Here is a 72,089-nt window from a genome sequence, read left to right on the forward strand (position 1 = left end):
CCCCACGTGGCTTTCTTCCTGTGCTGTTCGTGTTGGCCCGTCATCAATATTAGAAAAGCTCCAGGACACCCGGGAGCAATTCACCTGCCTTGATTGGCACCATTTAGTACCGAATTTTTAATTAAAGAACATTATTAAGTGACTTCTTTTTACATAAAAATATAAATGCAGAGCGCTACGTGAAATTTTTGGTGCCCAGGTAAGCTCCACTCCACTCCAAACATTTTCTACAGACTAGTACCTTCTAGTTCTTTTTATTTTCAGTCAGTTCCCTTCACAACGCTCAGCACACACCACACAGTAAAACCAGCGGCAGGCTCAGGGGGGCGGAGCAAGAAGAACCCTAACACTGATTGGCTGAGAGGCACAGCCAACCAGTATTAGGCTTAATTTCAGCAGCGCCGCTATCCCAATTCATTAACTGATTGCGATTCTGCTTGCTAGGCACGCTCTATCTGGTGGTCTTGGTCACCTAGTGGGCATCACTGTCAGATGTTGCACTGCATCTGACAGGGGGTGGAGCAAGAAGAACCCTAACACTGTTTGGCTGAGAGGCTCAGCCAACCAGTATTAGGCTTATTTTCAGCAGTGCCGCTGTCACGGATCATTAACTGGTCCGAAGATAGCGATGCTGCTTGCTAGGTCGGCGCCCTCTATCTGGTGGTCTTGGTCACCTAGTGAGCGTCAGTGTCAGATGTTGCACTGCATATGACAGTGACGCTGATTACTAGGTAATGAAGACCACCATACAGAGTAAACCTCGCTAGGGCCCTCCCCTCCTAATAAATTTTCTAAGTAATAGATTGGTGCGGGCACGCGGCAGATGGAGGGGCCTCCTACCACTCTGTGCTGTCATTGATAGCATCAATAACATATGTGAAGGAAGGGTGCCCAATCTGTGAGTTGCCGAAAATGCACAAGGAGGGTAGGGGGGCCCCTCCATATGCTACACGTCCATGTCGATCTATGTGCCGACCTGTGCGCACAGCGCTTAGGGCGGCTGAGCTGGCCCACACCCACTCCGGGCCCGTTTGCAGCCGAACCAACTACACCGGCGATATGTCCGCCCCTGATACCTTCCTATAACATCCAATTTCATACAAAGTTTTGTTTCTTCAGGTTTCATGTTGATTCATGTGGAATTTGAGAGAAAAACATTATGCAATGTTACATTGGCTATTGTATTATGGAGTTATTCTTCTCTGGAAACATTGCTCTACTGAGCTCTGAATATCTGAATATATTCAGAAATTGAATGGCTGGAATGCCAAACACCTGCAAAACTGTAATTGTTGCAATTAGACGGTTCTCTGAATAATTTAAAGTATAATGAACAGCTACTGTATATAAAATATTGGATTGTTGAATCTTACAGAACTATTTCTTAGTTAAATGCCGACCGTAAAATTTTTGCCAAAGTTTTAGCTATAAGATTGGGGAGGGTAAATAAGGCAAATTGTGGACGAAGACCAAATGGGATTTATGTCACAAGGTTCGAATATGTTTACTTTGAGAAAACTAGCTACAAGTCACCTGGACCAGTATTGTCTGTATGACTATAACTAGCGCTAAGTGTATTTATATTGTCTTACATTGATTGTGTTTGTGATATTTATTTATACTATATTGGTTAATATATGCAACACAATTTTAGATGTTATTGAATAAATATTCATAATTTCTATTTATCTTTCTTCCATAATCTAAAATGTCTGGAGGGCCGGTAAATTTTAATTTCATCCATGAATTACATAGACAATCATTCATCTGAATGACTTCATACAATTCTTCATTTCCCCTGCTGTGCCACGCCAAGGGAAGTATCTGTCTTGCCACGGTTTGCCCTGGCAAAACCAGCTGTTTGCCGGATGTATCATGAGCCAAAACAGCTGATCGCTGATACGGCTCCTATTAGAAGACAGTTGTCTGTATTGAGAAAACCCTTTAAAGCTATGACAAGTGGGTGGTACGTTTGGAAATTATATAGTTCTTTTAAAAATTAGGATTACCAATAAAATCACTGCTTGTTTATATTATCAGGTACCTTATTCTCAACAAGATAACCCCTTTTTTAAAAAGAAACCACCATTGTGATCTGTATAAGTTGCTGCCGCTTATGTCATACAGAACATCAAGTCCTCTATTTTAGAGTGTTTATATCTGAACGGACTTGAAGATTAACTGTTTTCTTAAGGAAAAGTGCCCATAGCTCAAAGTATCCAATCAGATGAAAAAATTAAAGCATGAATTTTATTGGTTGCTGTGGGCAACACTGACATTTTCTCCTAAAGCACTTTTATGTATAAGTACAGAAAATCAATGAGGGGATGTATAGATAGGACTGTTGGGTGCCAAGATTTTTAGGTTTTTTTTAAATCTTTTTGACAGCACAGAGAACATTGGGATAGATTTATCAATGTATTTTATGCCAGTTTTCTGATACAAGTATGTTGAAAAATATGGCATTCAGATCCTACACCATATTTATGAAGGCCCTGCACCACATTTTTCTAACACATACGAATGTATCAACGCTGGAAGCCGGCACTTAATAGCTCCAATCCTGGTCGTTTAACTCTTTGAGATACTGCAAAAAAAGAGAAAAAATACGTATGTAAAATATAGATCTAACACAAATATTTTGAATAAAAACTGTTTCTTTTTTTAATTAAAAGTCATTAAATATATAAAATACATAAATTATATTTTCCATAATCGTTACAACCCATACAATTTATTTAAAACATAATTTCAGAAGTTCGGAAAGCGACGAGAAAAAAAACCCACAAAAAACGATGGCGGAATTTTTAGCAAGGTCAACTTAAGAAAAAATGTATATAAATGAAAAGTAAATTTTTCTGTAAAAAAAAATATTTTTCAAATAAATACACCCCAGAATGCAAAAAAACAAGACGTCACACAGTAACGTCAGCTTAAAAATTAGGCTTTTCAGAATGCAGTGAGGCAAAAACAGAAAAATTAGCTACGTCCTGCTGGCCAAAATGACTTGCATCGGTAAGAGGTTAACCAATCTTTCCCAGTGTGCTCAGGATCCTCTAAAGAACAAACTGCAGATTTTTCTTTTAGTAATTTTCTTTCTATTATCTATCTTTTTTATCATCTTGATCGTTTATTTTTGCGGCCAGGCATTGATGTATAACCCTTCTGTTCTTATGCATTGGCTTGACTTGTTCCCAAATAATTCGTTTTGACAGCAGTCTACTGTAGTTACTTATGTCCAAAGATATTTAGACTAACATTTATTAAAACTTTGAAACTTGTACCCCTTTCCCTGTAGAGGAGAACCAAGACTTTTACCTGACTGTGCAGGCACTCAGAGCATGGATACAACAAAGCAAGATAGAGTTTCATTCAAGGGTAGGATTTCTGAATCTGAGTCTTGGTGGAGTCAAACACATTTTGTTCTTCAGTCTACTAGTTAACTAGATTCACGTCAGTGCTCTGAAAAGCCTTAATGTAAATATTCTGCAGGTCCAATTTCTAGAGAATACAATATTAGAAACAGGTAAGGTGTAATATTTTTTTGACTGTATATATTATACTATATATTTATATATATATATATATATACTATAATGCAAATAATTTAAGATAAAAATATTGAATTCTGATATTTGTCTTTCCTAGTTTGGATGAGTTTGTTTTATACTGTGCAATATTAATTTTGGGAAGATTTTGTTTGTGGCTTTTTCAATAAAAGATAATTAAAAATGTTTCACAAACATATGAATAACCATAAAAACAACAAATGACAATAGGACCAGGAATAATTTAATTTTAAAAACGACTTGTACTATTAACGCTTATTAATTGGAATAATTATCATTATAGCTATTAATAACATTATTATTATTATTATAACAGTAGCAGTAATGTTTTAAAATATTTATTTAATTACTAATTACGTTTTATTTTGTAGATGAACAATATGTAAATTTGCTAACATTACACTGTACAATCTGGGAATAAATTGAAAGAACAATCATATCCTGGTTACCCGACAAGGTCTGCCGTAAAGATTATTACAGGTAAGGAAAATATAGGAAGCTACATTCATAGAAATGCTAGCTATAAATTTCATAGAACGCCTGCTTAATAAACCCTCCTTAATTGTAATACATTACTGGGGGGCTTTGGACACATCATGATTCTTTGTTATGCAGTGTAATCATTTTTATAAAAACCTTGGAATAGCCATCATTTTTTGGGCTTTACCCAAGTACTTCCATAACATGGAAGCCAGAACAACACTAACGTTTCAAATGCCAGGTTACATTAGTATGCTGTATTAGGCTTTCCTTCATAGAAATTCGGAGACAAATCAAAATATAGAAAAAAATATGTTTTTATACTTTGGAAATTATTAGAACATAGTCTACATTGTGATTTAACTTTTTAAGTATTCGTTTCATGATTTGGAAATATTAATGTTGAGGATATTTTACTGTGGAGCTGATGCTAATAACATACCAGTAAGACACATAATGTTAGGCAGAATATTCATTGGTAATACAACCTGTTTTTATAAATGCCTTAAAAGCAGACATGTGTGTGATCATGTTTAAAGTTCTAATGACCACATCAAATTTACAAGGTCAAAAATTAAGAATGTTCATGTATTACAAGAAAGGCTTTGGGGATAATAAATTGGTAAAATAAGTTTATCTGTTATAGAGCTCCTATTTCTGCATTTATGGAATAATTTATGAATACATTTGTTATTATAATAGTTCTTGCAAGACATGTGCCTAATTAAAATTAAGGGAAAGTATCTATATTATTAAAATATTACTGTAATTTATGTATTTAGTATTACCACCTGTTAAGTACTTTAGAGAGGAAATGATAGATAGATAGATAGATAGATAGATAAATAGATAGATAGATAGATTTAAATATATGCCATAATTAGAATTTTGGACTAAATATATTATACAATATATGCTAAAACAATATTATAAGGGGCCTGAGTAATATTTAGGTTATAATTTTCTACTCATTCTGGGGAATTTATGAACTTTTTTACTGTAGATTTATGGAGTAGAAAAGTCACAAAGGGGTCCAAAAGTTGCAATTTGCCCTTTTATGACCCACCCACGGCACTTTTGTCCCGACAAGTTTATTATGATTTACGCAAAAAAACTGGTGGAAATTATAGTGGAAATCTACGCTAAGCTCCTAACTGGCGTAGATTTCACTCTGTGGGGCATAGCAAGGAATGATTAAATAAATAAAAACTAAAAAATTATACTCACATCTTTTTCCCTCTGGGTCCCCTCAGCATGATGCTGCTCATACAACATACATACGCCGGGTAGCGTCAGGACGTTGTACAGTGAATATAAAAAGTCTACACACCCCTGTTAAAATGCCAGGTTTTTGTGGTGTTACAAAATCAGTACAAGATGAATAATTTCAAAACATTTTCCACCTTTAATGTCACCTATAATTTGTACAATAGTATTGAAAAACAAACTGAAATCTTTTAGAGTGGAAAAATATAAATAAAGAACAAAAATAATGTGGTTGCATAAATATGCACACCCTTAACCTAATACTTTGTGGGATTAGCCTTTGACTTTATGACAGCATTCAGTCTTTTTGGGTAGAAGTCTATCAGCATAGCACATCTTGTTGGCAATTGTTGCCCATTCTTCCTTGCAAAAGCGATCCAAATCTGTCAGATTGTGAGGGCATCTCCTGTGTACATCCCTATTCAGGTCACCCCACAGATTTTCAATGGGATTCAGATCTGGACCATTCCAAAACTTTAATCTTCTTCTGGGGAAGCCGTTCTTCTGTTGATTTGGAGGTATGCTTTGGGTCGTTGTCGTGCTGAAAAGTGAAATGCCTCTTCATCTTCAGCTTTTTAGCAGAGGCCTGCAGGTTTTGTGCCAAAATTTAGTGATTTTATGGAACTCTTCATAATTCCCTCGACCTTGACTAAAGCCCCAGTTCCAGCTTTCTGAAAAACAGCCCCAAAGCATAATGCTGCCTCCTCCATGCTTCACAGTGGGTATGGTGTTCCTTTGGTGATGTGCAGTGTTGGCTTTGCGCCAAACATACCTTTTGGAATTATGGCCAAAAAGTTCAACATTGGTCTAATCAGACCATAACACGTTTTCGCACATGCTTTTGGCAGACTTGATGTAGGTCTTTGCAAAACATAGCCAGCTTGGATGTTTTTCTTTGTTAGAAAAGGCTTTTGTCTTGACACCCTACCCCACAGCCCAGACAGATGAAGAATACGGGAGATTGTTGTCAGATGCACTACACAACCAGTACCTGCTAGAAAGTCCTGCAGCTCCTTTAATGTCACTGTAGGCCTCTTGGTAGCCTCCTGGACCAATTTTTGTCTTGTCTTTTCATCAAGTTTTGAGGGATGTCCAGTTATTGGTAATGTCACTGTTGTGCCAAATGTAATCCACTTCAGGACCGTCTTCACTGTGTTCCATGGTATATCTAATGCCTTGGAAATTCTTTGGTACCTTTCTCCTGACTGATACATTATTGCAGTTTTGTTATTTTTATTTTTATCCTCTAAATGATTTTAGTTTGTTTTTCAGTGGAATTGTACAGATTATGGGTCACATTAAAGGTGGAAAAAGTTCTGAAATGCTTCATCTTGTTGTTAGGGATCTGCCAGGTACTTCATCTAGGTATACTCCTGGGATTAATCAATCCACACCTGAGGCCAGACCTGTTCGACTGACACCATCTCCCACCAACCAGGGTGGCAGGCTCGGGAGTGGGAGAGCCTATCGCGGCCTGGTCTGTCGGAGTTAGCTCCGCCCCCTGTCCTTTATTACCTGCCCTGTTCTCTCCCTCAGTGCTTGTAATTCTTTTGGATTCCTGGCCCCACTGCTGCTTGCTCCAGCCTGCTTCTGCCGTGCTTCTGCCTTGCTGCAGTTCTGCTTGTCCTGCTTTGCTTTGCCCCTGGCTTGCTTCTGTCTCCTTGCCCGCTTGTGTGTACTCACTTCGTCCTGGTCCTGACTGTCCGTTCGCCGCTCCGTTTCCTCGTGGCGTTCCGTGGCTACTGCCCCTTCCCTTGCATGTTCCCTGTTTGTTTCCCTGTGCACTTAGACAGCGTAGGGACCGCCGCCCAGTTGTACCTCGTCGCCTAGGGCGGGTCGTTGCAAGTAGGCAGGGACAGGGCGGTGGGTAGATTAGGGCTCACTTTCCCTTCACCTCCTTCCGGCCATTACATAATTACAAGCCCTTACCTAGTCTACCATTTCTCCTACGCTGACGCTATCATGGACCCCCTTGAGACCCTGGCCCAGCAGATGCAGGGCCTCTCCCTACAGGTCCAGGCCCTGGCCCAAAGGGTCAATCAGGGTGACGCTGCTTTAGTAGTACCCCTCACCTCTAGAACCCGACCTCAAGTTACCTGACCGGTTCTCAGGGGACCGTAAGACGTTTCTCTCCTTCCGGGAGAGTTGCAGACTGTATTTCCGCCTAAAGCCCCACTCCTCAGGTTCCGAGAACCAGCGGGTGGGTATCATCATATCCCGACTCCAGGAAGGGCCCCAAGAGTGGGCCTTCTCCTTGGCTCCTGACGCCCCTGAACTTTCCTCTGTTGATCGTTTTTTCTCTGCCCTCGGCCTCATTTACGACGAGACTGACAGGACTGCCTTAGCCGAGAGTCAGCTGGTGACCTTACGTCAGGGTAGGAGACCGGTTGAGGAATACTGTTCTGATTTTAGGAAGTGGTGCGTAGCTTCTCAGTGGAACGATCCGGCCCTAAGGTGCCAGTTTAGGTTAGGATTATCTGACGCCCTGAAGGATCTGCTGGTTAACTACCCCTCGTCTGACTCCCTTGACCAGGTTATGGCCCTAGCAGTACGACTTGACCGACGTCTCAGGGAACGTCAGCTAGAACGCTTCAGTGTGCTCCCCTCTGACTTTTCTGCGATCCCCCCCGAGGTCCCGTCTCCTCGCCCCTCCACGGAGGACTCGGAGGTACCTATGCAACTCGGGGCCTCCATGTCCCCTCGACAACGTAGGGAGTTTCGCAGAATGAATGGTCTCTGCTTCTACTGTGGGGACGACAAGCATCTACTGAACACCTGTCCCAGGCGCAAGAATAAGAAGCCGGAAAACTTCCGCGCCTAAGTGATCATCGGGGAGGTCACTTGGGCGCACAGGTATTTCCCGTTAATGTGAAACGCAATAAAATTTTGCTTCCCTTTCAGGTCTCGTTTGGTGGTCGGTCTGCCACGGGCAGTGCTTTCGTGGATTCAGGGTCATCTGCTAATATCATGTCTGCGGAATTTGCTATGTCTCTAAAGATGCCTTGTATTGATTTACCTTATCCTATCCCTGTAGTAGGAATCGACTCAACTCCCCTTGCTAATGGTTATTTTACTCAGCATACTCCTGTTTTTGAACTCCTTGTTGGCTCCATGCATTTGGAGCAGTGCTCTGTACTGGTGATGCAGGGATTATCGTCTGATCTGGTTTTAGGCCTTCACTGGTTGCAGTTGCATAATCCCACGTTTGATTGGAATACTGGGGATCTCACCAAATGGGGTAATGAATGTCTTATGTCATGTCTTTCTGTTAACTCTATTTCTCCCCGGGAGGAGGTAAACACGCTTCCTGAGTTTGTTCAGGATTTCGCCGATGTGTTTTCTAAGGAGGCCTCCGAGGTGTTGCCCCCCCATAGAGATTACGATTGCGCTATCGATTTGGTGCCTGGTGCCAAGCTTCCTAAGGGTAGGATATTTAATCTTTCATGTCCTGAACGTGAAGCCATGAGGGTGTATATCCAAGAATGCCTGGCCAAGGGTTTCATTCGCCCCTCGACTTCTCCTGTAGGTGCTGGCTTCTTCTTCGTGGGGAAGAAGGATGGTGGTCTTAGGCCGTGCATTGATTATCGTAACCTGAATAAGGTCACCGTAAGGAACCAGTACCCACTTCCTTTGATTCCGGATCTTTTTAATCAGGTTCAGGGAGCCCAATGGTTTTCTAAGTTCGATCTACGGGGGGCATATAACCTTATCCGCATCAAAGAGGGGGATGAGTGGAAAACTGCGTTCAACACACCCGAGGGTCATTTCGAATACCTGGTCATGCCCTTTGGGTTGTGTAATGCCCCTGCTGTCTTCCAGAATTTTATTAATGAAATCCTGAGAGAGTACCTGGGTAATTTTCTTGTTGTGTACCTTGATGACATACTGGTGTTTTCCAAGGACTGGTCCTCCCACGTGGAGCATGTCAGGAAGGTGCTCCAGGTCCTTCGGGAGAATAATCTGTTTGCTAAGACTGAAAAATGTGTCTTTGGGGTACAGGAGATACCATTTTTAGGGCAAATCCTCACTCCTCATGAATTCCGCATGGACCCTGCCAAGGTTCAGGCTGTGGCGGAATGGGTCCAACCTGCCTCCCTTAAGGCGTTACAGTGTTCTTTAGGGTTCGCCAACTATTACAGGAGATTTATTGCCAACTTCTCGGTCGTCGCTAAGCCTCTTACGGACCTTACCCGCAAGGGTGCTGATGTCCTCCATTGGCCCCCTGAGGCCGTCCTGGCCTTTGAGACCCTCAAGAAGTGCTTTATCTCGGCCCCCGTGCTGATTCAGCCCAACCAAGAGGAGCCATTTATTGTGGAGGTTGACGCATCCGAGGTCGGAGTGGGGGCCGTCTTGTCCCAGGGTACCAGCTCCCTCACCCATCTCCGCCCCTGTGCTTACTTCTCTAGGAAGTTTTCGCCCACGGAGAGTAACTATGATATTGGCAACCGCAAACTTCTAGCCATTAAATGGGCTTTTGAGGAGTGGCGGCACTTCCTGGAGGGGGCCAGACACCAGGTAACGGTCCTTACGGATCACAAGAATCTGGTTTTCCTAGAATCGGCCCGGAGGCTTAATCCTAGACAAGCTCGGTGGGCACTATTCTTTACCAGATTTAATTTCTTGGTTACCTATAGGGCTGGGTCCAAGAATATTAAGGCTGATGCTCTGTCACGTAGTTTCATGGCCAATCCTCCTTCTGAGAAGGATCCTGCTTGTATTTTACCCCCTGGTATAATCGTCTCTGCCACGGATTCTGATTTAGCTTCTGATATCGCGGCTGATCAGGGTGCAGCTCCCGGGAACGTCCCTGGGGACAAACTGTTTGTTCCCCTGCAATACCGGCTGAGGGTACTCAGGGAAAACCATGACTCCGCTCTATCTGGTCATCCTGGCATCTTGGGCACCAAACACCTCATTACCAGAAACTATTGGTGGCCTGGGTTGCCTAAAGACGTTAGGGCTTACGTCGCCGCTTGTGAGGTTTGCGCTAGGTCCAAAACCCCTAGGTCCCGACCTGTGGGTCTACTACGTTCCTTGCCCATTCCCCAGAGACCTTGGACCCATATCTCCATGGATTTTATCACCGATTTGCCTCCATCTCAGGGCAAGTCGGTGGTGTGGGTGGTAGTCGACCACTTCAGCAAGATGTGCCACTTTGTGCCCCTTAAGAAGCTACCTAACGCCAAGACGTTAGCTTCTTTGTTTGTGAAACACATCCTGCGTCTCCATGGGGCCCCAGTCAATATCGTTTCTGACAGAGGGGTACAATTTGTTTCCTTATTTTGGAGAGCTTTTTGTAAAAAGTTGGAGATTGATCTGTCCTTCTCCTCCGCCTTCCATCCCGAAACTAATGGCCAAACGGAAAGGACCAACCAATCCCTGGAACAATATTTAAGATGTTTCATCTCTGACTGTCAATTCGATTGGGTCTCATTCCTTCCCCTTGCTGAATTTTCCTTGAATAACCGGGTCAGTAACTCGTCAGGGGTCTCCCCGTTTTTCTGTAATTTCGGGTTTAACCCAAGATTCTCCTCCGTCTCCCCTGGTTGTTCCAATAATCCTGAGGTAGAGGATGTTCATCGGGAACTGTGCACTGTCTGGGCCCAGGTTCAGAAGAACCTAGAGGCGTCCCAGAGCGCACAAAAGATTCAGGCGGATAGTAGACGTTCTGCTAACCCCCGGTTTGTCGTCGGGGATTTGGTCTGGTTGTCGTCCAGGAACTTGCGCCTTAAGGTCCCGTCCAGGAAGTTTGCTCCCCGATTTATTGGACCTTATAAGATCATTGAAGTCCTCAACCCTGTATCCTTCCGTCTGGAGCTCCCCCCATCATTTCGCATACATGACGTCTTCCATGCCTCCCTCCTTAAACGCTGCTCCCCGTCCTGGTCCCCCTCGAGGATACCTCCTGTTCCCGTTCTCACCCCTGAGGGGGTGGAATTCGAGGTGGCCAAGATTATGGACAGTAGGATGGTCCAGGGCTCCCTCCAGTACCTGGTCCATTGGAGAGGATACGGGCCGGAGGAGAGGACTTGGGTACCTGCCCGTGATGTTCACGCTGGGGTATTGATCAGGAGGTTCCACCTTCTCTTCCCCACTAAACCGGGTCCCCTTAGTAAGGGTCCGGTGGCCCCTCATAAAAGGGGGAGTACTGTTAGGGATCTGCCAGGTACTTCATCTAGGTATACTCCTGGGATTAATCAATCCACACCTGAGGCCAGACCTGTTCGACTGACACCATCTCCCACCAACCAGGGTGGCAGGCTCAGGAGTGGGAGAGCCTATCGCGGCCTGGTCTGTCGGAGTTAGCTCCGCCCCCTGTCCTTTATTACCTGCCCTGTTCTCTCCCTCAGTGCTTGTAATTCTTTTGGATTCCTGGCCCCACTGCTGCTTGCTCCAGCCTGCTTCTGCCGTGCTTCTGCCTTGCTGCAGTTCTGCTTGTCCTGCTTTGCTTTGCCCCTGGCTTGCTTCTGTCTCCTTGCCCGCTTGGGTGTACTCACTTCGTCCTGGTCCTGACTGTCCGTTCGCCGCTCCGTTTCCTCGTGGCATTCCGTGGCTACTGCCCCTTTCCTTGCATGTTCCCTGTTTGTTTCCCTGTGCACTTAGACAGCGTAGGGACCGCCGCCCAGTTGTACCTCGTCGCCTAGGGCGGGTCGTTGCAAGTAGGCAGGGACAGGGCGGTGGGTAGATTAGGGCTCACTTTCCCTTCACCTCCTTCCGGCCATTACACTTGTACTTATTTTTTCACATGGCACAAACCTGGCATTTTAACAGGGGTGTGTAGACTTTTTATATCCACTGTATGTGATGATGTTGAATGCTGTATTGCATATAAGGCCCTGACACTGCTTGAGGTCAGGACCTTGTATGAGCCACGCTGGAATGCTGAGGGGTGGGAAAGGATGGCGAAAGGCTGCGGTTGTTGCGCCTCAATTATGATGCATGGCCGCAGTCATGGCCAGCGGGAAGATGCTACAGATGTATTAAGAGGCGTGTCACTTCTTACTCCAGCAAAGCAGATGGCTAAGACTGGCGTATGAAACGCCAGCCTTAATAAATCTGCTCCTTTGTGTCTTTTCAATAAATTATTTTTGCCTAATTTTAGGAATTCATTATCTCAGTAGGAATTTTTGTCAAGTGCTGTAAACAACATTGTGCCTCTCCCCATCCTCTGGTGTCTTAAATACTGTATGTTCGCCATGCTAGATTGTTGGTTTTGCAGGCTCTCCCCTCCCAGGGGTAGATTCATTCACAATTTTTCTAACAAGGCTGCTATTTACAGTCATGTTGCAGGAAATGTGAAGTGTTGCCTACATTATATTTATGTCCACATGCAAACCTACATAGACAACAGAGCTGTAACTATCTATGTCTTTCACAGACCATTGGGTCAACCTAGTGGTAAATACTGGCATTGATGAACCTTAACGACAAGGACGGGGAATAGAGCTGGTGCGACTGCGACTGCGACTAGAGTGCTCTCTAGTGGTTGGAACATCTTTCTTGCGGGCTAACCTGTTGTGATTATTTGTGTTTTTATTATTATTGTTACAGTAAGTGATACCATCCCGCTTTTTTTTATGAAGTACATATTGGGGAGACTAGAAGATGAAGCTGACCTCAGCTTTTTATTCAGGAGGAGGAATAGTATGGGGTACAGGCCTGTAGTGTAACTTTTATTTTCTGAGTTTTAATACGCTTTTCATGATGTGCTTATTTAACTTGTGGTAACAAGAACAAAAGTCAGGAGCATGCTTCAGAAAGCATAGTACCAGAAAATCTATATTTAATTTAATAGTACTGTTAAGTGGCATCATCGGATTATCCTGTATGGGGTTTGCTAACATGATTTAGGTCTCTGTAAATCAGTCATGGAATGCTGCAGATACCACAGAAAGAATTGACCCAACTTGGAAACAAGGCTACTACCTCATCATGATTTCTAGACAAATGACGTGTTACAGGCTTCTTTATCTAGGTAAGGGCTACAAAAAAGGGCAATAGTTATGTGTCACCAATGAATTGAACAACATTCGACAAAATATTAGTCATTATCCCTATTACACTGGCAAAAATATTGACTTACTTACACAACTAGGCAACAACAAACACATTGAAATGCTTGTAGCCATTGTGAAACCCCAAATGTGCACATTTGGAGAAATTAAATTCAAGCAATATATATAGCTCTCTGCAGGAGACACTTAAATGGTCAGTACATTTTTTAATAAACTTTGCATAAATCAATAGTACAAGTGAATATAGGAACATTTGCAATATATCTTATTAAAGAAAATGCCTTTATTTACTTATCAGACTCCTTTCCACCCCTCCATTCCAACTGTTCACTCTGAATTCACTGATCAGGCTCCAGCTGCCCATAGAAGTCAGTGGGAAGGGGAGGAGGGAGCGCACACACACACACACATGCACGCACACACACACACACACACACACACACACACACACACACACACACACACACACACACACACACACACACACTTATATCTCAGCCCAGTGCTGGATTCACAGCTATGCTTCTCCTTTCTGCTGTATGATGTCATCTGTGTTGCTGCTGCTTTTATACATGTGATAGATAGCGAGCAGGATTCTCCTCTTGTCTGTGTGCAGTGTAGAAAAGACATGATAACAGAGGTTCCACCCATGTTGCTCAGGGAAAACTGGGAATTAGAGGAAGAGCCTGCAGAGGGGAAAACTGCTAAAAAAAAAGTCATATAAACAAGTTATACAAGTCATATAATGGCCAGAGATAGTGTAATTCCTCATGTACACACATATGACAGCTTATTCTGAAAACTACTACGAACTTGCAAAACACTGTAAATCTCAGATAAGATTGTTGCTAAATGTACCCATAAGATTGATTGCCACAGTACTCCCAAGAAGCATTAGCCCTAGTGTTCTCATAACTGTGGCTGTACCAGGGCTCACATAGCACTGCTCTGCCACAGTACCTGCATAAGTGTCATGTCAAAGTGCACCCATATCAATAAGGGCCTGTTCACATCAGCGTTCAAGTTCCATTCATCGGCTCCATTCTAACTTTCCGTCAGAGGAAACGAAGAACGGAAAGCCAAACGGAAACGATCACTTCCGTTTGCATTACCATTGATTTCAATGGTAATGCTTCCGTTTCAGTATGTTTCCGTTTGTTTCTGTTCCGTTAAATTTCCATTTTTTTTCATGGACACTATAGTGCTGTCGACTGCGTTATTGGTTCCGTGAAAAAAACCTGAAACTTTACGGAACGAAAACAAACGAAAACATACTGAAACAGAAGCATTACCATTGAAATAAAAGCGGAAGCAATAGTTTCTTCGGTTCCTCCGATGTAAAGGCTGAAGGGAACCAATGTACAGAACCCGAACGCTGATGTGAGCAGGCTCTAACTGCTAGCCATACAGTAGTTTTCCCCTCATGAGTTCCAGTCGTAGTTCTCTAACAAAGCGTACTAGCCGAAGTGCCCTTTTTGGGACCATGCCACAGTGCCCCCATGAGTACTAATAACAGTGTCCCCATAAATAACAGCCACTTTTCCCCATCAATGCCAACCAAATTTCTTCAGTTCTAGCCACAGTGCCCCCATGAGTTCTAGCCGTATTAAGCACTCATCTGCTCCCTGCTCTGGTGCGGTTCATGGTTCTTGACATGCACTGAATTGAAACTTTCTGCTCCTGCACTAAAATCAAAAGATAGAACATAGAAGCCATAAATTAATGGTATCTCTATTCCAATTTCTGCTTCTAAAAGATACAGTTGTCTTTTGAGTGATACTGCCTGTCAAGGTAGGAGGGCAAAGTAATGCATGTCCCTCCAAGGAAGAGGAGGTAGCAGCACCCTCGGCAGCTGCCTATCCTGACTATCTCTTGTCCCAGTCCTGAGGATTCCGTACTGAGGGTCCCCCTTCTCCATTACCTCTACAAGTTGTAATATGAATAGGGATAGTTTAACAAGAACAAATCCATTAATGTTTTAAATATGCCTTCCCACATTTCGATGTACATGTACATAATTAGCGAGAGGTATTCCCATAGCTGAACATACATATACGTGCTAGTGATTCTGTGGGTATAGCAGCTGTGCCCGTTTAATCACAAGACACACTCTCCCAGTAACAGCTGGGATCAGAGAAACAACCAGACCCGATCATTTAGCCCTATCAGTACCACAGTTAATGGGTTGCTTCCTTTGTTAGGATCTATGACTGCCTTTAAATAGTGACAGTTCAGGGACTTACAAACGCCTCCAGGGTTGTCCTAACAGTAAAAAAAAAAATAGAATAAACACATTTTTTTTCTAAAATAATTTGTATTAAATTAAGTCAACAAACAGTAAAAAAACACATGCATATTCCTCCTTAGTATTATATTAACAACTTCTGTGTTACTTTTTTTTAATGAGCCTTGTATTATCTACAAAATGTAACACTATAATCAAGTTACATAGTGCATAATAACATTGTATATTAAAAATAACTGGGTCCTAGTAACTGGGATCGAATACAAGTTTTACATATTTATGATTAAACACATCGAGGGGAGGATAAAATCCAATTAATAGAGAGGAAAGTGCTAGGGTATATGCATTAAATGGTAAAACACTGAGTAAAACTGCTACTGAAAAGAAGGACTTGGGGATATTGTGGCAATACATATACCTTTAGCATCCAGTGCCAGGCAGCTGCTTATAAGTCAAATGAAATCTTGGGATGCATCAAGATAGCCATAGATGCTCATGACAAGAACATAGTTTTGCCTCTATACATATCCCTAGTCACACCACACATGGAATATTGTGTACAATTTTGGCCACCTGTGTATAAGAAGCACATGGTAGAACTAGAACAGGTGCAAAGAAGGGCGACCAAGGTAATTAAGGGAATGGGTGGATTGCAGTACCAAGAAATGTTATCAAAATTAGGGCTATTCAGTTTAGAAAAAGACCAGGGACTGATCTAATTACAATGTACAGATATATAATTGGACAGTACAGAGATCTTTCTAATGATCTTTTTAGACCTAGGCCTGTAACAAGGACAAGGGGGCAACCTCCATGTCTAGAGGAAAAAAGGTTTCACCACCATCAGACATGGGAATTCTTTATTGTGAGAGCAATAAGACTATGGAACTCTCTGCCACAGGATGTTGTGATGGTTGATTCTTCGAAAAAGTTCAAGAAGTGCCCTGATGCCTTTCTAGTTTGGACTTGATGGACCTGTGTCTTTTTTCAACCTTATCAACGATGTCCATAACTATGTAATTATATAAAAGGGGAATGAGTAGAAGGTTCTGAAGACATTTTGTGGTGAAAACCCAAAGTTAATAATCTCCCGTCCACCTCCTTGTGATGTTTAGTTGTGGGATACGTTTAACCCTTTCACGACCAAGGACGAAAATGCACGTCCTGGTCGGCTGCTACTTCCCGCTCCAGGACGTGCATTTTCGTCCGCATTTCAAACTGTCACTCTGTGTAAACACAGAGTGACAGACCCGCGCTGACAGCTGTCCTAGACAGCTGAGACATCAGTCTTGCCGGACAGCGGACCATCGCCGCTGATTTCGGCAGTTAACCCCTTAAGTGCGGCGACGGATTGCCGTCGCCGCATTTAAGTGGTTTGAAGCACATCGGCAGCCCCCACGAAGTGATCGTGGGGGCTACCGATGCTTGTCACGGCAATCGGAGGTCAGATAATGACCTCCGGGTTGCCATGCACGGAAGCCTCGGAGGAACAGCCTCCAGCCGTTCCTCCTCTGCTTCCTGTCAGTGTGACAGTCACGTCACAATGACAGTTGGAGTACATTACACTACGTGTGTAGTGTAATGTACTCTAGCAGCGATCAAAGCTGCAAGACTAAGTGTCCCCTAGTGGGACAAGTTAAAAAAGTTAAAAAAAGTAATAAAAATGTTTAAAAAAAAGTGTAAAAATAAAAGTTAGAAGTTCTATAAACACTAAATGCTTTTTTTTTCCTATAATAAGACTTTTATTATAGAAAAAAAATGAACACGTTAAAAAAGTACACATATTTGGTATCCCCGCGTTCGTAACGACCCCAACTATAAAACTATAATGTTATTTTTCCTGCACAATGAACACCCCAAAAAAAATCAATAAAAAACGACGACAGAATCACAATTTTTTTGGTCACCACCCCTCCCAAAATAAAGAATAAAAAGTGATCAAAAAGTCGCATGTTCCCAAAAATAGTACCAAAAAAACTTCTATCCGTCCCGCAAAAAACAAGCCCTTACACAGCTTTTTTGACTAAAAAATAGAAAAATTATGGCTCTCAGAATATGGCGACACAGAAATTTTTGGGGTTTATAAATAAGTCATTTTATTGTGCAAACGCTAAAAAAAGGACCAAACCTATATACATCTGGTATCGCCGTAATCGTACCAACCCGCAGAATAAAGTAAAAATGTCATTTATAGCGTACGGTGAGCGCCGCAAAAAAAAAACCTAAAAAACGGTGTCAGAATTCCTGTTTTTTGCTCAGGATTGCAAAAAAATGGAACAAAAAGTGATAAAAAAAAAAATCACACGTACCCCAAAATGGTACCAATGAAAACTACAGATTGTCCTGCAACAAATAAGCCCTCACACAGCTCCGGTGGTGAAAAAATAAAAAAGTTCTGGCTTTCAGAATATGGCGATGCAAAATGTTCCAAAAGTGGATAAGATCGGGCGCCATTTATCAGTGCGACACCAGTCACATATCTATGAATTATTATTTATTTACCCCATTATTATACCCTCTTATTATGTACTCCGCACAGATTACATATGTCCCCACATTATAAACTGAAATACCAGCGAAACCCAAAACAGAAAAACTACCAAGCAAAATCTGCGCTCCAAAAGCAAAATGGCGTCCCTCCCTTCTGAGCCCTGCAGCGTCCCCAAGCAGCAGTTTGCGCCTACACATACGGCGTCGCCATACCCGAGAGAACCCGCTTAATGTTTTATGAGGTATTTGTCTTCTGTGGCACACACTGGGCACAACATATTATGCACTAAAATGGCATATCAGTGGAAAATAGCAATTTTCACTTTGAACCATCCGCTGCGCATTAACCCCTTTGTGCACTATGACTTAATTGCCTGTCATGGTGCGGTGGTTGATGTATGGAGCCGGCTCACATGCTGAGCCCGCTCCATACGCTGCGGGTGTCGGCTGTGTATTACAGCAGGTCCCCTCGGTACTAACGGGCAGGAACAGCGATCGCGCTGTTACAGAAGCCTGTAAGAATAACAATACACTGCAATACATTAGTATTGAAGTGTATTGTACCAGCGATCCAATGATCGCTGGATCAAGTCCCCTAAGGGGATTGATTAATAAAATGTGTAGAAGAATTATAGTTATTAGTAGTGAGAATTTTTTTTTTAAAGTTAAAAAAACAAAACACCTTTTCGAATTTTTCTTCTAAAGTAATGTAAAAAAATGAACAAAATTGGTATCGCTACGTCCGTAAAAGTCCGAACTATTACAATATACCATTATTTAATTTGCACAGTGCACACCTTAAAAAAATTTAAGAATTGAAACCGCCAAAATCTCAGTTTTTTTTTGTCATCTTCGCTCTAAAAGAAAAATGTAATACAACTTTTGAATCACTTTTTATGTACCAAAAAATGGTACCAATAAAACCTGCAGCTTTTCCCGCAAGAAATAAGCCCGCACACCGCTCTATTGATGGAAAAATAAAAAAGTTATGGCTCTTGGAAAGCGGGGAGGGAAAATCTAAAATAAGAAAGCAAAAACTGGATCAGTCCTGAAAGGGTTAATTCATTTCTAATGAAAAAACGTATGACCCCATGTGGGGTATTTCCGTACTCGGGATAAATTGCTTTATAAAAAATGGTTGTTTTTTTCCTCCTTTATCCCTTGTGAAAATGAGAAAATTCAACATTTTAGTGGAAAAAATTTTGATATTAATTTTCGCGCCCTAATTCTAATAAACTCTGCAAAAGACCCGTGGGGTGTAAATGCTCACTATACCCCTAGAAAAATTCCTTGAAGGTTTTTCCAAAATGGGGTCACTTTTGGGGGGTTTCCCCTGTTTTGGTCCCTCCAGTGCATTGCAAATGTGACATGGCAACGAAAACCATTCCAGCAAAATCATAAATCCAAATGGCGCTCCTTCCCTTCTGAGCCCTGCTGTGGGTCCAAACAGCAGTTTATTACCACATATGGGGTATTGTCGTAATCGGGACACATTGCTTTACAAATGTTGGGGTGCATTTTCTTCGTTATTCCTTGTAAATAATAAAAATTTCTATGTTGTTTCAGAAAAAAAGTACATTTTAATTTTTACAGACTAATTCCAATATATTTAGCGAAAAACCTGTGTGGTCAAAATGCTAACTATACCCCTAGATAAATACCTTAAGGGGTCTAGTTTTCGAAATGGGGTCGTTTATGGGGAGTTTCTATCGTTCTGGCAGCTCAAAGCTTCTCCAAATGTACAGTGGGGCCTAAAACATTTTCAAGCAAAATAGGAGTCCTGAAAGCCTCCGGGTGCTCCCTTCTTTTGGGGCCCTGCCGTGTGTCCAAACAACGCATTAGGGCCACAATGTGGGTATTTTTGAAAACAGGAGAAAGAGGGTGATAGATTTTGGGGTGTGTTTCTTCATTTTCATGTTCGCTTTACAAAGAAATCGGTCTTCAAACAAATACTTTTATGAAAAAAGTGAAATTATTTTCTTTTTCACCTGATATGCATTAAATTTAGCAAAGAACTGTGGGGTCAAAATAATTACTATACACCTAAATAATTACGTTATGGGGTCTAGTTTTCTAAATGGGGTCGTTTATGGGGAGTTTCTATCGTTCTGGCAGCTCAAAGCCTCTCCAAATGTACAGTGGGGCCTAAAACATTTTCAAGCAAAATAGGAGTCCTGAAAGCCTCTGGGTGCTCCCTCCCTTTCGGGCCCTGTCGTGTGTCCAAGCAATGCATTAGGGTCACAATGGGGGAATTTTTGAAAACAGGAGAAACAGGGTGATATATTTTGGGGTGTGTTTCTTCATTCTCATGGTCGCTTTACACAGAAATCGGTCTTCAAAGTGATACTTTTATGAAAAAAGTGTTTTTTGTTTTTTTTTCACCTGCTATGCATTAAATTTAGAAAAAAACTGTGGGGTCAAAGTACGCACTACACCCCTAGATAAATACCTTAAGGGGTCTAGTTTTCTAAATGGGGTCGTTTATGGGGAGTTTCTATCGCTCTGGTAGCTCAAAACCTCTCCAAATATACAGTGGGGCCTAAAACATTTTCAAGCAAAATATGAGTCCTGAAAGCCTCCGGGTGCTCCCTCCCTTTCGGGCCCTGTCGTGTGTCCAAGCAATGCATTAGGGTCACAATCGGGGCATTTTTGAAAACAGGAGAAACAGGGTGATAGATTTTGGGGTGTGTTTCTTCATTCTCATGGTCACTTTACACAGAAATCGGTCTTCAAAGTGATACTTTTATGAAAAAAGTGAAATTTAATTTTATTACGCCTGCTTTGCATGAATTCTTACAAAAAAACTGTGGGGTCAAAATACTTACAACACCCCTTAATAAATACCTTAAGGGGTGTAGTTTTCAAAATGGGGTCACTTGTGGGGGTTTCCACCATTCTGACACCTATGAGCCTCTGAAAACCTGGCTTGGTGCAGGAAAACAAAATGTACTTCAAAATGTATAAAATTATTACTAAATTTGTAAGTCTTCCAAATTGCTCAAAAAAAAATTTTTTTTTTCAAAAGTGCTGCCAAAATAGAGTAAAGAGATGGAAATATATATTTAATTAAAAAAATTGTGCAGTATGTGTGTACATATGTGACATATTGCAGTTAAAAATAGGGAAAAATGATAATTTTTACAAAATTTCTTCAATTTCTCTATTTTTTAATTAATTTCCGCAAATCGTATCAGTCTACTTTTACCACTAAAATAAAGTACAACATGTGACGAAAAAACAGTGTCAGAATTACTTGGATATTCAAAACTTTCACAGAGTTATTCTCTGATAAAGTCAGACATACCAGATTTGACAAATCTGGCTTGGTCATTAAGGTACAAACATGCCCGGTCATTAAGGAGTTAAAGGGTTGTAATAACATAAGAATGGTATGGCTTGACTGGCAGTGGTGATGCGTTTCCGTCACTGCAGTTTGTGGTAGTGTAATTAAAGAGGGCTTGTAGTGTATAAAATTGGCAATACCCGTGTCATGTATCTGTGAGAGTAAGGGTCATACAAAGATCAGGGAATGTTCACATGTGGCAGATTTTCATTGCAGAAATGTCAGCTATTAAAATCAATCCCATAAATCTGAATAGAGTTTGTAAAAATCACACACACTGCTGCATAAACAACCCTATTCAGAGTTATGAAATGGATTTTTAGCCATTTAAATTTTTGCAATGAATCTGCCATGTGTGAACATATCCTAAGGCCACTTTCAACCGCTTATGATACAGGATTTAATGATGGGAGGTCCGGGTGTTGCAGCAATAATATGGACGCTAATGTGCTCCTGTATTGAGGGTATATGTAAATGAAGAGAATACTTTGCACTGATTAAACTATGGTTTCCCACAAACTTATATGTCAAGTGTATTCTTATATCACAGAGAAAAATAAGACTTAATGTTACTATCACACGGCAGAATTTAGGTCAGTATTTTGCATTAGTATTTGTAAGCCAAAACCAGGATTGGGTTCAGAACACGGGAGCGGTACAAGTCTTTCTATTATACTTTTTCTGTCTGTTGGTTCACTCCTAGTTTTATCTTACAACAAATACGGATGCAAATTCCTGAATTAAATACTGCCGCTTGAAAATGGTCTTACAAAACAACTATACATTTTATGGCAATCATATAATTCAATGCAAAGATGACATAGTAAGGGACAAAACTTGTATTAAACATTTAAGAAGTGAAAGAATAGAAGAAAAGAATCATTAAGAGATGCATTCGCTCTGTACTGTGCCAAAACTTTTTTTCATACATTCTATTGTTCATTGCACCTGTTAGGTCTCACTTGAAAATTGTTTATGTCTACCAGATGGTGCCCATTCAATTTGAAGATATTGCCAAATGCTATTGCAGTATTGAGGCAAATGTATTTTATCTAAATTAGGTTTGGGTCAAGTAAGAATCTACAATAAAAACATCTCTTTTCAGAAATATTAGAAAATGAGTGCACATAGATTCACGGAGATGCGCGTAGATTCATTTATTATGTTAATTTAACTTTTGACTGACAGCTAATTGAGGAAGTTGAGAGAGCCAGTGGTTATTTACATATGACTGTCAATACTGGCCATTTCTCTATTGATGTTCTACAGTCATGTGAAAAAGTTAGGACACTCCATGTAGATATTTTTATTTATTATTTTTAATATATGGACATCTCTTTATGTGTTCTTCATTTAAATATTATATCAAGGGGTTGTGATTTAAGAAAAAACAATAACATATTGACTCTTTATTAAACCTATTACTAACAGATATTTCATTTATCACTATGTTAAAGAGGTTATCCGGGTTGTAAATTTTTTTTACAGCAGTCCTCCTGCATCAGAGAGCTCAGCGGTGATGTGTCGTATTCTTGGCATCCAAGCGGCCATCGCTGAGCTTTTATGCGGGGAATATAAAACATGACCACTGAGCCTTCTGATTGGCTACAGCAGTCATATGCTGTCCACATGTAAACAAACAACGGGAGGACTGCTGAAATGTCAGTGTTGATTCGATGGGGAAAAAAATAGGTGAGTACTGATTTTCCTTTTTTTCAGGACATTTGCAGCCATTGTTAAAAATTGTAACAACTTACAAAACACATTTAACCCCTTCCCGCACAAAGCTGTAAATTTACAGCGCTGGCAGGATGTACTGTAACTGTACAGTGCTCTGGATAGCACAAGTACAGGAGCTGTGTCAGCTGTAACATAAAGCTTTCGGAAATGCGGAGATAAATAAAATGCTCGATCCCTAAAGCCCGAAATATGCTGCGTCTTTAAGGGGAGTAAAACCTTGCATCACAGAACCTCGTCACGTGCTTTACATTTTTTTCCCTACATAAATCAATAGTACAAGTGAAGATAAGAAACGTTGTACTTTCTCCATTTATCAGACCTCAGTACTGCCCACCCTGAGTCCTGCACTGATAACTTACTCTAAACTAACTGATATAATTCTTACACAGGAGTACATACACTGAGGGATCAGTTTACAGTTGCTATCAATAGAAGTCCATGGGGAGGGGGAAGGAGAATGGAGCTGCTGGAGTGAAAAAGATGCAGAGAGACAGACGCTGCTGCAGCTTCTAGTAAGTGTTTTATCTAATCCCAGTGCTGGATCCACAGATACACTGCTCAGTACTGCTGTATAATGTCCCCGATACTCTTGCTGCTTCTGAGGTTGTTCTACAGAAGATACAAATGTAGCCATCTTTATCTTGACTTTTAACGCATTAAATATACAGTGACAAGAAACTTTAACTTGAGTTTTTCAATGGCTGTTCAATGGCTTTTGTTGTGTGATATCATGCTGCAGCAAGGTATCAGTCAAGATAAACTTGGCTACATTTGTAGGAGAGCAGGATCTCCTCCACTCTGTGTGTGCAATGTATGAGAGATCTCATAGCAGGTATTCTCCATTCCCTAAGGAGCTAAGCTCAGTTAGGCTAGGTTCACACAGAGTTTTTTTACGAGTTTTTTTTATGCGGAAACTGGGCCGCAAAACTCGTAAAAAACGGCCCGAAAATGCCTCCCATTGATTTCAATGGGAGGCGAAGGCGTCTTTTTCCCGCGAGCGGTAAAACCGTCTCGCGGGAGAAAGAAGGGACATGCCCTATCTTCGGGCGTTTACGCCTCTGACCTCCCATTGACATCAATGGGAGGCAGAGAAAGCGTATTTCGCAGAGTTTTATGCCTGCCGTGCTCAATGGCTATGGGCGAAAAACGCAGCGAAAATCGGTGCGCAGGGAGAGGAAAATCTGCCTCAAACTTCCAAACGGAATTTTGAGGCAGAATTTCCGCCTGCAAAAAACTCTGTGTGAACCCAGCCTTAAACTGACAATTAAAAATAGAGTCTACAGAGGGGGAAAACTGGTGAATGCAGGATACAAGTCATATAATGGTCAGATATAGTGTTATTCCCTATATATTATATTGTCACTGGGAAACTGCTTCACCCTTATACTGCCAAGGACGTATGTTATATGTGATGACATTAAATGCATTCCGCAGCTAGAATATAAGGGCTTAAGCCTAGTTTTGTGTTTGTGCTTGTATAAAAGAGGGCTGGGAGCGGGGAAGCTGCAAGTGAGAGTAGTAAGAAATATCTAAACCTGTTACTGTCATCTCTTTCCCTGTATATACAGGAACTTATCTTACCACCCCTCTTACCCTCTAACTAATCGATGAGGACATTTCAGGGGGGTCTTTTTTTTTTGTACTACTGGGGGATGAGCAGTTACACATCCAAGCACATGCACCTAATCAGGACTTTTGTGGAATCCATGACTCGGATATTTACTGACATCTGGATCGCAGAGATTGAGTTCTGGTGATTATGTGATGATATGTGCATGTAGGCATAAGTGGCATGTAGGAACTCTGCACATCTTAAAGGTTATGTATACCTATGACAATTTTTTTTTTGTTTAAATAACAATGTTTATCAGTTTGATTGGTGCAACTTTCAAAATACTTTTTATTAAAAATTATTTTAACTTTTTGAGATACAGCTGCTTTGTATACTGTATACAGAGCAGCTGTATCTAACACTGAAACCTGTATCCTACAGGTTAGCGGCACTGATGGGTTCATTTACAGTAGGGACACGCAGGATCGAGCTATTATCGATCCCATCTAAGTTCATACCTTAGATGTGATCGATAACAGGTGGATCACATCGCAGGACCCACTTTCACTGAACCTGTCAGTGCTGCTGACCTGATAGATTCAGGTCTTAGCGCATGATACAGCTGCTCTGTATACAGAATACAAAGCAACTGTATTTCAAAAAGTTAAAATAATTTTTAATAAAAAGTATCTTAAAAGTTGCACCAATCACACTGATAGATATTTTTGTTTAACAAAAAGAAAACAACATTATTTCAAAGGTGTTTATAGCCTTTAAACTTTTTTTTTTAGAGTGGTTGAGCATCTCTAGCTCTGTTTGTGTCAGAGACTTTTAGCCACAAACATAAATTTGATGCATTTTTTTGACAACTTTACGCATTGATCGAAAATGACATGATGATGCCCATCAGTGTAAGGTGCTGACTGGCATTTACAATGTGCCAGTAACTACTCTTATAAAATATATGGGTGTGAGGGTATAACAAGATTTTTATTTGTTATAATTTTGGTTTTATTTGTGTACAGATGTGTCCACCTGACTTTCTCTCTAAACCCGAGATATCTCGAGATGTGGTGCGAGATGTTAAACAAACATGTAAAAGAAACGTATACCTCCAACGGAAGCCTCTGACAGTTCCATCCATCAGCCATCGATCGCCCATAGATTGGTAAAAAATTTATATGACACAGCCATCCAGTAAAAAAAATACACGTTAAATGTATACTATTTTTTAAAGAAATAGAAATCTATGCGTGACGGATTGCCTACAGATGGCATCCATCATATGTATCCCGTTGCCAATCCGTCGCCCACAGACACCCATGTTTAATGGATGGTGCGAGAGTGTATTGAATTAGTATCATGACAAATTGTATTACTTTACGGCATTCAAGAAAAATTAAGGGTGGAAACATCTGTATGTCAAAAGTGTGAAAATTTTCCGGGCAGTAAAAGGGTTAATGAATACAATGATCTAGGACACTTCTAATTGATCATAAACTGTTTTATCTCAAACATCTTATATGTCTCTAAATTTTAATCACTACCCATGATCTTAGTTTCATCTGTCCAAAGAATGCTGTTCCAGAACTGGGCGGCTTCTTTAGATGTTCTTTGGCAAAGTCCAATCTGACCTTTCTTTTTTTTGAGGCTGATTAATGGTTTGCCCTTGTGGTGAACTCTCTGTAGTTTCTCTCATGAAGTCTTCTCTTTATGGTAGACTTAGATACTGATACACCTACTTCCAGGAGAGTGTTCTTCACTTGGGTAGATGTTGTGAAGGGGTTTTTCTTCACCGTGGAAAGGATTCTGCGATTATCCACCACTGTTGACTTCCGTGGACGTCCAGGCCTTTTGGAATTCACGAGATCACCAGTGCGCTCTTTTTTTTCAAGAATGTACCAAACTGTTGATTTGGCCACGCCTAACATTTGTGCTACCTCTCTGATGGATTTTGTTATTGTTTTAAGGCTAACGATGGTCTGTTTCACTTGCATTGAGACCTCATGTTGTGGGTTCACAGCAACATCTTCCAAATGCAAATGCCACACCTAGAATAAACGCCAGACCTTTTACCTGCTTAATTCATGATGCATTAATGAGGGAATAGTCCATGCAGCCCATTAAATAGCTTTTGAGATAATTGTCCAATTACCTTTGGTCCCTTGAAAAAAGAGCCAGCTACATATTAAAGAGCTGTAATTCCTAAACCCTTCCTCAAAGTAGGATGTGAATACCCTAAAATTAAAGCTCTGAGTCTGCACTTTAAGCCCATATCGATTATATAACTGTATATTCAATATGTTTTGGTAAACAGCTAAAATGGCAAAAACTTGTGTCACTGTCCAAATAATTCTGGATGTAACTGTATATCAAACAGTGTGCTTGTCATTGAAAAATTTGGCACATATTCAGCCTAACACCTCTAGCTTTAGGCTAGCTATCTTTAAGCCATTTTTAACAGATCTGCCCTTATACGTTCAATTAATAAATATTTAAATTAGGGGCATAACTAGAAAGTGCCACCCTAAGTAAGATCCCAGACCAGACTCATTAATAGATTTCAGACCCCAGACCAGACTCCTAGATTACTTTGCATCCCAGACCAGACCCCTATAATACTTTAAAACAATAGGCAGCACACACTTTTCATACAATCTTCCCTCTCAAGTGGTTAAAATAGGGAGGCAAAGTAGTGGTAGGGAAATTTCTCGCCTTGTTAACTAATAGCAAGGTGTACATTTTAACCATTTCTTATACCACAGGTACATTCTTATAAAACAAGATGTACATTTTATCCATTTGTTATACCACAGAAGTTTAATGTTACTTTGGGTCTGCTTCTTTGAGCTTCAGTAGATAACCAACTGTATAACATAGAGAGTTATTGACATGCCCTTAGCTGGCTGGCATTGCCAAGTAGCCCTGATACGAGATTGGTCCTCTCCTGGGCATGCGCAGTAAAGAGTGAAGGATGCCAGTACATGTGCAGTGGAGGAGTCATAAATGTATGACACAGACTGGAACAGTATGTTCCTATTTAAATGCAAGTTATATTATGTCGCTTGTATAAAAATGTACCTGTTGTATAAGAAATGGTTAAAATGTACGCCTTGCTTTTTACTAGAGTAAATTTACCTCTCCATCTAGAAAAATGTGTGTACTTGAAACAAAACTGTGCTAAGAAATTTGCTGAAATCTGGGGAGCCTGGTTGGGTTCACCTAGTCTAGAACGTCTAACACTAGTTCGAGATCAGAATCTGGTATGATCATAGATGTATTATTGTGGACAAGTGACGGTGTATGACTTTCCTATCTTCTTCACCATGTTGCTATGTATCTTCCTGGCTGGAGGGGTGCTCATAATTTTGATATATAGTCTGTTTTGATGTGGATGCTCACTTATATGTAATTCTGCTATACTGATGGGAGGGGAGGGTTTGAGGGGGGGGGGGGGTTACAGATGTTTGTATTCTTGTACTATTTTAACCACTTTCCGACCAGAAGCTTTACCCCCTTCCTGACCAGGCCCATTTTCAAGTTTTAGCCATGTGCCAATTTAAAAGTAAATTATTCTTCTATTCCTACATGTATTTGGTCTTGTTTTTGTCAGAAAATATTGGGCTTCCACATGGTGTAAAAAATAATAGATATATTTAACTTTTTTTAAAAGAAGTTTTTTGACATTCGTGCATGGCACTGGGTAAACACATGAATACATCTTTGGCAACTACTGCCAACTTCAGCGATAACAAATATGTGTGAATTTCTTACACGCTGGGCGCAAGACTGAACTTACAATGAATAGTGCACAAACTGGCTTTTGGACAGCAATTTTCCAAAGCTGGTATGCTGACACCATACGATCATTACAGATGTTGTGAAGTGCCAAAAACATGATTAAAGGCTATGTAAATGTTCGAAAGTGTACTTTTAAAAAAAAAAAAAAATGGGTATTAGGCCTCATTTACACGAGCGTGTGCGTTTTGCGCGCGCAAAAAACGCTGCGTTTTGCGCGCGCAAAAGGCACTTGGCAGCTCCGTGTGTCATCCGTGTATGATGCGCGGCTGCGTGATTTTCGCGCAGCCGCCATCATAGAGATGAGGCTAGTCGACGTCCGTCACTGTCCAAGGTGCTGAAAGAGCTAACTGATCGGCAGTAACTCTTTCAGCACCCTCGACAGTGAATGCCGAACACAATATACACCAACCTGTGAATAAAAAAAGACTTTCATACTTACCAAGAACTTCCTGCTTCCCCCAGTCCGGGCTCCCGGCCGTTGCCTTGGTGACGCGTCCCTCTCTTGTCATGCGGCCCCACCTCCCAGGATGACGCCGCAGTCCATGAGACCGCTGCAGCCTGTGATTGGCTGCAGCCTGTGCTTGGCCTGTGATTGGCTGCAGCTGTCACTTGGACTTAACTGTCATCCCGGGAGGTCGGACCGGAGTTATCGGTAAGTCAGAACGTCTTTTTTTTTTTACAGGTTCATGGATTTTCGGAGCGGAAGTCACTGTCCATGGTGCTGAACCAGTTTAACGCTTTCAGCACCGTGGACAGAGACTGTCTCCTGACGTCGCGTACCCGAACATTTTTTACCGGTTTCGGTCAAAACGAGTTTGGCCGAACCCGGTGAAGTTCGGTGCGCTCATCTCGAATTTGACACTCCGTTTGGATGTTTGTAAACAGAAAAGCACGTGGTGCTTTTCTGTTTACATTCAGGAGTTTGACAGCTCTTGCGCGAATCACGCAGTTCGCACGGAAGTGCTTCCGTGCGGCATGCGTGGTTTTCACGCACCCATTGACTTCAATGGGTGCGTGAGTGCGCGAAAAACGCACGATTATAGAACATGTCGTGAGTTTTTTTCTGCGCACACGCGCTGAGCGCAATTCACGCATCGTCTAAACTGCCCCATTGACTAATATAGGTGCGTACGACATGCGTGCAAAGCACGCGCGTCGCACGCGCGTATATTACGTTCGTGTAAATGAGGCCTTAGTGTGTGTTAATAAACTTTGTAAATACTTTTTTATTAAAAATTATTTTACTTTTTTTTAGATACAGCTGCTCTGTATTCTCTATACAGAGCAGATGTATCCAGCGCTATTCACTGAATCCGTCAGTCCCATAGACCTGACGGATTCAGCGACAGCAGGCCCTGCGTGTCTGACACACAGGATCCACCTGTAAACTATCATTTCTAAGTTAGGAACTTAGATGTAATAGTTTACATGTGGATTCTGCGTAACATAAAAATAATTTTTACTAAAATATATTTACAAACTTTATTAACACACATTATACACATTTATTTTATATATATATATATATATATATATATATATATATATATATATACACTACCGTTCAAAAGTTTAGGGTCACCCAGACAATTTTGTGTTTTCCATGAAAACTCACACTTATATTTATCAAATGAGTTGCAAAATGACTAGAAAATATAGTCAAGACATTGACAAGGTTAGAAATAATGATTTTTATTTGAAATAATAATTTTCTCCTTCAAACTTTGCTTTCGTCAAAGAATGCTCCATTTGCAGCAATTACAGCATTGCAGACCTTTGGCATTCTAGCTGTTAATTTGCTGAGGTAATCGGGAGAAATTTCACCCCATGCTTCCAGAAGGCCCTCCCAGAATTTGGATTGGCTTGATGGGCACTTCTTGCGTACCATACGGTCAAGCTGCTCCCACAACAGCTCTATGGGGTTGAGATCTGGTGACTGTGCTGGATAGAATACCAGCTGCCTGCTTCTTCCCTAAATAGTTCTTGCATAATTTGGAGGTATGCTTTGGGTCATTGTCAGTGTTGTAGAATGAAATTGGCTCCAATCAAGCGCTGTCCACAGGGTATGGCATGGCGTTGCAAAATGGAGTGATAGCCTTCCTTATTCAAAATCCCTTTTACCTTGTACAAATCTCCCACTTTACCAGCACCAAAGCAACCCCAGACCATCGCATTACCTCCACCATGCTTGACAGATGGCGTCAGGCACTCTTCCAGCATCTTTTCAGTTGTTCTGCGTCTCACAAATGTTCTTCTGTGTGATCCAAACACCTCAAACATCGATTTGCCTGTCCATAACACTTTTTTCCAATCTTCCTCTGTCCAATGTCCGTGTGCTTTTGCCCATATTAATCTTTTCCTTTTATTAGCCAGTCTCAGATATGGCTTTTTCTTTGCCACTCTGCCCTGAAGGCCAGCATCCCGGAGTCGCCTGTTCACTGTAGACGTTGACACTGGCGTTTTGCGGGTACTATTTAATGAAGCTGCCAGTTGAGGACCTGTGAGGCATCTATTTCTAAAACTAGAGACTCTAATGTACTTGTCTTGTTGCTCAGTTGTGCAGCGGGGCCTCCCACTTCTCTTTCTACTCTGGTTAGAGTCTGTGTGTGCTGTCCTATGAAGGGAGTTGTACACACCGTTGTAGGAAATGTTCAGTTTCTTGGCAATTTCTCGCATGGAATAGCCTTCATTTCTAAGAACAAGAATAGACTGTCGAGTTTCACATGAAAGCTCTCTTTTTCTAGCCATTTTGAGAGTTTAATCGAACCCACAAATGAAATGCTCCAGATTCTCAACTAGCTCAAAGGAAGGTCAGTTTTATAGCTCCTCTAAACAGCAAAACTGTTTACAGCGGTGCTAACATAATTGCACAAGGGTTTTCAAGTGTTTTCTAATCATCCATTAGCCTTCTAACACAGTTAGCAAACACAATGTACCATTAGAACACTGGAGTGATGGTTGCTGGAAATGGGCCTCTATACACCTACGTAGATATTGCATTAAAAACCAGACGTTTGCAGCTAGAATAGTCATTTAGCACATTAACAATGTATAGAGTGTATTTCTGATTAATTTAATGTTATCTTCATTGAAAAAAACTGTGCTTTTCTTGCAAAAATAAGGACATTTCTAAGTGACCCTAAACTTTTGAACGGTAGTGTACCCTAACAGAATTTGTAGTTAGGATAATGAATATATGAGGAACATCGAAAAAATAACAAATCAACTTGTTGAAACGGGACGTGATGTGTATTTGAAACAGGACGTGGCGTGGCTCGATTTCCCAGACCAGGTAAAAAAAACTGTTTACTGCAACATATGAGAATCACACCAAACTAATTTGAAGTACTATTCTTAAAATTCAATAAATGCTGAAGCAGGACCCAAAATATGGGGTCGCGGTCAGGGATATCGCAAGATTTGTGTACCACAAGAGTGATTCACTAGCTATTTCCAAATGATGTCAATGAAACCTGCAGTTTCAGCATGTTTGCATAGGTTCTGCTTTACCCGGACAAGCAGGCAAGTCGGTACTGGTTGTGCACCTAGAAATTTGCATAGGAAGGTGTATAGTTGCACTTGTAGTGATTTTAAGTATGTAGAAGAAATAAAGGAAATGTTCATGAATGTTTCATTATTTATTAGTCTTGTCTGAGCGATAACTAAAAAAAATTAGAGGCTCAGCTGGTCTCTCTGGTTGTGATTTCTCTCTCCCCGTGGCTACAGAGAAATAAAAGGTGGCCTTAAACTTGACTGTGACCTGACAGCACTCCTTCTCCATAAGCATATGTGTGAGCGTACATATTTATTTCACTAGGGAAAAGCGGCTGCCAGACACCTTTAGCATGGATTCTCTCCTCGGTAGAACAATGGATCAGGCAATTTAAAATCCAACCTCTCCGATCCTTCTCTTCTCTGACAGACGATGTTGGGGGAACAATGAGCAGTCTTCATTTCTAATACATACCGGTTGTATCAGGTAACCCCTATGAGAAAAACAAAAGAAAGGGGTTATTATTATTATTTTTTTTTTTGTTTTTTTTATTTGCTCATAAATGTTTTCTCATAATGTTTTTTTTTCAATCATGTCTTAAGTTTTTCTGTTCTGTCTTATAGTACAACAAAAGATATTACATATCAAATCAGACATATAAAATACCCCAACCCCCACCCCCCAAATATAAGTGGAGATAAAAAAATAAAAATAAATGAATAATAGTAATAAAATAAAAAAATAAAAAAAAATAAAAGAAAGACCTTTATTCGAGCTCAGAACATAGGTTTTTTTCTTCATCAGTTAAGTTAATAAACCAGGGTTTCCATTTACTATAAAATTTGTCTCTTATAAATTTACCAAAGTAATATGATTTTTCATATAGCAAAATCTTATAGACCCGCCCTTTCCATTCACGAAGGTGGGGAGATCTAAATGAAATCCATCTTTTCAGGATTTCCAAACGTGCTAAAAAAAGCAGTTGAAGAATCAATTGAACTCTAACTTTATTATATACTTTATCAATTTCAATAGAATCACCCTTTTTTTTTTTTTTTTTCTCAGAATGTGTTTTTTTTTTTTTGTTTTTTTTTTTTACATTTGTGCACCAATCTGTGGTACATGGGAATGTATGAAACTTTGTAATATATCTTATTAGGGGAAACTTACATCGTCCTCACCTTTCAACAGCCTGTACTTCCACTTTCCCTTCATGCAAGCTCTCTATAAATGTTAAGAAACTTTTTCAGTCCCCAAAAATCTAAAGTAAATAGCAGACAGGGGGAAAAGGGAAGAGGAAGATTCATGGATCTATTAGACAGGGGGATTCTTTCATTAACAAGCGACAAGCGGTGATTTATCGAGTTGGTTGCGTTTTAATTGTCATGACAATAATTGCTAAAGATTTTTGCTATTTAGTCATTACTGTGATAATTTCTCGTTCGCCCATACAGCAATTACTCACAAATATTATTGAGCTTGTAGGTGGAGTGCAAATGACTGATCTGCTAACGACTGCAAGATTTCTGATTAGATGAAGGGATGCGGCAGCGAAGTACGATAATCTTTCACTCAGGTAGTTGTTGCCGATCCATGGGATCCCAAAGTTTTATCTTTCATCGTTCGATCGTTCCACGCTATGCCCATGGCGATCATCTCGTACATTTGAACGATTATATGAAAATTCAGACGATAATCTATTAGGGCCTTCAGCTGTCTTTTCCTCAGTGTGACTGTGAGACTGCATGTTGTGAAAGGGGCAGTAAAAGCGGCAGGATGGTGGTATTTGGTTGTACAGTATTTGGTTGGCTCAGAGCACACAAGATAACTACAATCAATGAATTCAAAGGGAACTATGTTATACAAATTCAGGGAAACATATACTGCCCTTGCTACTTTTATATATCCCTTAGCTGTTTTTAAAATGTATAAGACAGGAACCTGGGTGAATTGTATACACCTTCAATCCCTTTTTCCCTGGTCCTGTTGCATATCCGCCCCCCTTGTGGGTGGAACACTCTTTGCCTCTAGAAAGTAGAACCTAGATAGGGCATCTGCATTCACATGCAAGGGTCTAGGCTGTGCGGAAAACGTAAACTTTTTCATGCCATGAACCCTCTGTTTAATCTTACCCGTCATTTGGGACAACACAGCTCCGACTCCAATGAAAAATAATCTAGTATAATTAACATTGGCTTGCTCTGATGGCAAAATGTTCAATAAACCATTTTCTTAAGCCCTGGAATGCCCTCGTTTTTGTTTACAGACCTGGGCCAGTTCTGATTGTTCTCAATTTTCTTCATTTAAAGCTTACTAACAATTTGCACAGTCGTGTACCCCAGTATTTGCTGCCATGCTTGCTTCTCTAATAGAGTTTAAAATTGCTTCAACCCTGGTAGAGGGTTCTCCAAATCAGGACTACAGTATGTATGATCACATCACCGTCTTTTAGATGTGGCATTAAAATCCTGCCTATTAACCACATGAATTTGACTGAAGCCCTATGCAAATCAATTAGAAGGACAACATATTGAAGATTTCCTTTCGAATATTTTTCATTAGGATGTTGCTCTAGAATGTTTTTTCTTTGGCTTTATCTGTCAAAGGCAAGGTCTAATGTAGTAAAATACATGACATTGCCCAGTCTATCAATCAGCCATCCACTCGAGACATTAGATAAACAGCTTCCTAAAGTCATTACAACAAACTTACACTGCCATCAGGTTTTAGGATTAGGACAAGTTTCTATGTGAATCTTCTATAACCTTCAGTTCTAACATCATTTGCACTACAGAAATCGCTTTACGACTAACCTCGGGTACTCTGTAAGGCTTGTGGTCTGACCACTGATTATGTTATGATGTTGGATCAACTTTGATTAACCCAGTAGTTCAGAAAACACATCTCTATTGCTCTGTACAAACTGCTTTGTCTCTTTAATGTTTTTAACCCCTTAATCACCAGGCCAATTTGAGTTTTTTCATTTTTGTTTTTAACTTCCCGCCTTCCAAAATCCATAACTTTTCTATTTCTTCGTCAACATAGCAATATGAGGACTTATTTTTTGCGGGAGTTGTAGTTTTTCATGGCACAATTTATTGTACCGCATAATGCACTGGGAATCTGAAATTATTTGTGGGGTGAAATGGGCAAAAAAAAGCAATTACACTATTTTTCGGGGGGTTTTGTTTTTACGTCGTCCACAAACGACATATTAACATTATTCTACAAGTTCATACAATTACGGTGATGCCAAGTTTATATGTTTTGTTTTATGTTTTACCACTTTTTAAAAAAATAAAACTGTTTGCAAAAAAAATATGTTTTGTGTCGCCATATTCTGAGAGCCATAACTATTTTAATTTTCTATCAATTTAGAGTTGTGAGGACTTCAATTTTGCGGGGCAAGATGTAGATTTCACCGATATAATTTTGGGGTACATGTGACTTTTTGATCACTTTTTATTCCTTTTTTACTTTTTTTATTAGTCCCCCTAGGGGACTCGAATCGACGATCGCTGGATCGCTTGCATGATATACTGCAATACTAATGTATTGCAGTTTATCGTGATTCTGACAGTCTCCTTTGAAGCCCTGCCAGAGGCAGAGCTTCAATTGAGTACAAAGATGGCAGCCCTGGGGGCCTTCATTAGGCCCCCAGGCTGCCATAACAACCGTCGTCACCAGCCGATCCCGTCGCGGAGGGCGGGGTGCCATGTTCGAGTGGTTGCCCCCTGATTGTAACAATTTAAATGCCGTGGTCGCGATTGACCATGGCATTTAAGGTGTTAAATGGCGGAATTACCCTCTTTGATTCCACCCGTTGCAGTGAGGTGTCAGCTGTATAACACAGCCGTCACCCGTTGCAGTGAGGTGTCGGCTGTATACAGCCGTCACTCGCGGAGTATGGAGCGAGCTCAGCCCATGAGCTCGCTCCATACTTCCGCTTAACGGCTTCCGTGTACCGGTTTGTGACATGTCGTAAAGGGGTTAATGTTGAATGTTTTTCTGTCTGATGTTTGGGCTAAAAATAAGTTTGATAATATCTACAAACTTTTGGAATCAGGTACATTGAGGACTTGCGAATTCCCAACAGGAGTAATGATGGACAGGGCAGGTTTTAGAAAAAATGTGGCCCTGGGCAAGGCTAAAAGTGGGGCCCCAAATGCTGAATTAGGGACTGTTTACATCTGCATAGGGGTTCCATTGATGGCTTCTGTCAGACCTTTCCATTAGAAGAACACATGAACGCAAACCAAACGGAAACCATAGCTTCTGTTTACATTACCATTAATTTCAATGGTAATGTTTCCATTGCAAATGGTTTCCGTTTGCCTCCGTTCCGCAGGGTTTATGTTTTTATGACAGAAACTGCGCTATTAATTCTGTCCAAAAAACGAAAACCTTACAGAACGGATCAATAATGCAGTCAATTCAGAAGGCGGAGTGCAGAGAACTGCATCACTGATTTCTAGCGCGTCCAGGAGTGTTGCAATACCCAAAGCATATGTCTACCCTCACACAGAAAAAAAATATCTATATGCATATACAGTTATTAAATCATACCACTATACCAGATAAAATATTACCTGCATACTGGAAAGATTTGTATTCGGCACACTCTTAGATAGGTAAAGTGAATTGTATTTTTATTTTATTTTTTCGTGACGCCAGTGGCTATATGTTCAACTTTTCGGTCGTTAGACCTTCATCGGGCACTGAGCCGTACTAGGGACAGTTTTCACGAAGCTGGCACTCTGTAAATAATGGCGGCTTGCCGCTTTCAATGGCGCCATTGAAAGTGGCATGCCGCCATTATTTACAGAGCGCCAGTTTCGTGAAAACAGTCCCCAGTACAGCTCAGTGCCCGATGAAGGTCTATCGACTGAAACATTGCACATATAGCCACTGGCATCACGAAAAAAATCAAAATAAAATTCACTTTACCTATCCAAGAGTGTGCCGAATACAATTCTTTCCATTCCTTCAACTGGGTTGGGATCCTATTCTGAGCACCTGAGAAAAACTAGTGCTATCTGAACAACTCCACACAGATTACCTGCATACCGTTACTGAATAATACCTCCACACCATAACCACATACTGTTACTGAATAATACCCCCATACTGAATAAAAACCACTATACAAAGGCCAATATTACCACCATGTAGTGACCATATAGAGGTAGATGCCAGTTATACACAGGAGCTCTGCAGATGATATAATTGATTACAGCACATTTATATCCAGTGACTCACAGGTGATGTTTTCTCTAATTAGAGTCATTCGCTTTCCCTTTTTTTTCTCCATCCGGCCCGGATCACTGTGATGACTTATTCCAGCCACAACTTGTCTCTGCAAAATTTGACACACAGACATGTTGGTTTCTCGCTTTTCAAGCATTCTCCACACCTATACCATATCCCCTAAACAAACTCGTAATCTACAGTGCTCGACACAATAAAAGTACCTCATCAGTAACTTTGCCCCACAGCAATAATGCCCCCTTTGTGCCCCCTGTAGACAGCGCCACACACAGACCCCTGTAGATAACGCCACACTCCTCCCCCCTTATATATAGTGCCGCACAACCCCGCCCTTAGTAGATAGTGCCACACAACCCCCCCTTAGTAGATAGTGCCACACAACCCCCCTTAGTAGATAGTGCCACACAGCCCCTCTTCTATATATTGCCACACAGCCCTCCTCCCTTCTATATAGTGCCACACAGTGCCTTGTATATATATATATATATATAGTGCCTTGTATATATAGTGCCACACAGCCCTCCTTGTATATAGTGCCACACAGCAATTCCCCCTGTATATTGCCACACAGCCCTTCACCCTTGTAGATAGTGCCACACAGAACGCCCCTTGTATATAGTGCTACACAGCGCCCCTCCTTTGTATATAGCACCACACAACCCCCTCCCTTGTATATAGTGGCACACAGCGTGCACCTGGTATATAGTGTTACACAGCGCCCCCTTTTTATATAGTACTACACAGTGCCCCCCTTGTATATAGTGCTACACAGCGCTCCCCCATTGTATAGTGCTACACAGCGCCACCCCCTGTATATAGTGTTACCCAGCACCCCCCTTATATATAGTACTACACAACGCTCCTCATTGCATATAGTGCTACACAGCGCTCTCCCCGTTGTATATAGTGCTACACAGCCCCCCCTTTTATATAGTGCTACACAGCACCCCCCCTTTTATATAGTGCTACTCAGCACCCACCCTTGTATATAGCGCTACACAGCTTCCCCCCATTGTAAATAGTGCTATACAGTATCGTCGTCACCTGTTGTATATAGTGCTACAAGCTCTCTTCTTATATATAGTACATGATTCTTGTGGTATCAAATTTTATTTATTTTATTTACTTTATTCCACCATAATATACAGCGACGTTTCTACCCTAGGTGTGGGTCTTTTTCAAGCAGTTAAAAAAAGTGCAGAGTGCAGTTTATATAGGGGATATGACATCACAACATCAATTCCATATGCAAAATAGTGTTAACAGCAATCAAGTTAATATAAACATTACAAGAAAAGTATATACTCAGCAGTTTACATAGAAATCACTTACATAGCAATAACTGAGGGAAGCCTGGAGTTGTACTTCCAAAAAACAACACGATCGTAGAAATAAATTAATGTATAAAGCCTGGTAAATGTTATTTGATTAAACATAATTTTACTTGTAAATCAGAATATGTTGTCTACTTAATACAGTGCCCTTGTGGGCTACTATATGTGGGTGAGACTACCCAAGAATGCAGGAACAGATTGAATTAACATAAATACACCATTTGAAAAAAGAAGTTGGAATTTCCCATTCCACATCATTTTGATAGTCATCATCACAATGTTTCTCAATTGAGATTTAGGCTCATTGATGGAGTTCCAATGTTAAATGTCCTAAACAACCCATATATATCAATGATTCGTGTGAAACGAAGAATCAAAATAACCTAATGAGAACCAACACAACCTTTTTATGTAAAACTCAAATATAAACTTTATTGTGAAACATAGTTCAAAAATTCAAAAATAAATTTAAAATAGAGCATACAGCCTTCACAAAAAGAGAGGGAGTCAGAAAAATCATGTTAGATGATACGGATATACAGACTGTGTCAAGGTCTTTCATGACGGGTATATAATGATATAGATTGTTGGTACATAATAGTATAAATGAATCTTAGTAGCCATAAACAATAATCAAGTACACAGGTATGAATACATAGTATAATGAACAAATGTGTGTAGTTAATCCTAAATAGGAAATACATATGTGGTACACTAAAAGAATGCCAACGCCAAAGAAAAGAACAGGAACCAAATACACCACCGCACACCCGACACGCGTTTCGCCGAAGCTTCGTCAGCGAAGTAGCCCTTGTGAGCTACTATATGTGGATGAGACTACCCAAGAATGTAGGGACTTTTAACATAATCAACATAAATACACCATTCGAAAAAAGAAGTTGTAATTGCACATTCCACATAATTTTGATAGTCATCGTCACAATGTTTCTCAATTGAGATTTAGGATAATTGATGGAGTTCCAATGTTAAGGAGGGGAGGTGATAGAGAAGCCATGCTAAAAAGGCTATAGTTACGCTGGATTTACGAGTTGGATTGTTTGGAACGTAAGGGATAGAGGATGGGCCCTCTCTTCTAGTTGTCTACCCTTTAGGTTGTGTATGTATCACAACCTAATTGCTGTAGGACTGAAGTTTAAACATAAGTGTCAAGTAACTAAGTTTGGTACCTTAAAGGACATTTCTTCTAAATTGGCCTGTTATGATATAATTTTTTTTTAAAAAAGTTATTAATAAAACTGATGCTTTCCCCCTTTTTTTTTTTTTTTTTTATTGATTATGTGTATATACTGGTAAAAGTCTCCACACTGAGGAAATGTGAAGATGGAACTCCGGACTGTAATTTAAAACATTAATTTGCATCCGGCGGTCATTGCCCCTGTGCCTTGTGAACTGTATCTAAGCGTTAATATTTTTTTTATAATTTGACATAGTATTTGGAGACATTTAAACTATTGAATAAAAATTATCCTCTCTTCCCCTGGTACCTTTTCCTTGAGGAGGTTACCCATGATCTCTAGATATATTTGGTTTTGGTACAATTTCCACTATCCTTGGGTTCCCTGTGGATGGGACGTCATCCAACCTTGGTGCCCACTCTGTGGTATTCCTGGGTGGTTCCTGCTGGTACCTTACCTCGATAGTTATCACCTTATTGGTGATTACATCGTGGGGCTGCTGGTATATACAATCCAGGTCTACAGTTCGTTGCTTTCACCCTTTTCCTATTATAGTGACAGGTGATCGCTGAATGAGTTTCCCAGGATGGCAGGAGCTGTGGGGGTTCTGAGGTTTTTTAACTACTAGTTACGCCCTCCGGTGCTAGCGACACCACCAGACATGAGGGGGCCTGTGCCGCCCAGCCCTTAAATGTTATGGGCTGGGCGGCGCGGGCCCTGTAGCAGCCGCTGGCAGGGGGCCCTAAGAGGATGGGGCCCTGGCTAATTGCCCAGTTTGCTACCCCCTAACACTGGCCCTGATGATGGATCGAGCATGACCTTGTGCAAAAAGGATGCTTTAACAAAACATACTCTTTTGGTACAATTTACTGTATATCTTTAAGGAATAAAAGAAAATAAGGGAGGAACATATTTTGGGTGAAAAAAGGTATAGTGAAGTTAATAAAGATTAAAGATACAGAGAATTATTAGAAATTTTGAGCACTATAAAAAAAAACTTTGCACTTAGCGATAGTCATGTATCATGCATTAAATTCGGAAAAGAAGAAAAATAAATGGATTGACAATTTTTGAGTGTATAGAAAAATGTCAGTTGAAAAAAGGTATTATTAGTAAACTATATACTAAATTATGGAATGACTGTTTGAAATAGTATAATAGTGATTCAAAAAGGTGAATATTGGTGGCAGAAGTTGGGGACATTTGCACCTTTACAATGGGCTGATAGATGATAAAATCACTCAAAAATACAGTACAGTAGTACAATTTAATGTTATGCATAGATTATATTTCACACCTAAATTTTTACATAAAATTAAGAAATGAGATTGTTCAAAATGACCAAAACGTAAAGAGGAGGGCGTAGATCTGATACATCTCCTTTGGCGATGCCTAATTTAAAATGCTATTCAATGAATATTAGATAAACATTAATAATACTTTTGGTTTTACAATGTACCCAAAACAGCGTTTTGTATTCTGGGATTATTGGAAAATGTTAATGGTTCTGGAAGGTAAAAAATATGTGTACCTATCATGTTATTAATTTCGAAATATGTTATTGCTAAACATTAGATGTCATATTTATCTCTGGGTGTAATGCACTGAAAATAATTGATGAATTGTATTAAAATGGAAGGCAGAGGAAGGAGATAATAAATAGTATGATCAACCATATAAAAAAAATGAAAGTTTGAAATATATAAAAAAAAAAAAAATACTTTTTGACCACATGGACACGGGGAGGAGGGTGGTGTATATCATGTGAATTAATTCTATAATCTATATTTAAAGATCATATAAAAAAAAAATTTGGGGCAGGGCTTATAACTTGTAAACTGCCTGATAGATAAGACAATTTACCTCTTCAACCTTCTCCACATTTTCTCAAGTCCCTTGCCATTTTGCCAGAATTTACTTTCCACCGTGGGCACGAGAACCAAGATCCTATCACCAGGGTTGACAATAATTTTCAAAGCATCCCTTTTAACGTTTTATTACCCATCTCTACTAAGAAGCTGCTATTGTGACCGGCGATATGCATGGGGTTGTCTGTTCCCACATGATCTCAGAGCCACCTCTATTTTTTTTCTGATATACTACTGGCCTTATATGACTATTAGTACACTTTATTTATTTTCAAATTTTTTTTGTGGGACCATACCAATTGTTTACTACGGTAGTATATTTTCACTACAACATTTATTTTACCATATACTGTAGTGGGAAACCGGAAAAAAATTATTTGCAGTCCGGAATGGGAAAAAAACAGCAATACCTCAATTTTTTGGACGTCATGTTAACTTTATTCTGTGGGTGAATAGGATTACAGTGATATTAAATGTAGATATTTTTTTTAATGTTTCATTACTCTTATAAATGAAAAAACTGATTGTTAAAAATAAAATTTGTGTGTTTGTCACCATATTCTAAGAGCCATACGTTTTTTTTTGAGTCGATTGAGCAATATCAGGGCTTATTCTTTGTGGGGCGAGCTGTAATTTCTATTGGTACCATTTTGGGGCACATGAAACCTTTGGATCATTTTTTATTCCATTTTTTTGTGAGAGATGAAGTGACCAAAAAACAGCAATTCTGGCGTTTTATAAAAAAAAATCTGAAAGCGCTCACCGTGCAGGTTAAATAATGTTATATTGTAAAAGTTTGGACTTTTATGAATGCAATTATACCAGTTATGTTATTATTATTATTATTATTATTATTATTATTATTATTATTATTATTATTATTATTATTATTATTATCATTATTTTACATTGCACTGAAGGGAAAATGGGGAAAGGTTTTTTTTTTTACTTTGAATATTTCTTTTTTTATATTAAGAAAATTTCATTCAACTGTATTTAACTTTTTTGTTACTAGACACTCCTAGGTGACTTGAATCAGCGATCATTGCTTGCACTATATACTGGAATACTAATGTATTGCAGTAGATCATTATACTGACAGTCTGCTATAAAGTCCTGCCAGAGGCAGGGCTTCATAGGAGTACAAAGATTAGGCCTCCAGGCTGCCATGTCAACCATCGTCACCCAGCGGTCTGGCCACTGGGGAGGCAATGGCACGACAGTGGGGGCAGTCCCCCTGTTTCTAACGGCTTAGACTCTGAGGTGGCTATTGATTTAAATGATTAAACGTGCTGGGTCCTGCTCGTTACACTGAAGTGTCGACTGTTACACACAGCTGACACGCTCGTTCTATGAAGCGGGCTCAGCCCGTGAGCCCGTTCCATACTTCCCCACCTGACCCCCGCCGTATAAATACGGCAGATATCAGGAAAGGGTTAAGCATTATAAAGATCACCCCTTAAAGTTGTGATATTACATTTGAAAATATTGAAGTATTGCTCACCAATCTCCAGTTTTTGGCATAGCAAACAAAACACAACAGTTGCCTTTTCTCACAACAGTTTTGTCGCTTAGCCCGCAGCTCGCAAACTCTTTGCCCTTTTAAAGCTCATCTCAGGTTTGCAGGTAATTAGCCACAATCAATGCAAATACCCAAAGAACCTTAATGGAGCCCACTCAACTCCCCCTACTCCAACAGCCTGACTCTTTTAAACGTCACAAATCCTGTGAATATGCCATACATGTCTGAGATGGACATGTCACTTTAAGTTTTGAAATGTATTTTAAAGAGCACACAGGATAAAATGTACTGATAATGTCTACACTTAAAAAATTAAATGTTAATTTTTATATTTCTTTATATGCACAATAGAATGGATGAAGATGATAAAGATGCAGCAGTCGTTTCTTCTATTCAGAAACCTCCCAGCTGATGAGCACACATGGGTAAGTAGATACAGATTGATGAAGTAAAATCATCTCCAAATAATTATAGGTGGTACATTTCATGGGTCAGTTTTATAGTCAAATGTACAATTCCAATACAACATCAGTGGGACATTAATGATCTATAATTTTTGTATAATTCTGTGAATTTTGTCAAAAATTGATTTTTACAAAATGGAAAATATAAAGTCTTGCTCAGGGATTTCAAACAAGGTCTCATGCACACTACCGTATTTGGGTTCTGTACAACCTCAGAATTGTATAAAGTAGAAGTCTAAAAAAGTCTATGGGGTCCTTCTGAACAAATGAAAATGGAGGCATCCAGAGGCATCTTCTGTTGAATTCCGTATGAATTGCATTGCTTGTAGCGGAGAATGTATTTTTAGTACAGTAGCTTATGGAGGAACCATACTGTGACCCATATAGTGCCAGCAGCTTCATAAATTGCTGTAAGGACACCGTATGCATTCATATAGGCGCCCTTCACATAGCTCTACTCTGTGTATGAGGCCTAAAAGGAATGTCAGATAGAACCTAATAAAAATGGATGAAGAGATGAACATTTTTATAAAAAGAGAGATGAAAAACTAAGCATAAAGATTATGTAAACCTTTGAAGACGTTGAACTTGCTCTGAAACCTGAACCTGTCAGGTCAGCAGGACTGACGGCTTCGATGACAGCGGGTCCTGCATGTTACTAACATGCAGGGTCCACCTGTTATCGATGACATCTAAGTTCATAATACTAAACACTAAAACACTAACTTTAAAATACACTGCTTTAGTAAAAAAAACAACAACGTCAAAGATTTACATAGCCTTTAAGATTACCTCTTTATTGAAACATAAATTAATAATGCTGTTTTAGAAAGCCTATATAATAAATGATAAAACTAATAATAATGAAAATAAATCTTAGAAAAAATGTAAATACAAAATTAGTATAATAACAGCACAGCTGTCCCCAAAATACTGTTCTACTATGTGCTTCAACCAATAATTGTAGAATAATATAGTAAATATATTCTCCAGTACACGAAGGCTATTTTCTTTATATATCGTAAATTAAATTGTGATTCATCTGAATTTTATCTGTGTATCTTTATCAAAATTGCTGCTTATATTCATTATATATTCTACCCCTGTCCAGCCCTCTTAGAATACACAAATAAGCAACCTCCTCTACATGCTGACTGCTGATTCATCCATAATGCAACCTGAAATTCACTACTAGGCTATTGAATGCATTTGGTCAAAGCCCTTAAAGAGAACCTATCACTAGATTTTAAGGCACCAAACTACCAGCATGACGTTTTACTGCTGAGAAATAGGGTCCTAAACATAATCCTCTCAATACTGTCCCTTTTAGCATTTAGTCTAAAAAAAAGTTATAATACAGTGTGCACTAAATGCAAATTACCAGAGAATTGTCTTACGATGAGTCCAACGGCATACTGCACATGCTCAGATGAAGTCTAGGCCTGGTCACACCTGGTCTTACCTAAGAACTCATCTCTGGTAATTTATATACAGCACCCACTGAATTATAACTTCATTTTAGGACACTATTTCCCAACAGTATAATGACATGCTGGTGGTTTAGTGCCCAAAAAAATTGAATTTCCCCATGAGAAAATATTGTAATAAAAAATTGATTGTAATAAAAAAAAAAAAACTGTGACCGATACCCTTTAAAGGGATTGCCTGTATAATGCATGGAAATGCTGGAGTAGGCAAAGTAGGCAGCTGCCTAGGGCGGCATTGACATGTGGTCGAGTGCAATTTATTAATTCTTCATTTAAAAAATAACTAAAAACTGCAAAATCTAAAAAAATCTTTTTCCTTTACGCTTAACGTTTACAATGCACTTGCAGTGAGTGCAACTTAGTTAATGTAGTAATTACCTCAGTGTATGCTTGCTTTTCTTTCCAGTACCTCACTCCACCTGCTGCCACATGCTAATTTTACTTTTGACAAACAGAATTTTTCTTTCATAATAAGTACTGAAATGAAAGCGGTTAGCGGAAATATAATGCTGTCATGTGATATAAATATCAGAGTATGTGTTGTGTTTCATGCTAATGGAATGGTAGCCATAAACAAAGTTGGATTCTATGCTTTAATCATAAAGCAGCTGACAATTTCACAGTCCATGTGCCCTATAAAGAGTATCAATATATAGTATGTTGTTATGTATGATGGACAAAAGACTCATTCGCTATACTACTTCAACTCTAAACATTTTTGTTTTGAATGCTGCAGAAAGTCAAACTAGATTGTAGATTGTAGATTTTGTTTAAAAATTACATACGTTTGAATTCCATATCTACGTACCTAAAAATAGCCAACTGACCAATCCCTTGCACGAATCGTAATGTTGTCTCGGATTAAAGCTTTGGTGCCATGCAAGGCAGGTCCAAATCAAGATTTTCTGCTGGCTAAAGTGAAAAAAGTGACAATTTAAATGCCCCCCCTAGACCTTCATTGACATCCCTTGGCCATTCTACGTCACTACCAGCCTCCTCTAGCCTTCGTGGATGCGCCATTGCCTTGTACTCCCCAAGCAGTACCATAACCAAGCTCAGTACATAAATACAGCACAAGAACCAAAATCAATACATTAATACAGTACCAGAACCTAGCTCATTACATATGTATACAGCATTCCAGGGAACTGGTGCAGCATGAGAGAAATCTTGGAGATGGGAGTGGGAGGTTCGGATTATGGTGAATGTTAATCTAAGGTCGTTGGCAGAACGTAGAGCGCGAGTCGGGTGGTAGACAGATGAGGCAGTACACGAATACAGCTCAGAACCAAGATCAGTACAGAAATACAGCTCCAGAACAAAGATCAGTACATAAATACAGCAACAGAACCAATCTCAGTACATAAATACAACACTAGAACCAAGCTCAGTACATATTTACAGCATGAGAACCAAGTTCAGTTCATAAATACAGCTCCAGAACAAAGCTCAGTACATAAGTACAGCACCAGAGTAAAGCTTAGTACATATGTATACAGGACCACAACCAAGTTCAGTACATAAATACAGAACCAGAACAAAGCTCAGTACATAAATAAAGTACCAGACCCAAAATCAGAACACAAATACAGATCTAGAACCAACCTCAGTACATACTGTATATATACAGCACCAAAATCAAGGTCAATACATATATAGAGTACCAGAACCAAATGCAGTATATATATATATATATATATATATATATATATATATATATATATACAGTTCCAGAACTGAGCCGAGTACATAAATACATCACCAGAACAAAGTTCAGTACGTAAATACACTACCAGAACCAAGTTCAGTACATAAATACAGCACCAGAACAAAGCTCAGTACATATATAAAGCACCAGAACAATACTCATTTCATATATACAGTACCAGAACAAAGCTCAGTATATAAATACAGCACCAGAACCTAGCTCATTACATATGTATACAGCATTCCAGGGAACTGGTGCATCATGAGAGAAATCTTGGAGATGGGAGTGGGAGGTTCGGATTATGGTGAATATTAATCTAAGGTCGTTGGCAGAACGTAGAGCGCGAGTCGGGTGGTAGACAGATGAGGCAGTACACGAATACAGCTCAGAACCAAGATCAGTACAGAAATACAGCTCCAGAACAAAGATCAGTACATAAATACAGCAACAGAACCAATCTCAGTACATAAATACAACACTAGAACCAAGCTCAGTACATATTTACAGCATGAGAACCAAGTTCAGTTCATAAATACAGCTCCAGAACAAAGCTCAGTACATAAGTACAGCACCAGAGTAAAGCTTAGTACATATGTATACAGGACCACAACCAAGTTCAGTACATAAATACAGAACCAGAACAAAGCTCAGTACATAAATAAAGTACCAGACCCAAAATCAGAACACAAATACAGATCTAGAACCAACCTCAGTACATACTGTATATATACAGCACCAAAATCAAGGTCAATACATATATAGAGTACCAGAACCAAATGCAGTATATATATATATATATATATATATATATATATATACAGTTCCAGAACTGAGCCGAGTACATAAATACATCACCAGAACAAAGTTCAGTACGTAAATACACTACCAGAACCAAGTTCAGTACATAAATACAGCACCAGAACAAAGCTCAGTACATATATAAAGCACCAGAACAATACTCATTTCATATATACAGTACCAGAACAAAGCTCAGTATATAAATACAGCACCAGAACAAAGCTGTGTACATATATACATTAAAAGAACCATACTTAGTACATACATACAGCACAGAACCAAGCTCAGTACATATATACAGCACCAGAGCGAAGCTCAGTACATAAACACAGTATCAGAACCATGCTAGGAACATAAATATAGCACAGAACCAAACTACGTATATAAACACAGCATCAAACTCAGTACATAAATACAACACCAGAAACATGCTAATAACATTAATACAGCACCAGAACAAAGCTCAGTACATAACTACAGTACAAGAACAAAGCTTATAACATTAATACAGCGCCAGAACCAAGCTCAGTACATATACACAGCATCAGAATCAAGCTCAATACATATATATAGCAACAAGCTCAGTACATAAACACAGCACCAGAAACACGCTAATAACATTAATTCAGCATCAGAACCAAGCTCAGTACGTAACCATACCTCCCAACTTTCTAGTATCACAAAGAGGGACAACCCATGCGGCATGCGCAGCGCTCTGCAGCAACTTTTTTTCTTTTAAGCCATGCCTCTAATCCCACTTATTCCCCACCAATACACATCCGGTTCAGCCCTCACAATATCATGCTCCCATAGTGCCTCCCACACAATATAATACCAAATTGCTGCCCCCATACAGTATAATGCTCCCATAGCTTCCACCATACAGTATAATGCCACCATTACTTCCACCATACAGTACAATGCCCACATAGCTGTCACCATACAGAATAATGCCCCATTGCTGCCCCATGCAGCATAAAACCCCCATAACTATCCCATGCAGTATAATTCCCCCGAACAGTATAATGCCCACACAGATACCACCATACAGTATGATGCCCCCATAGATGTCCCATACAGCATAATGCCCCCTAGATGTCCCATACAGTTTAATGCCCCCAAAGCTGCCCCATACAGCATAATGCCCCCATAGCAGCCCCCATACAGTATAATGCCACCCCTAGCTGCCCTTATACAGTATAATGCCCCATTAGCTGCCCCCATTGACAGTGCCCTTGTAGATAGTGACACAGTGCCAATGATAGTGCCCATGTAAAGAGCACCACAGTGTCCCCTGTATATAGTGCCCCTATATAGTGCCACAGTGTCCATGTAGATAGTGCCACACCCTTTGAAGATAGCGCCACCCCCTTTAGATATCGCCATTGGGACTCCCTCTAGAAGCCGAATAACCTGCCAAAGCATAGGCCGGGGATTCTGCACCCAGAGGGAAGCCCTGATGTCACAGTCCATCAGGCTACCCCTTGAGTGGAATCCCCATTGCCGACTCCGGCGGCGACTCTGCTCCAGTAGGAGCCCCTGACGTCACTGTTATATATGGACAGTGACCTCAGGGGTTTCCTCTAGGAGCGGAATCCCCAGCCAGATCATTGGCAACGGGGATTGCACTCAAGGAGTAGCCATTGACGTAACTGTCCATATATGGATAGTGACATCAAGGGCTTCCTGGAGCACAGCGCTTAAAGTGCATAGCGCTGTGCCCGGGGAGTCCTTGGAGAGCGGAAAAGCTCCATCTGCTCCTCCGCTCTAAACTAATTTTGAAGCCAGGAGCTGACGGTTCCTTGCTTCAGAATAGGGTTCAACTGTATTTGTGTCCAGAGGAAGCAGATATAGTTAACAGCGGGACAAACCCCCAGCCGCCCAGGACAGCGGGACACCGCCTGGAATACAGGACTGTCCCTTTGAATGCATGACGGTTGGGAGGTATGCATAATTACAGTACCAGAATCAAGCTCATAACTTAAATACAACACCAGAACTAAGCTAGTAAGTTCATTACATAACTACAGCACAAGAACAAAATTCAGTACATAAATACTGCATCAGTACTGTCACGGCTATGGGGTATGTGGACCCACTAGGCTGCTCCCCCATAGTGGAGTAGCAGCTGGCCAAACAACAGTCAATGACCGTCTTTAGATTATACCGATATGGAGAAAAACCACAATCCCTCTCCACATCAAAGAGAAAATCACATGATTGTAACATATATCATATATGGGGGAGGGCATAATAGCCCAATCTACACATGATATAAGAGGTGGAAGACTCATTATATTGAAATAATAACCTAAAAAAAGGAGTCTATAAATCTCCAATAAGATGTAAAACGTATAAATTTTATTAAGTACAAAACATAAAAAAAACACATATATAAAATCAAGAGATGAATACCACAATTGTGATGGATGGATACCAGGCAGTATAAGGTTTAGATGGACATAGGCACTAAGCAAACCATTCCATGACAACAATAAACCAGTGTTGAAGAGTGAGAAGAAATCCAGGTAAGATGCACATTATCCATATAATACCTGTGTAGGATGACCCCAGTATGACCACACTGTTCAACAGATGGTTGCTGCCCAATAGAGTAACAAAAGTACAAGTAACACAAGGTGCATCATAGCCTGCCTGGCGTTGTAGGGGTGTGACGCCAGGCAGTTTTTCCATACTCATGGGTAAGATGCTACGATGCACCTTGTGTTACTTGTACTTGTTACTTTGTTTTGTACTCAATAAAGTTTAGACGTTTTACATCTTATTGGTGATTTATAGACTCCTTTTTTAGGTTATTATTTTAATGATAGTCTTTTGGACAAGAGTACCTGGGTAGAAAATTTGTCAGACTCTTGGCATGGCAGACACTTGGCGTAGCAGACACTTGGCAAAGAAGATACCTTAAACAGATGACACTTGGCACAGATGACACTTGGCACAGTTGATGAACTTGACTCCAATACTATACTTCGCACTGGAACAAACACAATTAATGGATACAGGATACAGGACACGGGAAGACATGACACAGGATACAACTAAGGAACCATTTGCAATAACGAACATAGGCAGACACAAAAATGCCTAGGCAGAGTCATTTTTATAATCCAGGGTGCAGTGGAGCAGAGCGGCCACGTATGCTGGCTTCTCCAAGGAGTAAGACACCGGCTGGAGTTTATCAGTCTGCAGCCGCTGGAGAGTAAGAGATGCTGGCAGTCCGCGAGCGTGGCCATTACAAGTACCAAGCTTAGTACACATATACTGTACTAGAACCATGCTAAGTACACATATACAGCACCAGAACAAAGCTCAGTACATATGTATACAGCACCAGAACTAAGCTCAGTAATAAAAATAATAACCTTTATTTATATAGCACCAACATATTCCGCAGCACTTTAAAATTCAGGGGATACATTGTACAGACAATATCAGACATTGCATAATGACAAAACTAATTTACAATTCAAACAAGTGGAGTGAGGACCCTGCTCGCAAGAGCTTACTGTAAAGGATCTGCCAGACACAGCTTCTGTGTCGACGCCCGTGGTTAATCAGTCTGCACCTGCTCCTAAGTCTGATAGAGTGACTCGATCATCTACCACTCGGGCTGGGAGGCTGAGAAGTGGGAGAGCCTATCACAGCCTGGCCAGACGGAGCTAGCTCCCGCCCTCTGTCTATTTATACCTTCATTTCCTGCTCCTCCTTTGCCTGTGATTCTGCCTGTTTCCTGGCTCTGCTGCTGCTGCTTGTACTATTGACCTCTGCTTCATATTGACCCTGGCTTTACTGACTACTCTCCTGCTCTGCATTTGGTACCTCGTACACTCCTGGTTTGACTCGGCATGTTCACTACTCTTGTGGCTCACGGTATTGCCGTGGGCAACTGCCCCATTTCCCTTAGCTTCTGTGTACCCTTGTCTGTTTGTGTGTCGTGCACATATTGAGCGTAGGGACCGTCGCCCAGTTGTACGCCGTTGCCTAGGACTGGCTGTGCAAGTAGGCAGGGACTGAGTGGCGGGTAGATTAGGGCTCACCTGTCTGTCTCCCTACCCCGTCATTACACTTACAATCTATGAGGAAATAAGGGAGAGACAAAATGTGAAAAAATTCTTGGTAAGTACAATGGTCCAGCCATCTTTTATACATATGGGGTAGTACAAATAAAGCTGCATGTGCTGGTCACCAACCAGTGTCTGTGTATGACAGACATGAAGTGTATTAGGGTGCAAGGAGTGTGGGGGATACTGCTGAATGAAGGGGTCAAGTTTTCATGACTAATGTAAAAGGGGGGCCAGGGAATGTAGTCAGATTAGGGAATGTTATAGGCCTGTCTTAAAAGATGTGTTTTCAGGTGCACGTTTAAAACTGTGGATGTTGGGAATTTATCTGATTGTCTGGGGTAGCGCATTCCAGGGAACTGGTGCAGCATGAGAGAAATCTTGGAGATGGGAGTGGGAGGTTTGGATTATGGTGAATGTTAATCTAAGGTCGTTGGCAGAACGTAGAGCGCGAGTCGGGTTGTAGACAGAGATGAGGCAGTACACGAATACAGCTTCAGAACCAAGCTCAGTACATATATATACACAGCACCAGAATCAAGCTCAATACATAAATACAGCACCAGAACCAAGCTCAGTACATATACACAGCATGAGAACCAAGTTCAGTTCATAAATAAAGCTCCAGAACCAAGTTGAGTACATAAGTACAGCACCAGAAACAAGCTCAGTACATATGCATACAGCACCACAACCAAGTTCAGTACATAAATACAGCACCAGAACCAATCTCAGTACATGAATATAGCACGAGCACAAATACAGTTCAGTACAGAGATCATTTGCAAAGTTAGGTGAGCCCCTGCCACATACTGTAAATTTGAAACTATCTACAGGGGGTATTGTTTGTGGCACTATCTACAGTCCCCCCTGTAGATAGTGCCACCTACAATGCCCCCCTGTAGAGTGCCACATACAGCGGCCACTGTAGATAGTGTCCCCTGTAGATAGTGTCACACAGTGCCCCATGTAGATAATGCTACAGACAGTGTCTCCTGTAGATAGTGCCACAGATTGTGCTCCCTGTAGATAGTGTCACACATTGCCCCTTGTAGATAGTGCCCCCTGTAGATATTGTGACACACAGTGCCCACCTGAAAAAAAAACATAATTACCTGTCCTGCTCCCACGCCACTGAAAAGAGGAGGGTGGCAGGGCAGCGAAGCAGATACAATTGGAGTACAGGGAGGCCGGAAACAGCGGCTGTTAGTTGAGCTTGTGCCCCACTCAAAGACTCTGTAAGCCGTCACCTGAGGTGAGATGCTAAGTGAGTTTGTATGGCTACGGCACTCCATGTAGTTGAATTTATACGGATGCCTATAGAAACTGCATTTACAATAGGGCCCTAAAAACATCTATGAGTGACATACGTATTACAGATCTGTTCAACTCAAAGTTTGTATTGAACCCTAATGAAGCATGTGGCCTAAGCCTGTTATATTGCATTTCTCTTAATAATTATTATCTACTACTTAATGGTCTTGTTATATATAAATATTTCTTTTCTAGAAAATACAATAAAAATAAATTGAAATCAAAAGTTACAACATGGACACCCTTCACAAGGTTTTGCCAAATTCTGAAGACTTTTCTCCAGATGGTCCTGCTGATTCGACATGTACCAAAGCTACTGGAGGTGAAAGTCCAATTCCTGCAAATCAAAATACTAACTGGAAACTGTATATGAATGAAACATTAAATGAGACTGAACTTTCCAGATTTTCTAAAGAATGTCATGACAACCTAGTTACTGAGCAAAGGAGAGTGGAAGAAGGGAACCAAAGGGTATTTATCAATATAGCAGGCCTAAGATATGAAACCCAACTTAAAACACTTAGTGAATTTCCTGACACTCTCCTTGGAAATCCTCAAAAAAGAATTCATTATTTTGATTCCATGAGGAATGAATACTTTTTTGACAGAAATCGTCCTAGTTTTGATGGAATTTTGTATTACTACCAGTCTGGTGGAAAAATAAGACGTCCCGCAAATGTACCAATAGATGTGTTTGCAGATGAAATTGTTTTCTATGAGCTTGGAAATGAAGCTTTAGAACAATTTCGAGATGATGAAGGTTTTCTAAAGGATCCTGAAATACCTTTACCAACTAATGATTACCATAGGCAATTCTGGTTACTCTTTGAATACCCGGAGAGCTCCAGTGCAGCAAGAGGCATGGCATTGGTTTCTGTTTTGGTTATTGTCATCTCCATACTTATATTCTGTTTGGAAACATTACCAGAATTTAGAGAAGAAGGGCTATTCAAATTTTCAGGCAATTTTACGAAGCAGGCTGCATATATTAAAACCTTCACAGATCCGTTCTTTCTTATAGAGACTACCTGCATTATTTGGTTTTCATTTGAACTTGTTGTTCGGTTTATTGTTTGTCCAAGTTCATCTGAATTTTTTCAGAATATTATGAATATAATTGACATTGTATCTATCATTCCATATTTTGTAACACTTATCACAGAACTTGTAAAGCAAACAGAGCCCAATGGACAGCAAAACATGTCTCTAGCTATTTTAAGAATTGTTCGGCTTGTTAGAGTGTTTAGAATTTTCAAGCTCTCAAGACACTCAAAAGGACTTCAAATATTAGGACAAACCCTGAAGGCCAGCATGAGAGAACTGGGGTTGTTAATATTCTTTCTTTTTATTGGTGTAATTTTGTTTTCTAGTGCAGTATATTTTGCAGAAGTTGATGAACCTAAGACTCAATTCATCAGCATTCCTGATGGCTTCTGGTGGGCTGTAGTAACTATGACTACTGTTGGATATGGAGAGTAGACATGTGTCCAATCACTCTAGGAGGTAAAATGGTAGGTACTCTTTGTGCTATTGCAGGAGTGCTGACTATTGCCCTTCCAGTTCCAGTTATTGTATCAAATTTTAATTACTTCTATCACAGAGAAACAGAGAATGAGGAACGGCAAAGTTTACCTACAGAAATAGACAAAGTTAGTCTAAATAATTTAACACGATCGTTAAGCACTTCTTCTCTGAAGAAAAATAATGGATCCTGTATTCCAGACAAGAATGGTAAAGCTTAAAACTGTAATTTTTTAAAATTTAATGTTAATGTATAAATATTTCACCAAATATAAATATTATTAATGTAAAATTTTTAATATAGATATTTTTGTAAATTATTGTAAATTTGTAAAAGTTTATAAGACAATATTACACATGTTATTATAATTTAGGATGAATCATAATCAGTATAGGTAATGCATAGTAGGTTCAACTTCTCCTCGCCATTCTCCATACAGCTAAATAATTAAGGGTTGGACAAAAGCAAGGTTGGACAAAAATAATAAAACAAAAAAATATAAAGCAACAGCAATTCTACAATATTATACTGTATGTATGCACATGCTCTACAGTTTACAGTTTTACAAATGGGTTTCTGTTAGGGCACTTACACCTAGTTAGTATGAATGTGTTGTTTGAGCAAGTAAAAAAAACAACTTTAAAACTAAAAGTATAGTAACCGATTGCCATTTTAGATGTTATAGTTCTCAAATGGACTGTGACGTACAAGCAGAAGAGAAAGTTTAGATTTCAAAATGGACCATAATCAGCATTTTCCAGAAGGTAAATTATTCCAGAAGTTATTCCAGTTGTTTAATATGTTTGGGTTAATTTACATTTTGATACAAATTTGGAAACATGATGGGCTTTCAAGATTTGTCAAGAGAACCAACCTTGTGTAAATGTATAAATGTTAGCTGTTTTTGTGAAAATAAAACATATTGTAAAAATCTTTTTTTTTCTCTTATTTTCACATTTTATAGCAATAAATCCCCAAAATATTCCTCCTGGAACAATATAGACAATTTGAGACCATAAGACCTCCTTCACACACACTTTTTGTCTGCATTTTAAAATCTATAAACAGTGCCATATTTTAAGTGACTTTTTTATTTACTTTTTTACATGCTTTTTATTTACTTTTTTACATGCGTTTTTGCCCCGAATTACGTCCGAAAATAGCGCCTCAATAGTGCTGACAAACATCTGCCCATTGAAAGCAATGGGCAGACGTTTGTCTGTTCACACGAGGCGTAATTTACGCGCCGCTGTCAAAAGACGGCGCGTAAATAGACGCCCGCGTCAAAGAAGTGACCTGTCACTTCTTTGGCCGTAATTGGAGCCGTTATTCATTGACTCCAATGAATAGCAGCGCCAATTACGCCCGTAATTGACGCGGCGTTCAAGCGCCTGCACATGCCGTTACGGCTGATCTTACGTGGATGTTTTCAGGCTGAAACATTCCCGTAATTTCAGCCGTTACGGACGCCCTCGTGTGAACATACCCTTAGCTCTCCTCCAGAAGAAGTAAAACTATCCAACTAGTGTCACCTATTGGAGGTAGCTTCCCTGTAAGACAATATCCGACCCACAGAAGAGCCTCGAAATATGATTTCAGTCAGACCAGAGTGTCATCTAAAAGGAAAAGAAACCCATCTGTAGACAGCTGTTTTGGGGGTTTTGACCCTCATCATTGTAGAGCAGGGAGCTATCTGGATGGGCGAGAGGCCTTTGACGTAGTGTTTGGGGGTGCTGGCTCTCATTGAAGCCAGCTCCTTGCTCTGTATTATAAGGGGCAAAAAAATAAAATAAAATCTGTCTGGTTTCTCTTTCTTTTGGAGGAGACTCTGACTTGAGCAAAAATTCCCAGTGTTTTCACTAGACAATCTTAAAAGGTAAGCACAAGACCATTTTTACCAAATCTATCATGTGGTCCCCTACAGTACTGCATTACAGGGGGGGCGCTCGTATTTGTTTTTCTTCACTATAACCAACTTAAGACACACTTAAATACAAATACTATTGAAATTTTTTTATCTGAAGATAATAAACATTTGTTTTTACATCCTTTGCAAAATATATGATTAATAATTATCACTTTTAATTCAAATTTTTGAATGCACAGTTTTCATCTTCATGTTTATTCTGCTCCTTAATTTGTATTGTTATTTTGTCTATCTTGATATTGATTTTATGTAAAACTAAATTATCAGTGTCCGCCCTTGAGCATTATTTATATTTTAACTACTCGGCTCCCCCGGCTGCTTGCCGTACAGCCGGCCTCCTGAAATGACATTTCATCACATGTGTTATGTGTAGTAAAATGTCATCACAGGAGGCCGGCTGACCACAGAGGAGCCAGTAGAACAGGAACAAATTGCTATGGGAGCTCCAGGAAAGGTAAGCAAAGTTTAAATTTTTTTTAAAGAATATTTAGTACCTGCTGATTTTGCAGCGATTAAATAATGTAATCGCAGCAAAATCTACAAAAATTAACATTTGTTGCGAAATTTGACTTCCCTATTAAACTAAATGGGGACTTTTGAAAAAAAATCTGCAGCATTTCAGTTTTCTGTGCGTATAGCTTTTTTAAAAAAAATAAAATATAATCTGCTGAGTTGCTACTGCAAACGCTGTGGAATTTCTGCACTGAAATATCCGGTCATAAATTCTGCAGTGTATACGCCATCTATGAGCATACCTTCATAGCGGTTGGAACTGCATTTCTCTGATGCAGAGTTCCAAATCTCCTGCGTAGACATAGGAGGAAATTTAACAACGCTTCTATGCTTGTTTTCTGGCGTAGAAAAGTTCCAAACGGCCCAAAACTTGCAAAAATCTTGCATTTTAGGCTATTTCGGACACATTTTAAAAGTGGTATGGAGTTTAGCTGAAGGGGCGTGGCCATCTGCAACTCACTGTGTTTCCTATAAATTAAGCCAGAAGCTGGTGTAAATTGTAGCAGTAATATATGCTAGCTCCTGGGTGGGATCTCCCTCTCTAGGGCCTGGACAGCTGGCAATGAAACAAAGTTTGAAGGAGTTGTCAAAAAAATTATGAAAAAAAAGATAATCAGACATAATATAGTGCATGACAATCCCTTCCTAACAAAGCTAGAACCAGCCCTGCATCTTACATGAATTCAGAGATCTCCCCATTCATTGCGCCAATTGCTCTGCTAGATTTTCTTCAGGCTAGCAGCTCAGGGGGCATGTCCTTTCTGGTTAAGCTCCTCCCCCTCCCTGTCATAGCTTATATAGGCAGATCGTTTTGTTTCCCTGCCTCTTCTGTCTAGTAGAAGCCTCAAAAAAATGCCCCATCACGTCTTTTTAGAGGGAGAGCTCAGTCCTATATAACTCAAGAAGAGGGAGAGCCTGCAGCTTACACACAGTGAGAGGCTGAGTAGGAGAAGGAAGAGCTCAATGCTGTATGTAAGCATTGCTGTATTCAAACTCCCTATTTGTTTAAGCAAATGGCTGGCTCTCCTGTGTGTTTCTTACTGTGTGAGTCTCCATCCACACTACAATCTGTTCTCCTGAATAAAAGCTTCTTCTCTACTAGAAGGCATTTTCTATTGGTTGGTGGCAGTTGGAGGAGTAGAACTAAGCATGTGCGTCTTTCCTCATTCAGCTCAGTATGAAGACATAGTTACATAGTTACATAGTTACATAGTTAGTACGGCTGAAAAAAGACACATGTCCATCAAGTTCAACCAAGGGAAGGGAAAAGGGAAGGAAAAATTTCTACACATAGGAGCTAATATTTTTTTGTTCTAGGAAATTATCTAACCCTTTTTTAAAGCCATCTACTGTCCCTGCTGTGACCAGCTCCTGCGGTAGGCTATTCCATAAATTCACAGTTCTCACTGTAAAGAAGCCTTGTCGCCTCTGCAGCTTGAACCTTTTTTTCTCCAGACGGAGGGAGTGCCCCCTTGTTTTTTGAGGGGGTTTTACAAGGAACAGGATTTCACCATATTTTTTGTATGTGCCATTAATATATTTATATAAGTTAATCATGTCCCCCCTTAGTCGTCTTTTTTCAAGGCTAAATAGGTTTAATTCTTTCAATCTTTCCTCATAACTTAAATTCTCCATGCCCCTTATTAGCTTCGTTGCTCTTCTTTGTATTTTTTCCAACTCCAGGGCATCCTTTCTATGAACTGGAGCCCAGAACTGAACTGCATATTCTAGATGAGGCCTCACTAATGCTTTGTAAAGTGGCATTATTACATCCCTGTCCCGCGAGTCCATGCCTCTTTTAATACACGACAATATCCTGCTGGCCTTTGAAGCAGCTGATTGACACTGCATGCTGTTATTGAGTTTATGATTTACAAGTACACCCAGATCCTTCTCAACAAGTGAATCCGCCAGTGTAGCGCCCCCTAGGACATATGATGCATGCAGGTTGTTGGTACCAAGATGCATAACTTTACATTTATCTACATTAAACTTCATTTGCCAAGTGGACGCCCAAACACTTAGTTTGTTTAAATCTGCCTGTAATTCATGAACATCTTCCATAGTCTGAACTATATTACATAGCTTGGTGTCATCTGCAAAAATAGAAATAGTGCTATTAATCCCTTCCTCTATATCATTAATAAATAAGTTGAATAATAGTGGTCCCAGCACTGAACCCTGGGGTACACCACTTCTAACCGGGGACCATTCAGAGAAGGAATCATTGACCACAACCCTCTGGATACGGTCCTTGAGCCAATTCTCAATCCAATTACAAACTATATTTTCTAAACCTATAGTCCTTAATTTACTCATTAGGCGTCTATGGGGGACAGTGTCAAATGCCTTTGCAAAGTCCAAAAACACTAAATCCACAGCGGCCCCTCTGTCTAGACTTCTGCTCACCTCTTCATAAAAACAGATTAGGTTAGTTTGACAACTTCTGTCCTTAGTAAAACCGTGCTGGCTGTCACTTATAATGCTATTTATTGTCACATAATCCTGTATATAGTCCCTCAATAGCCCCTCAAACATTTTCCCCACGATGGATGTTAAGCTTACTGGTCTATAATTACCCGGGGAAGACCTAGAGCCCTTTTTGAAAATAGGCACCACATTTGCCCTGCGCCAGTCCCTTGGCACTATACCAGTCACTAGAGATTCTCTGAATATTATGAAAAGGGGGACAGAAATAACCAAACTAAGCTCCTTAAGAATTCTAGGGTGTAACCCATCTGGTCCCGGAGCCTTGTGCACATTTATTTTATTTAATTTAGCTTGGACCATCTCTACATTCATCCAATTCAGTATATCAACTGATATATTAACAGCACTGGCACCGGCTACATCAGCTGCTCTTTCTTCTGTTGTATATACAGAGCTAAAGAACCCATTTAGTAACTCTGCCTTCTCTTGATCCCCTGTGATCAACTCCCCATTACCATTATCTAGGGGTCCTACATGTTCAGACCTTGGCTTTTTTGCATTTATATGCTTGAAGAATTTTTTAGGATTTGTTTTACTATCCTTGGCCACCTGCCTTTCATTTTGTATTTTTGCTAATTTTATTACATTTTTACAGATTTTATTAAGCTCTTTATATTTTACAAAGGCTACAGCTGTACCCTCAGATTTGTATTTTTTAAATGCCCTTTTTTTGTCATGTATTGCCCCTTTCACAGAAGGTGTAAGCCATGTGGGGTTTAATTTGAGTCGTTTATACTTATTACCTGTAGGAATAAATTTTGCACTATAATAACTCAAAGTAGATTTGAAAATCTCCCATTTATCATTTGTTCCATTATTTGACATTAGTTCTTCCCAGTCTATATCCTGAATTGCAGCCCTCATCCTGGGGAAATTGGCTTTCTTAAAATTAAATGTTTTTGCCCTCCCAGCCTGCGTTTGTTTTTTACAGTATAGGTAAAATGTAACTATATTATGATCACTGTTACCGAGGTTTTCACGAACATTGACATTCCCAACAAGATCTGCATTATTAGAAATGACCAGATCCAACAGAGCTTCACCTCTAGTCGGGTCTTCCACAAACTGGCCCATAAAATTTTCCTGCAACAGGTTGAGGAAATGTCTCCCCTTTGCAGTTGAAGCCGAACCATGACACCAATTAATATCCCGGAAATTAAAATCTCCCATTATCACTACAGTACCCGCCTGTGCAGCCCGCTCCATCTGTTTATATATCTGACCTTCCATCTCCTCAGTTATATTGGGGGGTCTTTAGATTACACCAAAAGTAATTTTTTCAGTGTTTACCTCCCTTTCTAGTTCCACCCACAAGGTTTCAACCTCCTCACAGTCTTGACCCACTATTGTCTCTTTCACACTCGCCTTCATATCACTTCTCACATACAGACATACACCACCACCTTTCCTATTTGTCCTGTCTTTACGAAAAAGTGTAAAACCCTGTAGATTTACAGCCCAGTCGTGTGAAGAGTCCAGCCATGTTTCAGCAACACCAACTATATCTATATTTTCTTCCAGTATCAAGGCCTCCAGCTCCCCCATTTTGCTTGCTAGACTTCTGGCATTTGTGAACATACACTTTAACTTGCCTGTCAGTTTTTCACTTTTATTATCAGAAATGTGATTTGACATTAATCGGTCCTTTTTATTTACACTGATGTTTTGTAACGAAAGGATCTCCTTATCTTGTTGTCTAGCCCTCTCCCCACATTCTGTTTCTCCCCCCACCAATATAGTCTGACCCCTCTCTAACCTGGCTACCCCTTTTTTTTCTACATTGACCTCCCTCCTCAGCCCTAGTTTAAATACTCCGCCACCCCAGCTAGAATTCTCTCCCCCAGCACAGCGGACCCCCTTCCATTTAGGTGCAAATCATCTGCAGAATACAGTTTGTACCCCAATGAAAAGTCAGCCCAGTGCTCTAGGAACCCAAATCCTTCTCCTCTACACCAAGACTTCAGCCATGCATTTAACTCCCTAAGCTCCCGCTGTCTTTCCTGTGATGCACATTACTATACAGATTGAACACCAGGGTGCGCCATTATAATAAAGTAAAGGTGATATCTCGCAAACTAAGCATTTTTGTATCATAAATTACAAAACAAATTAATTTTTAATGCTGATTTATATTGCAATGGAATTTAATGCTGGAACAACACTTTTAAGAGGTGTGCGTCCCTTAATAACTTTGTTGCATTTTACTTCTGCTTGCTTCTTAAGACTGGCTTTATGAAAAGCCAGTCTTAATAAATCACAAAGTAGAGTCATATGATAACTTTCAGGCAGCCACCACAAGGGGGGTTAAGAGCTTACTACATACTGTTTATACTTTAAGCTTAAAGAGGACCTGTCATCTGCCCAAAAATCTGCAGTTGACACCTCAGTTAGATTGCAGGAACCTTACAGTTTCTGATGCTTTTTATGCCGTTAGTTTTGGTGCCCGATATGTGGGCGATTACCCCTTATCAAGTGACAGGTGTTACCCACCCACTTGACAGTTAAAGGCCTTATTTGCATATCGGGCACCAATACTAACGGCACCGATATCTGAGCTACGATGGGGGCTAGAAGAAAAAGATAAAAATCAGCAGAACATGTGAGGCAATCTAACTGAGTTGTCAGCTGCAGCTTTTTGGGCAGGTGACAGGTTCTCTTTAATAATAAAACATTATAAAGTAAGATCCTGATCTCCCTTTAGTGGTGGCAACAAGAATTTTATAATTTAACGCTATGTCTATGCAGGATACTTGTTGCTCTATATCAGGCTCTGTATCCTTTTCATTTAAATGTATTAGACCAATAAAAATCAGATCGCTCTGATCCTGGCCGTTTTAACCACTAAGATGCTGCGGTCAATAGCGTCGCGGTATCTAAGCCATTAGAAAGAGGAGGGCGACCCACTCCAACAGTCCACGCCCCTCCCACATGATGGAGGGGTGCTGATGGTTCTCAAGGTTGCCCAATGGTCTAATGAAGGCCCCCAGGTCTGCCTTCTTTCTTCTTCTTTTAAGCGCTGCCTCTGGCAGGGTTAAACTGGAACCTACAAAAAAATGACAATATACTGCAATTCATTAGATCAAAAATATCTATTTGCCCAAAAATGGCACCAATAAATACTACAGCTCGTCTCGCAAAAAATAAGCCCTTTTTTTTAAATAAAAAGTTTTCTTTGTAAAGGTAGTAAAACATTAAAAAAATATATACACTACCGTTCAAAAGTTTGGGGTCACCCAGACAATTTTGTGTTTTCCATAAAAACTCACACTTATATTTATCAAATGAGTTGCAAAATGACTAAACTATAGTCAAGATATTGACAAGGTTATAATTATAAATAATGATTTTTATTTGAAATAATAATTTTCTCCTTCAAACTTTGCTTTCGTCAAAGAATGCTCCATTTGCAGCAATTACAGCATTGCAGACCTTTGGCATTCTAGCTGTTAATTTGCTGAGGTAATCGGGAGAAATTTCATCCCATGCTTCCAGAAGCCCCTCCCACAAGTTGGATTGGCTTGATGGGCACTTCTTGCGTACCATACGTTCAAGCTGCTCCCACAACAGCTCTATGGGGTTGAGATCTGGTGACTGCGCTGGCCACTCCATTACAGATAGAATACCAGCTGTCTGCTTCTTCCCTAAATAGTTCTTGCATAATTTGGAGGTGTGCTTTGGGTCATTGTCCTGTTGTAGGATGAAATTGGCTCCAATCAAGCGCTGTCCACAGGGTATGGCATGGCATTGCAAAATGGAGTGATAGCCTTCCTTATTCAAAATCCCTTTTACCTTGTACAAATCTCCCACTTTACCAGCACCAAAGCAACCCCAGACCATCACATTACCTCCACCATGCTTGACAGATGGTGTCAGGCACTCTTCCAGCATCTTTTCAGTTGTTCTGCGTCTCACAAATGTTCTTCTGTGTGATCCAAACACCTCAAACTTCGATTCGTCTGTCCATAACACTTTTTTTTAATCTTCCTCTGTCCAATGTCTGTGTGCTTTTGCCCATATTAATCTTTTCCTTTTATTAGCCAGTCTCAGATATGGCTTTTTCTTTGCCACTCTGCCCTGAAGGCCAGCATCCCGGAGTCGCCTCTTCACTGTAGACGTTGACACTGGCGTTTTGCGGGTACTATTTAATGAAGCTGCCAGTTGAGGACCTGTGAGGCATCTATTTCTCAAACTAGAGACTCTAATGTACTTGTCTTGTTGCTCAGTTGTGCAGCGGGGTCTCCCACTTCTCTTTCTACTCTGGTTAGAGCCTGTGTGTGCTGTCCTCTGAAGGGAGTAGTACACACCGTTGTAGGAAATCTTCAGTTTCTTGGCAATTTCTCGCATGGAATAGCCTTCATTTCTAAGAACAAGAATAGACTGTCGAGTTTCACATGAAAGCTCTCTTTTTCTAGCCATTTGGAGAGTTTAATCGAACCCACAAATGTAATGCTCCAGATTCTCAACTAGCTCAAAGGAAAGTCAGTTTTATAGCTCCTCTAAACAGCAAAACTGTTTACAGCGGTGCTAACATAATTGCACAAGGGTTTTCAAGTGTTTTCTAATCATCCATTAGCCTTCTAACACAGTTAGCAAACACAATGCACCATTAGAACACTGGAGTGATGGTTGCTGGAAATGGGCCTCTATGCACCTATGTAGATATTGCATTAAAAAACAGACATTTGCAGTTAGAATAGTCATTTACCACATTAATAATGTATAGAGTTTATTTCTGATTAATTTAATGTTATCTTCATTGAAAAAAACTGTGCTTTTCTTTCAAAAATAAGGAAATTTCTAAATCACCCTAAACTTTTGAACGATAGTGTGTATATATATATATTTATATATATATATATATATATATATATATATATATATATATATATATATATAGAAAAATAAAAATAGAAGCAGCACCGTAATTTGAAGTATCGCGTGCACAGGTTCCTGTTCAGACACTCGACCAGTGTCCCAAATAGCCAGCAACAATTCCAAAAGACAAGACAGCACTCCAAATTCAGTGATAGATGGGATCACATTTAATCACCTCTTGCAACGTTTCAACCCTGCTCAATGGGGTCTTTTTCAAGCAATACATTTCAGTGAACAGTGCACATATATATACATGCTTTACAAAATTTGTATAATGAAGCAATAAAAATTCAATATTGCATAATTCTCTGAGTTCAAACGCAAACATTGCAGTGCAAAAACATCAACATGCTAAACACACTTTTCTTGTGTACTTCGTGTACAAACGATTATAAGGGCATATTCCCGTACTGTATAAAAGTTAAAATACAATATAATTGGCTAACTGCCAATCAGTGTAAGTGCAGGTGCAAAACATTTTAAATATTAAAAACTATTTGATTTCTTAATTCGGCTCACCGTTCAGTGGATCCCCTCACTTCTTCCATGCTGATCATCGTTCTCGGCTTCTTCCGGGAATGAGTGCGCATGCGTCAACCAAAACGTCACCTAAAGGGCTGTTCTTGCTCTTGGCTTGAGAACGAGTCCTGGTACGCTGTGATTAGATGGAACGCATCTCGCGCTAGTTCAATCCTTTTGGTTGTGTTTTGTGAATGTTAACCCTACATGTCCCTTTCCGGAACACTATATTACGATCATAGGTTATCTTTTTCCATTTTTTAAAAAAAGAAATAGTAATAAATATATACTCTATCCTCTGGATTAATTTAAGTCCTTAAGGTTAAGGGAATCCCATAAACACGGGCACACCCAACCTATATCAGTGTATGTTTGTAGTGCTAGATCCGTTATCCACAGATTCTGCACATTACATCCCTACGGACTATAATAACCACATTCTGAGGACCATTAGAGCTATATCACACTTGATCTTCATATTCGTTTAGGGTTTTATCATAACACTTCGATTACAATATATGCATTCCATTTATTTTTCACATTTTTTCAAAACATAGCAATAAATAAGCCGATTTTTCATATATAACGTATGCATGATATTAGAATGAGGGGATCCATATTTGGTGAGTCTTCACAGTTTATCTGTAATAGACAGAGAAAGAATTTGTTATGTTAGTCCAATAGAATATACATTCTGTCCTCTTAAAATACCCCTCGACATGTCAAATACATAACCAGGTCATGGGCAAAACACTTCCTAACACACACCACTCAACTTAAAGTCAACATTTAATCCGTATGGTCGTAATGTGTTTAATCTGTAGATCCACTCTAGCTCACGTTTTTTTTTTAAAAGGAAACTCTGTCCCCACCTCGTCTTGGTTTAGTAATTTGATCTATAATTCTAAACCGTAAATCCTTTTCTGTGTGATTTGCTTCCACAAAATGTTTTGACACTGGCAAATACAGTCTCTTGCCTCGTATGGTAAACCTATGGTTGTTTATGCGTGTTTTGCAGTCCAATGTTGTCTCTCCTATATATAGAAGGTTACATGGACATTGCAGCATGTGGATAACCCATTCTGATGTACAAGTAAGAAATTGCTTTATTTTATATTCAGTGCCAATTATAGGATGAATGAAAGATTCCCCTTTAATCATATATTTGCAATTCACACAACCAAGACAGGGAAAACATCCCAATTTCTGGCTGCCAAAGAAGGTCTGTGTCTTTTTCTTATTAGAGCCCACATCTGCTCTTACTAATTTATCCTTCAGATTGAAGTTCCTTCATATATAAGAGATACCTCTGATTTTTTGCTAAAAATCAGAGAAGTCCAGATTCCCACCACGGCCCTGCTGTGCTCTTTTGACGTAGTAAGTTTGTACACGTCAATAGACCACAGTAGAGGGATTTCCTCCATCTACAAGGTTCTACGTGACAGTGAATATACACCTGCGTGTATAGAATTTATACTCGCTTTATTGGATATTATCCTGAGGCACAACTACTTTTTGTTCCAAGATCAATTCTTTATACAACTGAGAGGGACAGCCATGGGTGCTAATGTGGCACCAACTTATGCCAATATATTCATGGCGGCTTTGGAGAGGGAGTTCGTCTATGTGTCCCACCACTTCAGACAAGTGCTGAGGTGGTGGAGATACATAGATGACATCTTTTTCATCTGGTTGGGGACAATAGAGGAACTGCACCTGTTCCATGAATACATCAACCAGATTGATGCAGACATCAAGTTTACGCTGGTACAGTCCAGCAACTCTATAGAATTTTTGGATACCACAATAACCAAATTAGGATCAAGACTCACATCAGACATATTTACGAAGATAACGGATAGGAATAATCTATTGCGATTCGAAAGTTGCCATCCTAGGGGCCTAATTCGGGCCCTTCCATACAGTCAGCTACTGAGGGTTAAACGTATAGTAGATACAGAAGAGTTAAGCACTAAAAGGTTGGATGAAATGGGTGAAAAATTTATGTCACGGGGGTACCCAAAGAAACTAGTCCAACAACATAAAAATAAGGTATTAATGTCTGACAGAGAAATACTTTTGTCTACACAGAGAACCAAAAAGAACCTTGACAAAATACCATTTGTGTCCACATATATCGAAACAAGTAAAGAAGTAGCAAAGATAATCAACAAACACTGGTCGATACTTGGTAGTAATCTAAAATATGTTCCAGAATTTTTAGCCCCCCCCTCTCATGTCATACAAGCGTACTAAAAATCTGAAGGATAAATTAGTAAGAGCAGATGTGGGCTCTAATAAGAAAAAGACACAGACCTTCTTTGGCAGCCAGAAATTGGGATGTTTTCCCTGTCTTGGTTGTGTGAATTGCAAATATATGATTAAAGGGGAATCTTTCATTCATCCTATAACTGGCACTGAATATAAAATAAAGCAATTTCTTACTTGTACATCAGAATGGGTTATCTACATGCTGCAATATCCATGTAACCTTCTATATATAGGAGAGACAACATTGGACTGCAAAACACGCATAAACAACCATAGGTTTACCATACGAGGCAAGAGACTGTATTTGCCAGTGTCAAAACATTTTGTGGAAGCAAATCACACAGAAAAGGATTTACGGTTTAGAATTATAGATCAAATTACTAAACCAAGACGAGGTGGGGACAGAGTTTCCTTTTTTAAAAAACGTGAGCTAGAGTGGATCTACAGATTAAACACATTACGACCATACGGATTAAATGTTGACTTTAAGTTGAGTGGTGTGGGATAGGAAGTGGTTTGCCCATGACCTTGTTATATATTTGACATGTCGAGGGGTATTTTAAGAGGACAGAATGTATATTCTATTGGACTAACATAACAAATTCTTTCTCTGTCTATTACAGATAAACTGTGAAGACTCACCGAATATGGATCCCCTCATTCTAATATCATGCATACGTTATATATGAAAAATCGGCTTATTTATTGCTATGTTTTGAAAAAATGTGAAAAATAAATGGAATGCATATATTGTAATCGAAGTGTTATGATAAAACCCTAAACGAATATGAAGATCAAGTGTGATATAGCTCTAATGGTCCTCAGAATGTGGTTATTATAGTCCGTAGGGATGTAATGTGCAGAATCTGTGGATAACGGATCTAGCACTACAAACATACCCTGATATAGGTTGGGTGTGCCCGTGTTTATGGGATTCCCTTAACCTTAAGGACTTAAATTAATCCAGAGGATAGAGTATATATTTATTACTATTTCTTTTTTTTTTTAAATGGAAAAAGATAACCTATGATCGTAATATAGTGTTCCGGAAAGGGACATGTAGGGTTAACATTCACAAAACACAACCAAAAGGATTGAACTAGCGCGAGATGCGTTCCATCTAATCACAGCGTACCAGGACTCGTTCTCAAGCCAAGAGCAAGAACAGCCCTTTAGGTGACGTTTTGGTTGACGCATGCGCACTCATTCCCGGAAGAAGCCGAGAACGATGATCAGCATGGAAGAAGTGAGGGGATCCACTGAACGGTCAGCCGAATTAAGAAATCAAATAGTTTTTAATATTTAAAATGTTTTGCACCTGCACTTACACTGATTGGCAGTTAGCCAATTATATTGTATTTTAACTTTTATAAAGTACGGGAATATACCCTTATAATCGTTTGTACACGAAGTACACAAGAAAAGTGTGTTTAGCATGTTGATGTTTTTGCACTGCAATGTTTGCGTTTGAACTCAGAGAATTATGCAATATTGAATTTTTATTGCTTCATTATACAAATTTTATGTGCACTGTTCACTGAAATGTATTGCTTGAAAAAGACCCCATTGAGCAGGGTTGAAACGTTGCAAGAGGTGATTAAAAGTGATCCTATCTATCACTGAATTTGGAGTGCTGTCTTGTCTTTTGGAATTGTTGCTATATATATATATATATATATATATATATATATATATATATATATATACTTGATAAAGGTCCCATTGCAGGACGGAAACGTTGCAGCTTGTGCTGGCTTAATAAACCACCATTTTTTTTCACTAACACGGAGTGCTGTGGGAATTTCTTCAATATTGATCTATATCCCCTGGATCGGGATTACCTGCTTGCACCTGAGACCATCTTGGAATTGCATTGTGAGTGCTGCTGCTTTTCCATTGTATATATATATATATATATATATATATATATATATATATATATGTATATATATATACAGTATATATATCTATATATATATAACTCAGCTCTCTACTCACTAAAATATCTCAACAAGGAGATGAACAACCGGAGCAGTTAAAAAAAGAGGCGAAATCCTTTGCTGGAGATCTAGAACATCAAGTACGAAGGTATACACAGCAAGCAGTTGGATTGCTGTGTGGAACTACAAGTACCAGCGAGATACACACACCGGTGGAGATTTGGATCGTTCTTTCTGCATGCTAGCTGGGGGAAGGTCAAGCCAATGATGGATACTTCAGACTTTACATCCACAAACCGTCTGAACGGTAAAAAACTATCAATATATATAATTTGGTATCACTGTAATCGCAGGATAATGTTAAGTTGTTGTTTTTGTGAAAAGTCTTTAAAGTCTGAGACATTTTTCTTTTTTTACGTTTTAGTTTGTTACTTCCTGTCTTCCAAGAGCCATAACGGTTTTATTTTTCCATCAATAGAGTGGTGTGAGGGCTTATTTATTTTTTTGCAGGGGGAGTTGTAGTTTCTATTGGCACCATTTAAGGTACCATATAATGTACTGGGAAACGGAGAAAAAAACCTCAACTCCTCCATTGTTTTTTGGGTTTCGTTTTAACGGCTTTCACCGTACGGTAAAAACGTCAACTTAACATTATTATGTGGCTCAATATGATTACGGTGATACCAAATCTATATGTTTCTTTATATTTTACTACTTTTACAAAGAAAAAAACAATTGTTAAATACCAAATTCTGAGAGCCATAACTTATTTTTTTTTTTTGGTCGATTGAGTTGTTTGATGGCTTATTTTTTGCGGGACGCGCTGTAGTTTTTATTGGTACCATATTTTGGTACATACGATTTTTTGATCACTTTTTATTACATTTGATTTTAGCTCTACTGTGACCAAAAAAATTATGATTTAAGGTTTTTACTCCGTTCACTGTGCTAGTTAAATAATATATTGTAATAGTTCAGACTTATATGGATACCAATTTTGTTTATTTTTTACATTGTGCTTAGGGAACAATGGTAAAAGAGTTTTTTTAAACTTTTAATAATGTTTTTAAAATGTATTTAACTTTTTTTTTAATACTTTTTGTTAGTCCCCCTAGGGGACTTGAACCAGCGATCGTTAGATCGCTGGTACAATACACTGCAATACAAATGTATTGCAGTATATTGTAATTTTTACAGGCTTCTGCTAAGTCCTGCCAGAGGCAGAGAGAAGGCAGACCTGGGGGCCTTGACTAGGCCCCCAGGCTGCTATGACAGCCATCGGCGCCCCTCTATTGCCGATGGGCTGTCGGAGAGGGCTTTCCCCTCCTTCTAACGGTTCAAATGCCATGGTGGCTATTGACTGTGGCATTTAACTAGTTAAATGGCCAGGAACAGCATGAGCCTGCTCCAAACTTCACACCCCCGCTCCATGACGTACAGTTTCGTCATGGGGTGGGAAAAATGTTAAATAGTGCCAATAGAAACTACAACTTCTACTGCAAAAAATAAGTCTTTACACCACTCCACTGACAGAAAAATAAAATAATTATGGCTCTTGGAATGCGGGGAGAAAAACTAAAATGAAAAAACAAAAAATGGCTTTTTCCTGAGAGTGTTAAGGGTAACCAAGCAATTATTTTATAATTATTAAAAACATATTATAAGCTTATTAAAAACACAATTATATAACCAATCAGCTTTGACCAAGATATTTAAACAAGTCCACCCGGCATTAGCTGGGAGACTAAACCCCACTAATAAACATCATGATGACAAGAATAAGTCGCAGATTAAGGCGCAGGGCGTGTGGGGCTCTTTTCTTCAGTCTTCTTTACAAATATCCTGAGCGTCGCTTAATCTGCTGCATACAAAGGGAAACTCTTCCCATCACTGACAGCCGTTAACCAATCAAGGATTACTTTAAAACCATGTGACTACAGGTAGAATATTCTAGAACCTTCTCGTGCCTTCTACACAGCTGACATTCAGATGACCTAAGGACAGGTAAGTACCGTTTGTATCAATAAAAAAAGTGGGGGGGGGGCGGAGAAGCTAAATATAACTGGAAACATAGACACTGGATAAATCATTGAAAATACTATAGCACTGTGTCACCATGTATCTCCCCCAGCTAAGCGCTATGGGGGGCCCTAGGCATTTGTCACACAATGCCCACTTTTACTTTTCCAGCTATACATGATCTTCCATTGTGTGCAGAACAACATTAGTTCTTAGTAAGAAGCTAGACAGTCTGCAGCTTTTCTAGAATGTGTAAAACAAAAGAGCTGGAGCTTTGCTGACATGCCTAATTCCTTGGAAAGTCTGTTAGGGATACTTTAATTTCACATAGGTTTCCAATGGAGCATTACGACAGGTGTGGTGCGTCCGTGCTCCGTGGACCTGGCAAGGATGCTTTGATGATAATGTATTCAGTCACATGAATCTGAGCTATGTCTGGTTAGTCATGTGAAGCATTCTGGCATGAGATTCTGTCCCTGGCCTTTAACATATGCTAGGACAAACTTTCCCAACTTAATTAACCACTTGGCAACAGCGATCACAATGAACTTCTAAAACGGTGTTTCAGAAAACCTATTGTGTACATTTGTTTTTTTGGACACAGCAGCATTTGAATACCTTACATTGTAGTAATATGGAACATGAATCACTTGTGTGCGTCAAAACCAAGCAAAGTTCATAATCCAGACACAGCTAAAGGTCCCTGCATAGCAGGAGCCCAATTTAAAGTCCATCGAGGGAATAATGAAAGCGATAGCATATGCCAGGATGTCTGCCGTAATCTCAGTGAACCACCCTAGAATTATCATGACCGAGTGTCTTAGTAATAGAAGAAAAGATAGAAATAATAAATGTTATAATGCAAATAAAATCCCATTATACTGCCCAAACAAATTCGCAGGACTAAAAACATGAAAAAGGCAAAGGCCTAGTATATATGAATATCATATAGCCAAAAAGTTCTAGCTTCTTCCAGCT

The 72,089-nt window shown here is 39.8% G+C and overlaps 1 protein-coding gene across 1 annotated transcript; it reads left to right on the top strand.

Annotated features, from left to right (window-relative positions):
* Positions 1–3,218: 3,218 nt before the first annotated feature.
* Positions 3,219–55,450, top strand: LOC142741315 (potassium voltage-gated channel subfamily A member 10-like). Its single transcript, XM_075850689.1, is given in 5 exon segments — positions 3,219–3,526; positions 3,941–4,049; positions 43,534–43,607; positions 53,231–54,508; positions 54,511–55,450. Coding segments are annotated over 2 exon segments (1,506 nt in total). The 5' UTR covers positions 3,219–3,526; positions 3,941–4,049; positions 43,534–43,607; positions 53,231–53,269; the 3' UTR covers positions 54,778–55,450.
* The last annotated feature ends 16,639 nt before the right edge of the window (positions 55,451–72,089 follow it).

Source organism: Rhinoderma darwinii, chromosome 2 (assembly GCF_050947455.1).
Source record: "Rhinoderma darwinii isolate aRhiDar2 chromosome 2, aRhiDar2.hap1, whole genome shotgun sequence".
Lineage (NCBI taxonomy): Eukaryota > Metazoa > Chordata > Amphibia > Anura > Rhinodermatidae > Rhinoderma > Rhinoderma darwinii.